This window comes from Hemicordylus capensis, chromosome 1, assembly GCF_027244095.1.
Source record: "Hemicordylus capensis ecotype Gifberg chromosome 1, rHemCap1.1.pri, whole genome shotgun sequence".
Classification (NCBI taxonomy): Eukaryota; Metazoa; Chordata; class Lepidosauria; order Squamata; family Cordylidae; genus Hemicordylus; species Hemicordylus capensis.
The window spans coordinates 57,547,106-57,619,194 of record NC_069657.1 but is presented as its reverse complement, the minus strand read 5'-3'; the positions used below and the strand labels follow the sequence as shown (position 1 = coordinate 57,619,194).

The 72,089-nt window shown below is 44.6% G+C and overlaps 1 long non-coding RNA gene across 1 annotated transcript; it reads left to right on the top strand.

Moving 5' to 3' along the window:
- Nucleotides 1-31,130: 31,130 nt before the first annotated feature.
- Nucleotides 31,131-64,150, top strand: LOC128340024 (uncharacterized). The gene is made up of 3 exons (XR_008313404.1): nt 31,131-31,316; nt 62,914-62,984; nt 63,799-64,150. It is a non-coding gene; the product is annotated as an uncharacterized LOC128340024 (long non-coding RNA).
- Nucleotides 64,151-72,089: the final 7,939 nt, after the last annotated feature.

The following is a 72,089-nucleotide window of genomic DNA, read 5'->3' as shown; positions in this document are numbered from 1 at the left end:
GAAAAATTGCCAGAGGATAAGTAGTTAAAACAACTTCTTCTTCTACCATTCTTCACCATAGCCCCTGGTGGTGCAGTGGTAAAACTGCCGCCCTGTAACCAGAAGGATACAAGTTCAATCCTGACCAGGGGCTCAAGGTTGACTCAGCCTTCCATCCTTCCAAGATCGGTAAAATGAGTACCCAGAATGTTGGGGGCAATATGCTAAAATCATTGTAAACCGCTTAGAGAGCTCCGGCTGTAGAGCGGTATATAAATGTAAGTGCTATTGCTATTGTAAGTGCTATGGTAGTTCTGCTGTAAGTAGAAGCTTCCCATGCCTGCTTCTCATTTTAAAAACATAATAAATGTTCGGACTGTTTCCATCTCTCTTGTTTAGCCTTTAGTTTGGATCCACTCCTAAGTTTGGAGATGTCATAGACGTGAAGCCTTGGGCTTAATATCTGCTTTGATTATGGCAGCAGCTCCAATCCAGCTGGGTGTGATAATGTGAGAATAGTACCAACCATGCTGTGCAATTAAACTTTTTCTACAAAGTAGGAAAAGATTTCTCTAAAAACTGTTAGTCACAGCATAATTGGATACGTCATATAATTGTGCTATTAGTGCAGTTGAATTGAACATGTATTTATTTCTCTTAGTCTGACTTCTGCAAGATTTTATTTTTAGCTGGTGTTCTAAATAAAACTGTTGATTGGGAAGCAAATTAACCTTGAATGTATCTTTTTTTGAACACACACAATAACAGCTCAAAGCTGCAGTCCTATGCACACAAATCTAGGAGTAAGCCCTATTTCACACAACGCATAATCCACTTGTGGAATTCTCTGCCATAAGATGTGGTGACAGCCAACAACCTGGATGGCTTTAAGTAGGGTTTGGATAACTTCATGGAGGAGAGGTCTATCAACGGCTACTAGTCAGAGGGCTGCGGGCCACTTCCAGCCTCAAAGGCAGGATGCCTCTGAGTACCAGTTGCAGGGGAATAACAGCAGGAGAGAGGATATGCCCTCAACTCTTGCCTATGGGCTTCCAGTGGCATCTGGAAATAGGATGCTGGACTAGATGGGCCGTGGGCCTGACCCAGCAGGGCTGTTCTTATGTTCTTATGACTTATCATTATTTAATCAGTGGCAGCTAGTGGTTCCTGGGATGGTGGAGCACTAGACAGGGAAAATGATGGCTGGAGCCACAGGTAGTGGGAGGTGGAGCCAATTGTGGGCAGCTGCAGAGGTGGACCCAGGACTAGGTGGGTGCCTTAGCAAGAATTGGCAAAGTGTAGGTTTGTTGCTAACTAGTGGGATCAAAATACAAACACACACAAGTACACAAATCTCAATTTCTCATCAGCAGGGAGACATGGAAAACATCAGTTGCTTTATAATCCTTAACAGTACTACAGTAATGTGTATCTAACATGGTAGGATCAAAACACAAGTGCACAGACACATAGGAAAAGAACTGTACAAGCCGCAAGTAAAGCACCGACCAGCTACAAAAGGCTGCTTCGGTGGAGAGTAAATGCATTCTGAAGTCACCAGGGAGCTCTGTCTGCCTGATTATTTCAAAATAATCAAAGAATAATCTGGAGACAGAAGTTTGGGGTGGTCTATAAATTTGAAAATAAATACATTTTTAAAATTGAATACTATTAATAATAAACAACAACAAGGATTCTGAGCAGAGTGGGGAAATCCAAGTTCAAATCCCCGTTCAGCTATGCAACTCACTGGGCGACTCTGGAATAGTCACTTATTTCTCCATAACCTTCCTCGTAGGGGTGCACCACTCCTGGTTTCTTTTGGAGGAAGCACAAGCTATACATGTATAAGCATATAAATCTATATAAGCCACAGGTAAAGCAGAGACCAGCTACAAAAGTAGAGAACAAATGCATTTTAAAGTTACAAGGGCAGCTCTGCCTGCCTATTTCAAAAATTCATACATAAATAATAGAAAAATCACAGTTTTTTTCAATGATGCTTGCTACAGCTATGAATGATCTGCAACTTAGAGAACATCATGGGAAATAAAAATGCATGGGGAAACCCTTTCCCTGCTCCATGCCTGCTGAGTAGCTGGGTGCCATTCTCTGCCCACCAATTAGCCTTGGTGTCCATCCTAGCAAGCAACAAATGTTTAAAAAAAGAAAAGAGAATAGGGATAAATTCCTTAATTTTTGCCCAATAAACCATAACCCCCAGTAGGGATGTGCAAACCAGTTCGATATCGAACCATTTTGATCCAACAGTTTGGGGTTGAACCAAACCACCCCCAGTCTGGTTTGACCCCAGACTGACCCTCCTCCAGCGGATTAGGGGGGTTTGCAAACTTTTTTTAAAAATTCACTTACCTCTTCCAGGGGGCTTCTCTGAGGCCACGGGGTATCCACAGAGGTTCTCCCTTCCCCTGCTGGCCTCAGTTATGCAGTAAATTGCCCCATTCAGGCATTCTTTGATCCTTTTTGGGACTTCCCTCCATCATAGTGGCCATTTTGGAGGCCACCATGCATGCCCAATGGGCCCCTGCATGGCTGGGTCATGATGCAGGCCATGCTGAGGCCCACTAGGCATGTGCAGAAGCCTCCAAAATTGCCACCCCAATGGAGAGAATGCCCAGAAAGGGCCAAAGAACAACCAAATGGGGTGATTTACTGCATAACTGACGCCAGCAGGGGAGGGGGCACCTCCATGGATCCCTCCCATGGTCTCAGAGAAGCCCCCCGGAGGGAATAAGTGACATTTTAAAAAAATTTTCATGAACCACCCCCCACAAACCGAACTGAACCAGGAGGGGTTCAATGGTCTGGTCCAGGTCCAGTTTTGACCTGAACCGAACTGGGCCAACCCATTTCATGCACACCCCTTGAATCGTGGAGCTCTTCATTCTTCCTTGGTGAGGAAGGTTCGGTTAGGCATCATCTTCCAGAAGAGTCCAGTCTTGTCTGCGTTGAACTCCTGGTCTGGTAAATAGCCCTTCTCCTCTCTTAGCCTCTTCAGCTCAGCAGGAAAAGTGACTGCAGCCTCATGGTCCACAGAGGCAATTTCCCCAACAAGCTTCACATTGTGCAGGCTGAAGTGCTTCTTGAAGTTTTCAAATCAGCCCTTGCTGGCTTAAAACTTCTCCCTCTCCAGAACTTTCCACCAGGTGCTGGTAGATCCACTGCACCTTGGTCATGATTATGCAGGTGCTGAGAAGGACCTTCTTCTGTGCCTGGTCCTCCATCCATATGTTCAGGGCCTTCTCTATTTTCTTGATGTTGGGGTCCTGCGGCATGTAGGAGACTTTCAGGGAGGACTGGGTCCCACTGGCAACACTGCCTCTGATGGCATCCTCATTTTTCTTTATGCTGCAGATGGTCAATTAGTTGACCCCGAACAATCTCCCAACTGTGCTGTTGCTCTGGCCCTCCCCCAGGCAGCCCAAGACTTTGATCTTGTCCTCTAGGCATATCACATTCCTTGCCTGCTGGTTCCTCCTTTCCCTTGCCTGCACGCTTTGGACCCATTTTTCAACACTGCACCTCTCTCACCTCCGCGTCTCTACCTCTCCCTAAAAAGCAGTGCAAAAGCAGCAGTGAAGAAACAGCAGCCATGCAGCCCCACAACCCATGCAGGCTCCCACCAGCAGAAAACTGTGCAAAAGCAGTAGGGAAGACATGGCAGCCCCCTACATTTTCAGCCCCCAATTTCCACAGCTCTCACCTCCGCCTCTCCCAATCTCTCTTTGCTCAACTGCAACTCCAACACTCCAAGGCCTCCAAAAAGCTGTGAAGACACAGCAGCCATCAGTCCCCCAACAGTTCAAAAACAGCAGTTGGGACACAGAAGCCAGACAGCCGCACACCCCATGAGCAAGCAGTTCAAAAGCAGCACACAGAAGCCATGTACCCCTCCAACCCATGAAGTCCCCCAACCCATGCAGTAAGCAGTTCAAAAGACACAGAAGCAGTTAGGACACAGAAGCTCCTCTCCTGCCCCCAGCATCTACAGCTCCTAATTCCCGCAGCTCTCACCTCTGCCTCTCCCACTCCAAAGCCTCCAAAAGACCTCAAAAACACCTCCAAATAGCTCAGCAATACTCCTCCACACCTCTCCAATGCTCTCTCCAACTCTCCACAAATTTTCCTGCCTCTCATGCCAACAAAAACCCATGAGATTTGCGGATACCCAAGTTGTGGTTGGCAAGGGAGGTCTCATTTTCCTAACTGTGGATACTCAAAACTGCAACTGAGAAAACCGCCGTAGACGAGGGGCGACTGTATACCACTTGTAGATACTTTGGTGCTGTTAAAGTATCAAAAATAGGAGGTACAGAAATTTATTCTTCATATATAATGTGTGTGCATTCTCTCAAAAACATGTTAATACATAGCACATATTTTAAATAGAACTGTGCATGGGATGCTGATAAAAAGCATTAATTCACTAGCAGGCTTAATTCAAATTAAAGAATGTATATAGTGGGCAGGCACTGAACAATAATACATTGGCTTTAACAAAGCCCAGTCTGCTTACCTATACTTCTCTAACCTAGACTGCTTTTGGTCTTTATCGCATTTTTAAATAAAAAATGAGTGTAAATTGTACTCAAGTAGTTGGTGCTGGCTTTATTTACACACTTGAAGCCAAGACATGCATCTTTACATACCAATTTGCTAAAGGGTTTGTGGTCACCTGGAGGGGAAATGGCTCATTAGTCCTGGAAAAGTAGGCAGATGTCTACAAGAGTTGGCCAAGAAAGCTAGTGCTAATTTAATTATTTGGCGGGTGAGCCATATACTGACCTGATGCCCTGATTGCTTATGGTGGCCCTTGGCCTAATGCCTTTAGTGATTACCCAGAGTAGCAAGGTGGGCAATTGGATTGGAGTGGCTAACTAGGCCTGATGTGTCTCATGAGCTAACTGTTGAGATTTCCAGTGCACATGAGCTTATTATTATTCCAGAGCTTATTGTTGCCATTGCATTCCTCACAACAGCCAAAAGACCAAATGTCAAGTAAAAGCTCTGTTAGGCAACCAAACAGGAAACAGCAAGAGTGGTTCACTGGGTTAGGACATGGGAAAGCCAGTGTCAAGTCCCTATGAAGTTCCCTAACACACACGTGCACGCTCTCTCTCTCTCTCTCTCTCTCTCCCCCCACCCCATGTAGTTTTGGCCTGATATAGGGATGCATTCTGGTTTATCTGGAGATGAGGGGATGGGAGTTGTGTTCAGTGTCCCTAGGGTGTCCCATTTCAGTGGTGGCAACAGAAGGAGATGTGGCGTAGGCAGGGTAGAAGGCCAGTTCAGGGTGTGAAGGAATGAGGCCTGAACCTCCTCTTTTTGTGTTACGAATTTCTATATTGAATATGTATTTGCTTACCCCCTATGTCCTATGGGGGTGGGGGAAAGCTGTGCAGGGATCACAAGTTCACAGTTCCGGTTTTACAGTTTGGTTTGGGAAGGATAAGAGTTGGTTAAATTTTGGAGGGAAGATAGGGTTTGATTTGATTGGATCTGTTCTAAAATAATGGAGGGAACTTGTTTTGATTGATTTGTTTAGAAAAAAATTGAGGGGGGAAATAAAATAAAAGGAGACTTCTCTGCAGCAGAATGTAGTTCAAGTGCAGGAGTTCAAGGAGTGCAAGTTCCCGTTCATGTTAGTTGAAAAGTGGGAGAGCTGAAGAGTTGAAGTCAGTTCAAGCTGGATTTGGAGTCTTGGAGAGCCAGGAGGGAAGAGCTGAGAAGAGCTGCTGAGATTAGAGCTGAGAAATCACTGGGAGAATTAGGCTGAAAACTCTCCTGAAAACTGAATCACCCTCAAAGCAGTTGAAGGACCAGTTTGGAATTGAACCTACAGTACTGGAAAGGAAGATCAAGCTCTAAGGTTAAGAAGGGGGGAAAGCCAGGCTTGCTACAGAAGCTGATTAGAGGTGCTTATAAGAAAACTCCTTGTAAGGACTCGAGGTTAAGGCACAGTATTAGGTGCCGGTTAGACGATGCATTTTTCTCATGATTTCTCATTTTTCTCGTGGTTGCTGTTTGGTACCAATTTTTCCAAAATAACTAGGAGAGTTGGTCTTGTGGTAGCAAGCATGACTTGTCCCCATAGCTAAGCATGGTCTGCCCTGGTTGCATATGAATGGAAGACTTGATGTGTGAGCACTGCAAGATATTCTCCTCATGGGATGAAGCCGCTCTGGGAAGAGCAGAAGGTTTCAAGTTCCCTCCCAGGCTTCTCCAAGATAGGACAAGATTTTTATTTTCTTTTATAGGACAAGATTTTTTTATCGAACCAACAAACTACCAAAGCATACAGTACGTTGCCAAAGCACAATTATCTACAAAGTGGTTGTTTGTACATGATATATCTACAAAGATTTACGCACAAGGATTTGGAAACCCACAAGGCTATGAAGTATATGCAGGTAGTACTGTAACTCGGGGGTGGGGGATTTCAAGACACATCAGGTAAACGGGGGGGTTACGTCCGACGTCCATTTCCACAATATGTCCCATTGCTGTTTAGAAGAGATACTCTTGTCTTTTTGCACATAACCATATAAACTTTTCCAGAAGAGATTTACTGTCTCATTTGCATGAACCTCTTGATCGCGTCTTCCCTCCCTATTCCTATGCAGGAGCATTGCATAAATGACATACAGGTTTACTAACCTGATTACGAGAAGGGGAACGTTCCAATTCCCTAGTATGAGAGCACCCGTTCCGTCCCATTTCCTTGAAGGTTTCTTTCTGGGACCTCGAAAGGAGGTTCTATCGCTCAAACCCGAGGTTATTTCTTCCCAAGTCTGTTTTTCCAAATCAGGCCACTCTTACAGCTTGCTTACTCCCTGCCACACTCTTTTGGCTACCACACACTCTTTTAAGAAATGTGAGTGGGTTTCCCTGAATGTTTTACCTAGCTCACTAGCTTTCTGTTTGCAGGTGATTTTAGGGCACTCTTGCTGGTCCTCTGGGAGCCATGGCTTAGCCGCATTAAGTGGTAGTACTTGATGGTATAAGCGCCACCTTGTTTCCCATAAATGGAAAGGGACTTTTTTCTCCTTAAAGAGAGCGATAGGGTGATCGGGTTGCAACAAGTACTGTGAAGTGTGGTGTTTGTAGCGTTTACGTTCTAAATCAGGTTTTAAGAAACCCAAGATAGGGCTGAGAGAGATTCCTGCCAGCAACCTTGGAGAAGCCGCTGCCAGTCTGTGAAGACAATACTGAGCTAGATAGACCAATGGTCTGACTCAGTATATGGCAGTTTCCTGTGTTTCCTATGTTTCCTAACTACTGTTTTACTCTGAACTATTTTAAAGTAAAAGGCCTCTCTCTCTTTTAATTTAACAAACTGTAACCTCTGTCTGTTTTCCCCAACCCATGCTTAGAAGCCTTTCCACTGTACCAAGCTTTAATCGAATCAGAGGTTTAGAAGGCTGTTTCAGTAGTCACAATTAGAAAAAAAAATAGAATAGTCTACTTGGTGGCAGTGGTGAAGCTTAAGTTCACAGGGCTGGTGTAGACTGGGCCATGACACAGGGAAAGGGTGATAAGAAACTTAATAGCTGTTACCCCTTCCAGCTCTCCTGCCAGCTCTTTGACCTTGGGGAGCTGTAACAACCACCCACAGAACCTCACTTTGCTTCTTTGTAATGCCAGGTTGGTTCAAAATAAAACAGGAACCACCAACAACTTGATATCACAGAGACCTGGTTGGGGGAGGCTAGGGGACAAATCTGGTCCCAGCTTCTCCTGTCAGGGTACTCCATCATGGAGCAAGTGAGAGGATGTGGGTGGGGAGGTGGACTGACTGTGGTCCATAAAAATAATATGTCCCTTACCAGGATTCCTATCAAGGAATTGGCCTATATAGAAAGTGTGTACCTAAGTCTGGGGACCAGGGACCGATTGAGTTGGTGTACCATTCACCCCGCTCCCCAGTAGAATCCCTAGCTGAGCTGACTGATTGGTTGCAGAGCTGATATTGGAGTCATCCACATTGATGGTGGTTGGAGACTTCAGTGTTCACTTTGGGACCACTTTGTCAGGAGCAGCTCAGGAGTTCATAGCGGTCATGGCAACTATGGACCTGTCTCAAGGGGTTTCATGACTGATGCACATTGCTGGTCACATGCTCTATTTAGTCTTCTGCTCTGGTCAGGGTGGTGTTCCGTGGGTGGGGACACCTATGATTTCCCCATTGTCATGGACAGACCACTACCTGGTTACGGTTGGACTGACAACCTTAGGGGTGAAGGATCAATTAAGATGGTGTGCCCAAGAAAGTTATTGGATCCAACAGGATTCCAAGAAGCCTTGGAAGGTTTTACGGTTGGTTCTGCTATTGATACTGTCGATGGCCTGGTTCCGACTTGGAATAATGAACTAGGGTGATGGACACAATTGTTCCTATGTGCCCCTCACAACCTGCTTTTAAATTGGTATACAGAAGAACTATGGGGGCTGAAGCAGCAAGGCAGGCAGTTAGAGCACAGGTGGAGAAAGACTTGATTCGCATCCGACAGATTACAGCACAGAGCGCATATGAAGATCTATGCTCAATAAGTCTTTATAGCTTATATGTCATGGAAGTCAAAATGGACACCTTAACTTGCAATTTCCATTCTTTTTAGAGCATGAGTGAAAATGTAAAGAATCTTAACTCTCATCTTAAACTGAAGGTTGTTGGATTACTGAATTACCTATAAAGCCCCGAATAGCTTGGGCCCAGGGTATTTAAGAGAGCGCCTTCTTCTTCATGAATCTCGCCACCTATTAAGATCATTGGGGGAAGTCTGTTTGCTGTTGCCACTGGCTCACTTAGTAGTGACCCCAAACTGGGCCTTCTCTAGAGTTGCCACAAGGCTCTGGAACACAGTCCCAAATGAAATCAGAATCTCCCCATTCTGGTTGTTTTTGAACGACTTTTGAAAACACACCAGGCTTTATCAGGCTTTTTGTTTATGATATTTTTAAATTTTATTTCTGGTAATTTTAATTTGTTTTGTATGATTGTAGGGCTTTGGTTGTTGTTTGGTTGGATTGTAAACTGCCCTAAGATTTTATATAGGGTGGTATATAAATGCAACAAACAAACCATGCACAGGATCTTCTGCAACCCACAGAGGTAGCAGATAAGTCTGTGTAAAAAGAGTTCCATTGTTTTGTTAGAGGTTGTTGATTTTTACCCACAATAGGTAAAAACGGCAGAGCACTAAGGAATGAGCACACACTCTAGTTACAGAGTAGGTAGCAGAGGATGGTTTGGATATTGCAGCTATTTAGAGAAAACACATGGAGATCCTTGTATGACAAAACACTAAATATTTATTGGTTAAATACACTTAGATAGGAAAGACCTATATCTAATCTAAAGGTCTACATAATGGATAGGTAAGGAGAGAGAGAGAGAGAGATGTTTCCATCTGCTCTCTAGGAGGAAAGGAAGGATTGTGACTCAGCACAGGAAGTGCTGCAGAGTCAGTTCAGGGGTCATAGAGTAGGGACAGATAGGGAGACCCTGACTCACTGTCTCTACTCCCAATGCCCCTAGTGGTCATTAGGACAGTTGGTGCAAAAGGTCGATGCACTGGAAGTTCATCTCTAACATGTTTGGCCACGCTAAACATCACAATGTTCATGGTAACCAGGTGTTGAGGCTGCTTCCACTGACTAGCCTGCCGCCAGTACATGCCTCAACTATAAATTCTCTGGATTACAGATAAGTTATGTAAATATATATGGGTCAAATGTTTAGCACTTGTGGGGTCCCAGGTGTTGCTGAACTACAACTCCCACAATCCCCAGTGTGGCTGGAAATGGTGAAAGTTGTAGTCCTAACAACTCCCATCATTCTCTCTCTTACTTAAACTTAAATCTAGCTGTAGATTGGGTTCACTGCCCTGGGAAAGGGGGTAATTCCCCAAGCAGATTTATTGATTTCACTCCCCCTAAACTGCTATTAAGTAGCACAGCTGAGAAATGCTTGACTAACAAGCAGAAGGTTGCTGGTTCGAATCCCCGTTGGTACGATATCGGGCAGCCGCGATATAGGAAGATGTTGAAAGGCATCATCTCATACTGCATGGGAGAAGGCAATGGTAAATCCCTCCTGTATTCTACCAAAGAAAACCACAGGGCTCTGTGGGCGCCAGGAGTCAAAATCGACTTGAAGGCACTCTTTACCTTCCTTTAAACTGCTATTAGCTGGAAGGAGGGGCAGTGAGACAAGTTGCAGTACCTGCTGTCTTCTTTCCCCATTGTAACTATTTTCAGGTGTATGTGTAAGTTAAATTGAAGTAATGCCATAGCAGAAAGGCCTAATTAAAACTGGCAGTTGTGCCACTCTGCACTCTTGCAGCTAAACCTGTCTGTCATCTTCATTGATTAGCTGCCACCATTAATCATTACAAACTTAACCAATAATATTTTCCTCTTCAAAATTCACTGCCTTTGGTGAGTGCTAAGTGCTGTAGGCAGGGGAGTTACACCAACAGAGAGTCCATTCAATTAGAAAGTAAAGAGAATTCATTATCCCTCCAAAAATTGATCCTTTTAAATTAATACAGAAATAAAAATATAATATTTACAGGATTTCTTCAGCCTCTTTGACTGGACTTGCTTTGGGTCTAGCAGATAGAAATGGCTGGGTTTGACCTCGGAAGCTGTTCTGAAGGTGGAGATAAAGCATTTCACACTTCCTCCTTCCTAACCTTCCTTTCACTTGCTCCTTTCCTTAACTCCAGCCCATCTTTCCTTCTGCCTTACCCTTTACACTTTAACCAACTTCAACATCTCAGGATTTCTCCTGTAAAGATGAAGAACATCTCAGTTCTTCAGTATCTAGTTTCCAACTTGTCAGTTGCTTCTTCATCACTTATTGGTTAACTCCCAACTACTGCTGCCCAAGTTGCTGCCCAAGTTCTGCAACTCATGGAACTACTTCTGTCAATCAAATCCAGCCACTGCTCATAATGAAGGACCAAGCTTCTGGCAACAGGAGCTCACCTTACCGCTTAAACCATGCCATGCTCACCTTACCACTTAACTGCTAAACCAAGAAACACACAGCCAGTTCAGATCATCACCAGCTTCTTCATGCAACAAGATGCAGTAACCCTGAGAGCACACCTGCCTTGATGTCACTAAAGGACGTCCTGAAATCAGGGGCGTAGCTACAATTGAGCGAAAGGGTTTAAAGAACATGGCCCCCCCCCCAGCTCCTGAGGGCCCTCCAGCTCCACCCCTCCCTATTTTCTTCATTATTTCCCTCCCTCTGGGGGGCCGCCAGAGAGAGGGATGAACACGGGCCCCCTCTCCTCTAGCTATGCCCCTGCCTGAAATACTGTTGGGGCATCCTTTAAACACATGATGGAGTGTTCATCTACATGTACTCCAAGGCTCTGTTGGAGCATGCGTAAAAAAGGGCTGTTCAGATTAATGTCCCTCTCATGTGATTAAAGGGTGCCCTGACAGTGCATTGGGCTGTCCTTCAGTGATGTCAGGGTGAGTGTACTTTTGGTGCGACCTCATTCTGGTTGCGTGTTGAGGCCGGTGATTGTCTGAACCACCTCATAGACAAATATGAGCTCAAAGAGAAATATTTCCCCTGAGAGCCAGTCCTTCACAAAAACCACCTTTCCCCAGTGCCTTTGACTCCTACCCAATTCCCTGTTAACTGCTGTTCAAGTAATAAACATGTTGAGAGATCTGATCATGGATCTGCTGCATAACACTTAGTTTAGTCCCAGAATTCAGACAAAAATTACACTCCTTTTAAGTCATGGCCGACACTGTACAGTTTTGATTTGAAACCTGCATTGTATTTGTTACATGGTATATACACCTGTTTATTTGGGAGTGATCCCCCCACTTGCTGATGTTTCAATTACTGTTTTTAAACTGTATATAGTCTTGTATGACTGAATATTCAGCTGCTTAGAAACACTTTATTAGTAGAAGTGTTTGGGAAAATAAGTATCTGGCAATCAGCAATCAGACCATATCTTGCTTCTGGAACTTGATATTTCTGAAAGTAGTAATAAAATTATGTAAAGATTTAAATTCTTTCACGTTAGTGGTTAGCCTTTTTGAGAAGTAATTGGAAGACAGGCATGAGCTTCCTTGTTGCAACAGCTGCATCTTAGAGTCTGAAGAGGCCTGAAGCAGAGAAAGATACATAAACCGTATCTATGAGGTATAATGAACTGGATGAGGACCAATAAACTGACACTCGGTCCTGATTAGACAAAGCTGTTACTTGGTGGTTTGTCTGGCCCAGGGAGGTGGTACACAGCCTGTCCTGTATGAGTTTGCTCTCCCTAAAAGAAAAGAGACAGTCTGGAATGTTGATCCAGGTTTGTCTCTGGGAGCAGATGTAGCACACCCCATCAGCTCAAACTGCTGCACAGAGAAAGCCTGGCCAGCTATTCTCAGACTGCAGTACTGCAATCTGTTGTATGTGAAGCTTTTTTGAGCTGTTTGTGCAAAAGACAGTAGCAAGGCAACCAATGGGGATTAGGTGCAGGCAAATAACCTGCCATAACTTGAGTACTCAGGGCATTTTTTAAAGCACCTATAAAGAGCAGGGGAATTCCCACTTGCCCCCCAGCCTTCATGAATCTCTACCACCACATTGAAGTGCCCTTTTCATTTGATGTTTCATTTGATGTTTGAAGTCCCACATTAAAAACTGTGGTAATAGAATGTTATGCCTATGAAGACAGAGATAAAGCTACCCAAGAACAAGAGAGCACTTCTACAGGAAACTCTCTAGCACACTGTCTGAGAGGCAGAGAGAAGTGTGCCTTCACAAGTCCCAGAGTTCCGTACCTCACATTTTCTGTGCACTTGCAGGATAAGTCCACAGGGGGTGGCAACCAATTGGCTGCAGGAGAGAGGAAAATGCAAAATCAGAGGCACTTATCCCATTCACAGTAAGAGTGGGAACCAGTGCTGCAGTTAAATTTATAGGCCTCAGAACACATGCAAGTAAAGGTTTGCCTAGGCCCATCTTCTTAAAAACTAATTTTTAAGCCGTAGGCAAACAAACATTTTACAAGCTAGATGGCTTCTCAGATATTCTGAGCTTAACATAGAGACGGGAGCAGAAGGTTTTGGGACCTGTTTTGACTGCATAAGGGCTGCTGAATGCTGTTTTATACTACCAGACAAATGAGCTATTAATGTGTTCATAATTCTGAAAAGGACTGTTTTGAGAACTGTTTCTTGCTGCTCTTCTCAGAGAAGAAATTAAGTGGTGGTGGTTGTAAGAAGAAGATGGTAGAGCTAAAAAAAAGTACAGAAAAGGGCAACCAAAATGATCAGGGAAGATGTACAATAAAACTGGGGGGGACACCCCTTATTTCTGGGCAGGTATATACATTTTGATATATAATGTTGCCTCCTGCCTTTCTATTTTGTTCTTTTTTGAACAAGTGTTATTCTTCAGCGTTGCTACAATCTGTCGAATTCATCACTGGAAGGATTATTAATTGCTCCTCATTTTTCTTATGCCTTTTTAACTACACATATTTATGTAGAATTGTAGTGAGACTTTGTTTTAAGATGTTTTAATTTAAGGATGTTGTTAATATTGGTTGCAGGTCCCAATAAAGTGAAAGAGATTCTTATTTATTTATTTATTTATTTATTTATTTATTGTTCAGTTTTTATACCACCTTTCATAAGACATCCCAAGGCGATTTACAAAAGTTAAAATACAATAAAACTTCATTAAAATCACATTAAAACAGTAACAATCATAACACACACACACACACACACACACACACACACACAGACCCAAAAAACCCAACCATAAAACATTTCAGCATTTCACTGGGAAGACTGTCCTTGGCATGAGTCAGAATTCTATATTTATAAGTGGAGATCCACATAAATGTGCAGATGTGAACATTTGTGTTCTTGCACATACATATTCCCATTGGGCATGTTCTGTCATCCCTTCCACTCTCCAGGACTTAGTTTTCCCCTTTCCAGGTACTGACAATCTCAGCACCCCTTGAGGGTGAAGCCCATGTTCTGGAAGTACCAGGGATCTTCTCATCCCTTCCGCTCCCCCAAGTCCTCAGAATTCTGGGCATTGCATCTTTCTCTTTCAGAGGACGTGGAATGAGTTGTACCTGGAAGGAAGAGTGGGTGCATGAAGGAGACCCTTCAATTGCTACATTCTAGTCCAGAGAATCCTCCCAACAAATGTCAGGTATACCTATCTAGAGACAACTTATGCCACTTGATGTTACAGTCATCAAGTCATGAATATGCATGCACAAACCAGCCCTTTGCTTTATTTAATACCAGAATCTTGTATTCCTATCCCCAAAGAAAAAACATTGAGTTATCCAACATCATCATACCCTCATGGCTGTAGTGGATGGCAAACCCAAGACTTAGAACTGTGGTTCTCTTCTGAACAGTGGAGATCTGTGAGAATTATAGAGAATTAAAGAAGGGCAGGTGGAAGAAAGTCGGGATGTGCATTTCGTTTTGGATACAAAACGTTTTGTGCACAAAACAGGCCATTTCGACTGTTTTGTAGCCAAAACAAAACACCCAACGCTCAAAACAGAAAATTTTGTAGCCAAAACAAAATGTCTGTTTCGGATACAAAATGTTTTGTTGTTTCGGCTGTTTTGGAACTCCATTTTGTAATCGCAAAAAGTCTTTCTCCTTCAGTCTCCATTTTGAGTTTTGACATCTGTTTGAATTTCCAGCCCTTCCAGCCCACAGACTGGCCAGCAAAAGCATGGGCTGATCTGCTGGCAATTGCCTCATTCCTTTTAAGCAAATTTAAGGGTAAATTTTACCCTCATTGGCTAGTGGGGCAGTGTGCATTTACCCTCATTGGCCAGTGGGGCAGTGTACATTTCATTGTTGTTGTTTCACACTGTTGTGTGTAGATCAATTGCATTTTGGGCGGGGGGGATGTGGATGTGCATGACCTTTGGAAATCTGGCCGATATTTTCCAAAGCTCTGCTGTTGTTGATGTTATTTGGGGTGGATTCAAGGCAGAAAGGGGGCTTTGGGGGCAAAAGAGTGGTTCAGGTGGTAGTGCCCCAATGGGTGCCTGCTGCCACACAGATTCCAAAGGAATTGGGAAAAGGGCTGATTTTAAAAGAATTTCTTTAAAGTTGACATGTCTCTGGGGCAGATTCGGGTCAGAAAGGGGGCCTGAGGGGCAAAACAGTGGGTTGGGTGGCAGTGCCCTAAGGGGTGCCTGCCACAACCCAGATTCCAAAGGAATAGGGCAAAGGGATGATTTCTTAGGAATTTTTGAAGTTTATGCTTCTTTAAGGTTCCCCCCCACAGGGAATAATGGAGGTTTCAGCAGACCCATAACTCCACCTGGGGGGCACTGGGGTGGCCAGGAGTGAGTGGTGGTGTAGTGCACATAGGGTGCCATGGGGTGCTGGGTTTTGTTGTTTCTGAGGTGTTCTGAGTGTACATTCTCTGGTAGCATATGAGATTTTCAATGACAAACCATGAATCCACTCTCATATGCTACCAGAGAATCTGAATCTACACTCAGAACATCTCAGAAACAACAGAACCCAGTACCCCATGGGTTAGCAACCCATAGAGGTGGTTGGCACCCTATGTGCTCTACATTGCCACTTGCTCTGGGCCACCCTTGGGCCACCCAAGTGCAGTTATGGGGCAGGAATTATGGAGGTCCATCATTCCCTATGGGGAAGAACTTTACAGACACGCAAACTCCATTGCATCTTTAAAAATCAGCCCTCTGCCCAATTCCTTTGAAATAATTCTGGCAGCTTCCTTGCCCCCCCTGGGCACTACCACCCACCCTCTGGGCCATCCCTTCCCCCCCAACATGAACCTATACTTTTGCTGAAACCTCCATTCTCCCCTATGGGAAAAATCCTATACTTCAAAAATTCACCAAAAATCATCCCTTTGCCCAATTCCTCTGAAATTTGGGTGGTAGTTTCCACCCATTGGGCACTACCACCGCCACCCGCTAGTTTTTCCCTAGGGCCATTTTTAAAAATCCAAAGCATTTCAGATTCGGATTTTGCAATTTCGAACAAAGAACAAAATTGGGGTGTTTCGGATTGGCTGATTTTGAACAAAGAACAAAATGGAGGTGTTTTGGATTCGGGCCAAAAACAAAACAGAAAAACAAACAAAATGCACAACCCTAGAAGAAAGCTGCTAAACTCTTTGAAAACAAGCAGAGCTAGGAGGAGCTTTGAGAAAGAGACAAAAGCAGAAGATGGGGAAAGGGTTTAGCACCATCTTCCCATTCAGCATGTCCTTGCATAAAATTACCTTCCCACCCTATTTATAGCTATTCAGCAGCAACTTTGTTCTGATTGCATTTTGCTGTAGCAATTTGTATTCTAAGACTTGTATTCTGCCACAGATGTATAATTTCTTCTGAATGTTTTAGCCATTCAGACATATTGCCATTATTTCTAAGTTGATCTCCATTATAATTGAGGGTGATTCAAAAGGGCCTGTAACAATATTTCCCTGCACTCATTTTTGTTTATCTGTCTCCCTTTGTCCCCTATTATCCTTATGTCTGCTTTAGATTAGAAAGAGAGGTTGATCGTCTCATATTGCACTGTAGCTCTGCCAAAACTCTCAAAGCAACTTGTGTTCTCTAGAAGATCTATGGACATGAGGCCATATTTTATGAGCTGCTATATCTTTAGCCAAGCAAGGAAAGGCCTTTTAGAAACCAGGCGGTAACTAGATGAAAACACTGCAGATGTGGTATTCATAATGTTGACTTGTTTTGTCTTCATTTTACAATTTGTGGTATTAGATCTTGGCAAAATTTAATAAACTCAACTAGCGTCACCTTTCTATTATAGTTTTGTGTTCCACAGAGACTTTATTTCTAGCAACAAAGAATTAACATTAATGTATGTTATTCCTTATATCTTTTTTTACAATCTGAAGCTGAATACTCACTTCTCTCTCTCTTTGGGGCCATGCACATCTTTGGGCAAGCTTGTTGGGAAAACATCTGTGTTTATTATATTTAGGAAGTGCTACTAACATTATTTTGACTTCAATACTACCAAGATTTTAAAACGTATTTCCTGTGGTCCACAGACTTGTTTCATTTTCCTGTAAGGAAAAAAAAAAGTGAAAATATTGATTCCCCTCCCCAACTGACTAAAGGATTTTATTTTTGCACTGAGTTTATTTATAAGGGCAAATACATGTGGTCAGTGCTTTTAACTCAAGATTTGCTTTGGAATGCAAAGTGACTATTTTTAATCCATGAACAATGTCTGTTTTGGCTAACTTTTGAAGAAATATGTGGCAGCTGTTAAGCTGGTGTCTTTGTGAAGAATGAATCCTTGAAGAGTGCATCACAGTGTATCCAAGTCCATTAGTGACATTTATTTTCACAGTGATTGCAATAAGTACAGATTTATTTATTTATTTATTTATTTGATTTGATTTGATTTCTATACCACCCTTCCAAAAATGGCTTAGGGCAGTTTACACAGAGGAATAACAAATAAATAAGATAAATAAAATGGATCCCTGTCCCCAAAGGGCTCACAATCTAAAAGGAAACATAAGATAGACAACAGCAACAGTCACTGGAATTCCTGTGCTGGGGATGGATATGGCCAGTTACTCTCCCCCTGCTAAATAAAGAGAATCACCACGTTAAAAGGTGCCTCTTTGCCAAGTTAGCAGGGGTCCAGTTCAGGGGGGGGAAACCCTTATATGTTTAACTAAGATGTTGTGAACCCAGAGGTCCAATGTATAGGCTCTATAGGCCCCCTATAGGCTGTTCTATAGGCCAGGCTACTGAGGGATGTACAGACCCTACTATAGAGTGCAGGTAGGAGATAGTGTTTCCTACTGGCATGACCATACTTCAGGATTATATCTAGCCAGCAGACAGGCTTCATAACTGGGAAGCTATTGAATAACCATTGCAGTCTGTGCAACAGAGTCCACATAAAACGTATTAGGCAAAGCAAGCTTAATTTCTTCCTTTATGACCCAAGTTCACAGAGAAGATGGCGCACTGTATTGAATAACTCTGTCTCCTGTTGCTCCCTTAGCACCAATGTATTCAGGCAATCTGCTTTAAACCAATCATAGCCAGCACCAGGAGGCTTTACACACAGGGCTTTTACTTTGAATCTCCTCTGAAATTGAGTGGATTAGTCCACATAGTAGCTGCATTTACCCTGAAGTAGCTGCGGGCTATCAGGGATCAATACAGACAGGGATCTGTTTGCCCCCGAATTGAGGCTGCACATTTTGGCTTAGCCCAAAGTATGTCCGGCTTTTTAAAAATCCTCTAATTTCAGTGGCTTTTGGGGGGAAACTCAGGCTTCTGTTATGCCTCGCCACTTCTCCCTTGATATGTGGAGTGGCCATGCCAGTAATTTGGCTTTTCAAAACTCAATGAAGGGGACTTTCCATAGCCTTTAGATATGCTGAATGGATGTAACCTGAGCCTTTTTGTCTGTGCTGATTCCATTAGCCTGCAATTTTCTTCATGACAAAGAGAAAGCTCTGATTTCTGCTTTAAACTTCCCTGCCTCTTAAATCGTCTGGGGTGTGTGGGGCAGGGGGAAACATGAGATGATGAAGGCAGTCACTCAGAGGCGTAACTAGGGAAAACGGCGCCCGGGGCAAACACTGAAATGGCGCCCCCCGTGCCCAACATACTACATTATACTTAGGTTTTTCCTCACAAGCGCCCACCGCTGCCGCCAAGCCAGGCCACTGACTGGCCGCCAGGCGCCAGCAAAGCAATGCGGGGGGCGCGGGCAGCGCGGAAGGGACCGCTCGTGGGGGAGGGGGCGCCAACGTGCTCCCTTGACTGCTGCAGCGCTGCTGCACTGAGCAGGAAACATTTGTATTTAAATTTTTTTAAAAAAAATTTAAAAAAAGTTAAAAGAATTTTTTTTGTCATGGCGGCGCCCCCCACGTGACCAGAAAAGATGGCGCCCGGGGCACGTGCCCCCCCTGCCCCCCCTATAGTTACACCTCTGCAGTCACTCACAAAGGCAAGGGTTAAGAGTTCTGCTGTTTGATCAAGTTTTTGGCAACTTGTTATGCCGGTCTTCTGCTCGTCCTTAGCTCAAACCAACAACAACAACAACAACAACGAAGCTCTTTCGCCTCCTCCTCTCTGTGATGTGATTTGTGACTGGTTGGAGGAAAAACCTGGAGCAAGTCAGTGGGAATGCACAGGAACAATATTTGCCAGGGATTGCAGAGAGGAGCCGACCCTATGTGAACTGTCCATTTAATCCCCCAAATTAAACATCTTGCGAATCTGCTGTGAAGTAGATTTGCTCTTCAGATACTCCACGGCATGAAGGCATGTGTGAATAATTCCCTGGGAAACAGGAGAAATATGTGCACATCAGAACTGAATTCTTCTAGTGATGGTGTTGATACCCAGTCAACAAAACATGCTGGGCATTGGGCTTCTGGTAAGGAACTCGCTGCATAACAGTATTTGTAAGGCACTAACTTTCAACCTAATGCCTCAAGTTTGCGATGGTCTGCATTATTAAATAATGTTTAAATTGGAACTAAATGGTTAGCTTGAGGCCTCACTTACTTTCATGGGCAAGTCCCTAGGAACATAGGAAGCTGCCATATACCGAGTCAGACCATTGGTCCATCTAGCTCAGTATAGTCTATATAGACTGGCAGCGGCTTCTCCAAGGTTGTAGGCAGGAGTCTCTGTCAGCCCTATCTTGGAGATGCCAGGGAGGTTACATCAAACCTTCTGCTCTTCCCAGAGCGGCTCCATCCCCTAAGGGGAATATCTGTCAGTGCTCACATATAGTCTCCCATTCAAATGCAACCAGGGTGGACCCTGTTTAGCTAAGGGGACAAGTCATGCTTGCTACCACAAGACCAGCCATACTTCATCAGTTGTATGAAATGGACTGAGAATAAGTTGGTACATGTACAGATGGGTTGAAAACCTATGTCATGATAATTAGTTTTTAAATGGGTCTAATTTCTTCTTGTTTGGTATAATATCATATATTTCCAGAGGTTCTGCAAATATATGGTTTGTTGGCACATACTGTGGAGAACAAACATATCTGCTACCATTTCAGTTTTGACTTTGAAGAATAAAGAACCATTTAAAAAACAACAGCAGCCTTTCCCCAGCAGCAAGTGAATGGAAAACAGCCGTGTTCCAGCTGAAGCCCTGTTCAGTAAAGTTTAATACCATTCAATAGCATGAATCTTCTGGAAATATGCTACCATAGCATGCGCTTGTCACTGGTATCTGAAACCTCAAAAGCACAGCAAATCCATTGGCCAACAGTTTTTCAGAGTTGAAACGAAAGGACAAGAAACATGAAAGACTGAAAAGCAGAAAAATAACTGAGCAATTTTCTGCCCTCAGAGGTCCAACAAAGTTGCCTCAAGTATACACTGTGACACAAGGCAATAAAAAGACTCTGTCTCTAGATAACTATCTAACAGACTTGTGAAGCAGACAAATGTGAAAATAAAGGTATGCCATTTTGTGGAGAGGGAAGGAATTACATATACTACAACAATGATCTTATTTAATGATTTTTCTAGTTAAGAAGTGAAATTATATGGATGGGAAATCTATACCAAAAATTCTAAATTGTGCCTCAAGGCAAGTCATTTCCCCCCACCTATAACATATAACATATGTTATATGGACATAACATATGGACATAACATATATTACAGTTCATATCTTAGTCATGACAGTTGACAGTATCTATCTATCTATTTCTCTTAAATGTGTCAATCGCTAATCCCATGTGTGGCAGCTCTCGTGAGAGTTTGTGAGTGAGGGGAGAGGGAGAGGAAGGCAAGCAACCAGCGAGAGAAAGTGGCAGCCAGGCTGGCCACCGGGTGGTGAGAGAAAGTCCCTGCGAGATATTGGGGAGCACTCCATACACAATTTGGGTTTTTCATTGCTCATTGGAGCTTAGCCTGATCTATGTCCAGGGTTAAAAAATCCACATTTTGTGTCAGTTTTTTAGGCAAATTCAAAATATCCGTAACTCGCAATACTTCATTCCTCTTAATCCCTCGGTAAAGCCTGCTGTCTGGGAAAGCAACTGAAAAAGTGGTCACTAGATTGCCCCTAATACAGTTGACTGAAGTGGTTGATTGAATTTTCTTCATGGACGTAAGCATTTTCTTTGTAAATTTATTGGGTGGAAATGAGAAACATGAAGAACCATTTGGACAGTTTGAGAACATGCTCCAAATAAGCTGCAGGGCCTCTGTCCTGCTTAGTGTGGCTGCCAGGTCTTAAGGTTTATACCAGTGTCTTTAAGTAAGACATAATATGACTGTGGTGGTTGGCTAGTAAGCACTGTAAATGAGAGGAATTTAAACTTAGGAACCTCCTCTGGAGATAATTCCTAATGCGGGTGGGCTTTGGAATGGAATGAACAGGTGACATTAACTTACAAGTTCAGATAGGGACAGTTAGGGCTAGAGATAGGATCTCTGGTTAGAGTCTCCAGAGCAGGACTGAGGGTAGAACTGAGAGGTTGGTGGGTAGGTTTTACACACACTCTGTAAAGCAAGCTTGACTATCAAATGTAAATGCTGGGAGTGTATGGTTGACTACTCAGGAAATACAACCAGGGAAGCTGTGTCCCAGTAAAGGTGTTTAAAATCTAAAGAAGCTTGTTATTTCTAAATAGTTGCCTCAGTATAAGTATTGGAGTCTGAATACAAGTTTGAGATATAAGAGGTAGTGTACAGACTTGCCAGCTCTAAGGTTGTTACTTTGTCTCAGAAACCATGTCCTAATAGGGGGTGGTCCATAGTGGTGGTATAAGAACCATTACTGAAGTTGTTGGAAGTTAAAGGACTTTGCGCTGTCTCTTGTCTCAGACAGTGGAGGACAGACTAGTAAGTCAGAGGGCTAGAGGGTCAAGACATTGGTCATCCCTTCTCTGCTGCTCTGACACTATCCCTTTGAAATGTAGATTGCTACTCTTAGGGGATTCAACTTTCTTCCTTCTCTCTCTCTTCCTACCTGCCCTTCTACCTTGCAACATGGCAAGCCTCTCTCCCTGCACCATATGTGCAGAGAGGATGCAGAATCCATCTGCATCCAGCTAGATAGATAGATTAGAGATCCTAACTCCTCACCTTCCTATCTAGAATGGAGTTCTCTAATAAATACCATTTATATTGATTTGAAACTATGAACTGGCTCCAAGGTACTTTACTCTCAGCATACACGCATGCCTAACTAAATCCGCTGTGTTGTGCCTCTGTGCACTCTGCTATAATGAGAAAAGGATTCTCTCACCACAGAGAATTTCCAACAGAAGTGACAGTTAAGGGATAAGACCCATTAATCTGAAGTGCAGTTAAAGGGAGAAGGATAACTCAGTTGAAAGATCTAAACCAGTCCAATAAACCTTTGAGGTAAAGCTTGGTAGGAAAAGGAACCTAGACAACTGAAAAATAACAACCGTTTACATATATATATTGAGAGAGAGAGAGAGAGAGAGAGAGAGAGAGAGAGAGAGAGAGAGAGAGAGAGAGAAGCAGTGGGGAAAGTGGTGTTGAGGCTGCCTTGATTAAAGAAAGTTAAGAACAGGGTTTGGAATATGAGGCAACCAGTGTAGAATAAATGAAATCAAGCTATGCCTCAGGAAGAAGTTTTGAGTAAACCTGAGACAGAAAAACAAAGTCTTAGGGAGGAGACAGAACTACCTTTGAAAGAGAGAGAGTTGATATTGAGGGAAGAAGAATTTGAGAAAGAGAAGCTCAGAGCTCAGGAAGAACAGAGAAGGCATGAGAGATACATTTTACACTTTAAGTTAGCACAAAAGGAGAAATTAACTCCTAAAGATTTTCGTTCATACTAGCTGGGCTGGGCACAGAGCATCTGTGCCTCCGCTGGCCCGCCTCTCCCCCACTGCTTCCCCCCCACCACAGCCCGGATGGTTTCTGGCCAGCGTACTGGCTGGAGAGCTGGCCCACCACCTCCTCCCACCCGCCTGATCCTGGCGGCCGAGCTGGCCCGGTCCACCACCGCCTGCTCCCGGTGGCTGGCCAGGCCTGCTGCCACCGCCTGTTGATCCTGGCTTCCTCCCCGGCCCGCTGCCACCACCTGTTGCTCCCAGCAGCCAGCCCTCCCACCCGCCAATTACTGGCGGCCGGGCCTGCCTGCCACCACTGCCTGCTCCCGGGGGCTGGGCCAGCCCACTTCCTGTTGCTCCCAGGGGCCGGGCCAGCCCACCACCACCTGCTCCTGCTGGCCGGCTGGCCACTGGCAGGAGCAGCCGGCTTCTTTGCCTGCCCATGCTTTCTGGCTGGTGGGTCAGCTGGAAAGCTGGCCTGCCGCCACCTGCTCCCCCCCACCTGCTCTCGGTGGCTGGCCTGCCATTGGCTACATCCCTACTTTCTCCCCTGTCCTGTCACTAATCAGCAACTGCTTGCGAACTCTCGTGAGACCCACCACGCATGGGATTAGTGACGGGTACGCCTAGGAGAAATAAATATATAGATGCTCAGGGTGAAGATCCATATACATTCCTTAATATATTTAAGAAGGCTGCCAAAAGATGGAAGCTCCCTGAGAGTTTATGAGATACATATCCAGCCTAGTAAAGGGAAACTTTACTAGCAACCACCGAACCAGTTTGTGGGCTGGTTCAGGTATATACTTGTAAAGGGAAATCTGGCGAGGAGGCCATTTTTGTGACCTCCACGCATGCACAGAGGCCATTTGCATCACCACACAATTTGTGTGATGGTGCAAATGGCCTCTGGAGGTCATGAAAATGGCTTCTACACATGTGCAGAGGTCCAAACTGGGCCGCTGCCAGCTTGGGCTGATCTTCAGGAGGCCAGTGGGGGGTTTGGAGGAGTCCCCGCCACCTCTGCTGCTACTGCTGCTGTCTCTGTTACCGCCATCTGCAAATAGCAGGAATATATCCATATACATTCCTTAATACATTAATACAAATTTCACACCTGCTCCCATCTTAGGCTAGGAATTGCCCCTTTAATTGCCTCTTTACTTCTTTACTTGTAAAGAACTGCCACCCCCCTTTGTGCGGCTGGGCCGGTTCAAACTCAGACCCGCCCAACTGGGCCTGTTCTATTTGAACTGCGGTTGAATCGATTAGGCTCGGGCATCCCTAATGACAACTCTTCCACATAACCATGTCCTGATACAGAAACCGACACAGGACAGTGTGCTTTATGGTAACATTTCCAGAGTTATGCCAGTCCAGTGATTTCATACAAAAGCTAAAAACAGCCTGCTCTCTAGAGAAAATAAGAGAACTGGCCAGTCAAAATAAAGATCCAGAGGAACTAGAAACCTCTAAAGAATTATTTTATTGGGAAAATGAACTCCTTTATATGAACTGGTGGCCACAAGTCAGAGAAGTTGAACACGAGCCAATTAAACAAATGATTGTGCCTGACAAATATTGGTGTCACCTGTTGAAGGTTGCTCATTATAAACCTTGTGCCGGTCTCCTGGGTATAAAGAAAACTAAAAAATGGCTCCATGCACACTTTTATTGGCCTGGAGTGTCACAGATGTGAAAGTTTATTGCCTGGTTTGTCCTACATGTCAGAGAGTAGGAAAGAGTGGACACAAAACTAAAACTCCACTTAAGCCTGTGCACATCATAGGCCAACCATTTTAAAGGGTGGGGTATATTGGTACCCTTCCCAAACAAACCAGGAAGGGAAAGAAATTTATCTTAAGCTTGGTATATTATGCCATGAGATACGTGGAGGCTATGGCACTACCCTCCACTGAAGCCTGTGGTAGCAGAAGCTTTATTAAGTATATTCTTTAGACTAGGCATATGCTGACAGTGTATTACGTCCTTGTTAGAAGTGCATAAACTTCATCTCCATTAAAACACCATGTCTACATTTTAGCGATATTTATTTACATTGATATACATGCTTGAGAATGTTTTAAATACATAGCTCCAGCACTCTCCAGTGTGAGTGATCATTTGGAAATAAATGATATAAAATTATTGTACTCTGACAATTTCAAATGGGTATCTTTTGTCTCTTCTCACACTTGTTATTATAACTCAGAGTTGATCTATTCAGCAGTAAAAAGCATTACACTAATGTGTCTAATATTTCTTGTTAACTACTTTGGAAGGATTGAAAAGTAGCTACTTTCCAATCCTTCCAACTACTTTGAAAGGATTTTTTAAATATAGCACCAATACAATGACACTTTGACATTTTTACTTTAAGAGAAGCATAGAGAGAGAGCTAGTCACCAGATTCTTCTCTGTAGCTTTAGTGATCTCATTGACATGGTCTGATTGCAACTCCTGCTTACACAGGCACATCCAAACTAAAATTTATTGCTTTGGATTCCTTGGTAACCTTGTAGCTGCCTCCGTGGGAGGTTTGTTACCACTTGATGATCGTGGCAGTTCTAAAAACGAAGTTTGTTAGTAGCAAATGATTATATTTATTGCATTTTGATTAAGACAAATACTCCAAGTTTAGCAACACAGTATGAAAAGAACTTGGATTAATTCCTGGAATCCATCAGTTATTCCAGGAGTAACCAGAGTGACAGCTCCCTAGTGGTAGAATGTATGCCTAAAGGGATTTGGGAAAGTATCTGCTGAGAAGGAGGGGGCAGGGGAGAAGCCTCAGAATCTTAAATCCCTTGGAGAATAAAAACCATTGCTGCATCTCAATGTATGATCATATTATGAATCTACAATCTTTGTAAGAATCAGAAGTGACTAGCTGGTAGGAATGTGCATGAGCCGGTTCGGTGCCCCCTTTGGGAAGTGCCGAACCAGCTTGGGCAGCCAGAGCTGAACCGGTTGGTGGGGATACATGTGCCATAGATTACTGACCCCTAACTATGTCCTCATTAACATCCCATGCCACCTGACCCATGGCAGGGCAAAAATAGGTGGTATTACTCTTGGAAATTCTCTGTGGTGAGAGAATCCCTTTCTCATTATAGCAGAGTGCACAGAGGCACAACACAGCGGATTTAGTTAGGCATGCATGTATGCTGAGAGTAAAGTACCTTGGAGCCAATTCATAGTTTCAAATCAATATAAATGGTATTTATTAGAGAACTCCATTCTAGATAGGAAGGTGAGGAGTTAGGATCTCTAATCTATCTATCTAGCTGGATGCAGATGGATTCTGCATCCTCTCTGCACATATGGTGCAGGGAGAGAGGCTTGCCATGTTGCAAGGTAGAAGGGCAGGTAGGAAGAGAGAGAGAAGGAAGGAAGTTGAATCCCCTAAGAGTAGCAATCTACATTTCAAAGGGATAGTGTCAGAGCAGTAGAGAAGGGATGACCAATGTCTTGACCCTCTAGCCCTCTGACTTACTAGTCTGTCCTCCACTGTCTGAGACAAGAGACAGCACAAAGTCCTTTAACTTCCAACAATTACTGATCTAGGATTGCAGCTTTGCGGCAATAAGGGAGGCCAGCCTGGTTCCACGTGGTTGTGTGCTGCAACGGGAGCCACATGGCTCCCGGCAGGAAACCTTCAAAAATACCCTCCCCTTAAACCAGGTTAATGGAGCAAGTGCTTCGTTAACCTCATTTTTCCAACCGTGAGATGCCGTGGCACAGCTCCGTGGCACGTCAAATCATGAGGAGACCCCCAACTGGGAGGCAACGACAAGCCTCCCGGCATTAGGGGTCTCCCCAGAATGCCCCACACACTTGTGCAGGGCATCCTGGGACTTCTGGGGGCCAGGTGGCCTCCAATCTCCACCACCCATACTGGCTCCGTGTCGGAGCTGGTAATCGTGTGGGCGGCTGATCCGGCCGACCAGGGACAGCTCCCTGTCACCATGAAAGCTCCCATACACCGTGAGTATGAAAGTACCTAAGGTTTATTGGATCCAAACTTTAACTGAAAGCCCTGATGCATGAAAACTGTCAGGCTTTTTAACAGAATCAGACAGCTGAATTTCAAAATGGAAAGCTAAATACAATAGTCATGCTTGCACTAATTTGAAATTGTTTGTAGTACTTGTTTGTAGTACTTCCCCCCCCCCCCCGGTACATGCCTCCTACGATGGAAAAGCAAGAAGAAAAAAAGCAGCATATAGAGACAGTGGACAACATTTAATTAGTAAAGATTAAGGACCATTGAAATCAATGATACTAGTTACTCATGAATAACTGCAACTCTATTAATTTCAATAGCTAACATGATGTGCAACATATTGTCCGTGGTTTTCCACCACCCACACAGCTGCAGGTATCTAAAACTGTGTTGCAAAATCATGCTTGCATGATGCCACAGCCATTATTTCCAATGATCAGAGTGTCGCACAAGTACAATTGTGTAGGTGTATGTATTCGCGCAAGCACACTCTTGTGCAACAGTGCTGGCATTGTTTTAGATGCCTGCAGTAGCACAGATAGTGCAGAACTGCCCATGATACACTGTGCAGCATGTCAGTCAATGGGACTTAGTCATGACTATCATAGTTTGGATGTTGCCCATTATGAGAGGGAGGGATAAATGAACAGCCAAATTATGTTCAGAGTGCAAAGTATACAGGTCAAAGATCTGTAGCCATTGCTTGCTTTTCTGCTCTATACATCCAGCACTGTTCCAGGTTTTTTTGTCATTAGTAAAGAGGGAGAGAGATTGCTCATTTATGACTATATTATTCATAAATGCTGTGCTCCATTAGCCAGACTCTTCTTTAGTGTTTAAAACAAGCCAAATAACACCCAAGCTGTTTATCTTATGATTATCTAATTAGGTTTGATTTGACTTTAATAGGATTTTTTTAAAAAATCAGATTATATTTGCTTCTTAAGTTTACTGCTCCTCATGACTAATCACAACATGCATGTAAGTTCTTATCACTGAAGCAAGGGAATTGCAATCAAGAGAATGATTTGTATTGTGACAATACCTCCTTATGAAAAGAGAATCTTAGCAGAGAATTAGAGCTAGTTTGTATGTAATTTCATTTGTACATTTAAAGCCTCTTAAATGAAAAGAACCACTAATTGTCACTGAAGTATAAATCTTGTAAAATGCAAGAGAATGGCAGCATTCCATTGGTGTAGTTAGAGCAAACAAAAATATATATTTTCTCTAGAACATTGGGTCACCCAATGACTTGTAATAGATTCAGGAATGACAACAGAAAGTACTTCTTCACAGAACACATAATCAATTTATGGAATGGGGATAACCACTAGTTTAGATGGGTTTAAAAGGAATTAGACACATTCCTTTAGACCATCAATGACTATTAGCCATGATGACTTGATGGAACTTCCATGCTCCTAGACAGTATATCTTTCAATACCTGTGTATGTATGAGAGTGGCGGGGTGGGAATCTTACCTTCATACCTTGCTTATGCCCTTCCTGGAGGCATCATGCGAGCCACTGCTAGAAGCAGGACATTGGACTAGATGGACCCTTTTTCTAGAAGTGCTCTAAGACCACTGAAAGAATGTAAGATGACCAAGGTTCATGCATTATAAATGTCAGTGTAACTAAAATATCATGTTAGTTATAATCCAACTCCAGTGTGAATGTAATTACCGTATTTTATGGACTATAAGACTCACTTTTTTCCTTGAAAAATATCCGCCAAAATTCAGGAGCGTCTTATATGTTTTAACAGTTTAATATGTTAAAACTCTGAAAAACTGGATTAACATTAAGGTGCATCTTATAGTCCATAGCGTCTTATAGTCTGTAAAATACGGTATATCACATATGTGCTGGATTTACCAGGCAGTTACTGGAGCAATAATTTAGCAGGTGCTCCATTTCTTTTATTCCCTTCCCTTCTGGGGACTGAGTAACCCTATCCCTTACCCCTTATTCCAGCAATGAATGGGTGCTTGTGCGAAAAGGAATCCCCAACAGACAGGGGCACGATCCCCAGTTTAAGTTTACCTTTCACCAGTACAGGTGGGAAGGGAGGGACCCAATCCTCTCTTCCCAAGAGAGGGAGGGAGAGAGGGGGCCACAAGTCCCTTCCTCCCCAACTGGGGAAGACAGTTTGTCTTTCCCAAGGAGATTTACAAATGACCCCCAAAGGGGGTACGTAGGGATTCTTGTGACAAACCATTTTTCTGGATGTTTAATTTGAGTCTGTCAATCTGTCCCAATTGGATAGTTTCACAGACTCAAGACAGCCCAAACTGTCCAGACTGCAAATGGATTGCACCTAGGGAGATTCCGCTTGCGGGATGTAGGCTCCTTTCCAATGTTTGGGTATGAGTTTGCACCACAGTCCCTGCTGAGGGGAGTCCTGATGACTGTCCTTTCAAGGAGAGCCAGAGTGGTGTAGTGGTTAGAGTGCTGGACTAGGGCCGGGGAGACCCGAGTTCAAATCCCCATTCAGCCATGATATTAGCTGGGTGACTCTGGGCCAGTCACTTCTCTCTCAGCCTAACCTACTTCACAGGGTTGTTGTGAGGAGAAACTTAAGTATGTAGTACACTGCTCTGGGCTCCTTGGAGGCAGAGCGGAATATATATGTAATAAACAAACAAACAAACAAACAAATAAAAAATCCAGAGAGCCTGCACTAATTCCATCAAGCCCCTCCCCCGCTCTTTAAACGAGGGTGTTGTGAAACCAGATTAATCCTCCTGACCGAAAGTGGTGCTCACTTGGTTTTGCCAGGCGCCACCTTCCTGGCCAGGTAACAGGTTCCAGAACAACCTGCTGCAATCAGAGGCTCACTAACCCCCAAACCTTGGGGACCCGTTCCGGTCCTCCAAGGTCTGCGGGGGCTCCATTTGCTGTGGGGGGGGGTCTTGGCAGCCACCCGCGCCTGCCCCACCAAACCTCCACTGTGTTTTTTTTTTAACTTATTGCCATGGCCAAGGGGTAGCTGTGGGTGGAGGGAAGGAGTGAAAAATAGGCTGAGGACACAAAGACATTAGGAATGGCTCTTTTGTGATATTTCTATCCATTTTGTTGGGGGTCCACATGAAAAACAGAGTGCAGGTGGTACAGCAGCAGCGCCAGATAGTTGTGGTCAATATTTTATTAGAGTGGATGTAAAAGCTGACGGCTAGAGGGTTAGGAAGGAAAGGGCTGGACTAATTTAGCCATCCTATTTTTAAATTTCATGTTCATATATGATTTTGAAAGCCTCCCCTCCCACTGCCAAGAGATCATGGGTTCACTAAGGATTTAAATTTCAATATTCCATGTCCATGTTTACTCCATCTTTGGACATTGGGATTACAGAAATGGTATTTCTGAGCTCCTATTCCTTTAGTGGCAGACAAATCCACTATTCTGAGACCCTGTTCCTATATGGCAGACAAAGGTTCTGCAGTGGTAGCTTCCTTAATGGTTATGATGGCAGAAGCTATTCTGTTGAAACCTTTTCTTAGCAGGGAACAGGAATCCTATGAAAACCTCTCTCTCTCTCTCACACACACACACACACACAACACAGGGCCTAATTAGTGGTCTACACCCACAAACACGCACAGCTGTAACATCAAAAGTGTGAAGCAGGTAGGATCTAATCAGCATCTAGATGTAAGATCACTGTGGTGGCACTATGTAAGCTACTCTGAGCTCTTCAAGGAGATGTAAGATAATAGCAATTAAAATGAGGTTGTATAGGAAGTGGCACAGTTATCACATCCAAAAAGGCATGTTTTATTGACCTCCATGGACTTGTGACCCTTTTAAAGTCCCTGCATTCCTTTGTGTATATTGTAATCCCATCATGGCATTTCCTGATGCTGCAGTTTGGAAGGCTGCATTAGTATTTCTGTGTTCTCTGCGGGGGGGGGGGGGTTCCTGTGACTTCAAAGGCAGACATTCAACAGGTGTGGCTTTCCCCATTGCTACATAAGGCTTACAAAAACTGTGTTTATTGCTGCATGCAGCTATTAAAGGCCCGAAGAAAAATTATCCACCTACCCCTGCTCTCCACTGCCCTAAGGGAATCCATAATTTGTTCAGTGCATTTAAGCTAAAATGAGTGGAAGAACATTTATAGTGAATGATGATACTGTTGGGGGGAAATCCCCTTATTGCTGGATTAAAACCTGTCTGTTCTCTTCCTCCCATTCTTGTTCTCCTCCTCCTTGTCTTGATGCTATTAGCCAGAGATCTACCAGCACTTCCCACCTTTAACTCCAACCTGCAAGATGGGAACCATTAACTCATGAGATGTGAAGCTCAGAAGCTGCATGGACAGATGGTTATTTTGTCCTTATCCTCACTCAAACAGAAGAACAAGGTGTGGACTAAGCAGAAAACTAATTCAAATATCAATGAAATTTAGAGGATGGAGTACTGAAACAGAGACATTAAGTGTGGTAGGTTTTGAATTCCTACACATAGTGACTAAGCCAAACAGGGGGCGAGAAAGCAAAGCAAATGGAGAAAAAGAACAGCACCTTCAGTGAAGGTGGTGTGAAAACTTAGTAGGCGATTACTTTGGAGAAAGGACTGTGAGTTATATCAGCTTTAGAGCCTAGAGACTAGCAATAATTCTAAAAAATTTAAGTTTGTCTACATTTTAGCAAATTTTATTCCTCTTCACAGGCAAGTTACTTCTAGATTTTCCATCTATTTGCAGTTTATATTGCTTTTCAAAATAACACTGAAAAAACAACTGAACATCTAAACGGGAGTTGTCCAACAATTAAATGCCCTGGCTTTGTAAACTGCCATGAGACATTGGTATGTGGCAGTATAGATAATTAATTAATTATTATAAGCCCTAAATTATTCTCCCATTGCATATTTAGCTTCAGCTCCTCTTGATCTGACACCCCATTAACAAATAATAATAATAATTGAAACAGTTATTTAAAAGGGCAAAGGAAGTGAGAAACAGGAAAGTGTGTCTGTGTCTAAACCAGAACAACAATCCAGGTTTATAGCCTAGTTGCTTTGCTCTTTCACACACAAATTTCTTTCAATTATTTCCTGGGGTTTCATTCCAAAGGCATGTTGTTATTTTCTTTCATTCCTAAATTAACATGTTTGTTTAATTGTCTAATGTTTGTTGTTAGAACTTCCATAAATTTCAGTGTTGTGTTATAATAGCACTATGTTTAGCCACTAAATCAGCTAGACACTAATTATCTATAATAATTTTATAGAAAGTCCAATCTGCAGAAGTATAGCTTAAAATCAGATGATTAAAAGCAAAGGGTTTGCAAGCTGGCAGCTTTATACTTCATGCCAAAATGTTGTAGATGAGAGGAGAACTGGTCTTGTGGTAAAGGTAAAGGTGAAATGTACCATCGAGTTGGTGTCAACTCCTGGTGCCCACAGAGCCCTGTGGTTTTCTTTGGTAGAATAAAGGAGGGGTTTACCATTGCCTCCTCCTGCACAGTATGATGATGCCTTTCAGTATCTTTCTATGTCACTGCTGCCTGATACAGTACCAGTGGGATTCAAACTGGCAACCTTCTGCTTTTTAGTCAAGCATTTCCCCTCTGCACCATTAGGTGGCTTTGGTCTTGTGGTAGCAAGCATAAATTGTCCCCCTTTGCTAAGCAGAGTTTGCTCTGGTTTTCATTTGAATGGGAGACATGTGTGAGCAATGTAAGATATTCCCTTCAGGGGAAGAGCATCTAGGTTCCAAGTTCCCTGTCTGGCATCTCCAAGATAGGGCTGAGAGAGACTCCTGCCTGCAATTTTGGAGAAGCTGCTGTCAGTGGGTGTAGACAATACTGAGCTAAATGGACCAATGGTCTGACTCAGTATTAGGCAGCTTCCTATGTTCCTATGTTCCTGTCTTGGGCAAAATCAAAATATATGTACCAAGTTAGCTTATGGTGTATTGTATCCTCAGCACCACCTGTTGTCACAAATAGTTGAAGAATTTGACTGAACAGTGATGCAATCTATTTTATTTTATTTTATTTTATTTTATTTTATTTTATTTTATTTTATTTTATTTTATTTTATTTGGCTGAGTTATCCTTCGCTGCCGGTCTACCATAGCACTTATTGTGTATCTCAGTGCTGATTACTATTACTTTGTTCGTAATGCTGTGTCTGATTCTGTACTTCATGCTTGCCTTAGCCTAGTCTTTGTTGGTTTTGTTTTTGATGTCAGTGTAAATAAATAACTACTGCAGCATTTGGGACAGTTGGGAAATATAGCTGGGGTGTTTCAGAGATGCCGAGTGCACAAGAAGAGTCTTGCTAAATCAGACCAAAGTCCAACATCATGACCTCCACAGTGGCCAACTAGGTGCTTCTGGGAAATTTACAAGCAGGGCATGAATGTAACAGCCCTTCTTTGCTGTTGCTCCCACCTGTGAGCCTCAAGCCCACAGCCGGAACCACAGGAGGGCCATGGAAACCAGGTCAGCCAGGAAGTCTGAAGGGAAGGCGGAATGAATCTAAGAGGCTCTAGTACCAGCTCGCTCATGGCATGTATACCTTGCAAATTTGCTGCAGCTAGTCAGGGCAGGCACCTCCCAGGGGAGGGAGTTACAAGGGTGTGGGCAGGCAGAGAGACTATTGAGAGCAGAAGATGGCAAGCCAGGGGAAAGGGTAACCCAGATCTGAGTGCATAAGAACAGCCCTGCTGGATTAGGCCTAAGGCCCATCTTGTCCAGCATCCTGTTTCACACAGTGGCCCACCAGATGCCACTGGGAGCCTACAGGCAGGAGTTGAGGGCATGCCCTCTCTTCTGCTGTTACTCCTCTGCAACTGGTATTCAGAGGCATCCTGAATACCAGTTGCAGGTTGGAGGTGGACTCTGAGGTTGGAGGTGGACTATAGCCCTCTGACTAGTAGCTGTTGATAGACCTCTCCTCCATGAAGTTATCCAAACCCCTCTTAAAGCCATCCAGGTTGTTGGCTGTCACCACACCTTGTGGCAGAGAATTCCATAAGTTGATTATGCGTTGTGTGAAAAAGTACTTCCGTTTGTTGGTCCTACATTTTGTGGCAAATAAACTTTCATGGTATGACCCCTGGTTCTAGTGTTATGGGAGAGGGAGAAAAATGTCTCTGTGAGTAGGCTGGGTTAGAAGGTCATAGGGCTTGGAACATAAGCCTGCTTGCGTGCCCTCCAGCATTACCATAAGGCAAAGGAACTGCTCTTAACATGCCTGTGAGCTGTGGAGATGGCCTACTCTGCCTTGTATGATGTGGTGCTATCCCCATGGGAGGAGAGAGAGAAGACACTAACCCACAACAACTGCCTGACCTGGGATGTTCCAGTAAGTCAGGGGTTCTCAAGTTGGATCCCTAGATATTGTTGGACTACAACTTTTGTTATGGCCTTTCGCCATTGTGGCTGGAAATGATGGAAATTAAGAGTACAACATCAACTAGGGCCAAAGTTTGAGAACCCCTGGTGAAACTATCATGGCTAATAGCCCTTGATAGACAGATTTCTGGAAAATAGGTCTAACTAGAGATCAGAACCAAAACATGATTCTAGGGTCAAATGCTCTGCTGGAAATCATTTTGGAAGAGATGATATCTCAGCAGCTTTCAATACCAGTGAACTTGGTATCCTTCTGGGCCACCTCTCCAGGTTGGGACTTGGGGGCAATATGATAATGGTGGCTCTGGCCTTACCTTGAGAGTTGCACCCAGAAGGTGGTGCTGAGTGATGCCTGCTCTATCCCTTGGCCATTGGCCTATGGGGTGCTACAGGGTTCTGTTTTGTCCACCACGTTGTTTAACATCTACATGAAACCACTGGGAGAAGTTATCTGTTGGTATGGGCTATGGTGTCATCCATATGCTGATGATACCCGGCTTACCTATCATTTAAGCCAGCTAACACCAAGGTGGCAGTGGATATCCTGAACTGGTGTCGGCAGGCTGTTCTGGATTGGATGGGGGCAAACAAATGGAAACTTAATCCAGATAAGATGGAAGTGCTCTGGGTTGGTAAAACTGATTATTCGAGTGGTGAGGTAGATGTGGTCCTAGATGGGGTCACACTCCCCCTGAAAGACCAAGTTTGCAGCTTGGGGGTGCTTCTGGACCCTTGGAGGCACAGGTGGTGGTGGTGGTGGTGTGCAAGAGTGCTCATTACTATCTACAGCTGGTACATCAGCTGCGACCCTGCTTGGCGAAGTCAGACCTGACCTCAGCCACTCATGCACTGGTAACATCCAGATTGGATTACTGCAGTGTGCTCTACATGCCCTTCTTCTGCCCTTGGAGATGGTTCAGATGATTCTTCTGCCCTTGGAGATGGTTCAGAAGCTTCAGCTGATCCAGAATGCTGCTGCAAGAATGCTTGTGGGTGCTAGTAGCTCCTCGAGGATCACACCTATCCTGCGGCAGCTTCGCTGGTTGCCAGTTTGCTTCTGGGTCCAATTCAAAGTGCTGATCTTGACCTTTAAAGCCTGGGCTTCGGTCCAGGGTATCTGTCGGACTGCATTCATCCATGTGAAACTGCCAGGACTTTTCATTCATCATCTCGAACCCTGCTCGCAGCCCTGCCATTCACTGAGATTTGGTTGGTGGGGACAAGAGACAGGGCTTTCTTGGTTGTGGCTCCTTGGCTATGGAATGCCCTCCCAGAAGAGCTTTGCCACACTCCCTCCCTTAGTGTTTTTTTTAAAAGACCTCAAAATCCATCTGTTTAGAGAGGCTTTTAAAATCTTTTAATGATAAATTGGTGGACTTTTATATTATTTTTATTTGCTTGTAATTGCATTTGTTTTAATTGGTTTTATTCTATGCTGTTTTATTTGTTTTATTGTTTTAAACTTTATATTACCTTTACTGTTGGAGCCGCCCCGAGGAGTATTGTACTGGAGGGATGGGGTATAAACATTTTAATAAATAAGATTATATTCTTGCTGCAGTTGACTGAATATTTTGAAATTACTTTCCACCTAGTGTGTGGATTCCTTTATTTATTCCACTTCTTCCATAAAGGCACTTGCTGTCCATTTTAATTTAAGGATGCTTTAGAAGAATCTATTCTGAATGAGATCTAAGGATAAGCATGCACCTTGTGACTTCTGTGCAATTCTGCTTGCAGCTATGTTAAAGCTAAAAATCTGTGGATGATTGGGATGTGAGGATTCTAGCACTGCCTAACCCTTTAGTGAAGCCAGTTGTTAACAAGAGTTACCTGAAAGTGGTAATGAAAAATATGCATGTATTTCGTAGAAAAGACTATGCACACACAACCTCAGTCAGCATTGTTCAGTACAGTTTCCTGCACTTCAGACGGTGAGCAAAGCACCAACGGAGGTGGGGAGTACCCTGTGGTGAATGAAGATTTTGTTTTGTCTCTATATATTGTGTTGTACAAAAATTGAGTTTTTATAATTTTTCAGCCTGAAGTAATTTGAGCTACACTCATCCCCAATCCTACTTTGTGAAGACAGTGTAGGTGAGTTGCTTCTTCAATTATCATTAAATTGTGTTGAATGTGTAGCAAGGTGGCAGTGTAGATAAGCCATTAAATAAAAATGAATTATCCAGGTTGTTGTGTTTCTTGGCACACAGATGCAACAGCATTGTGGAACACATCAGCCAATCTCTTTCTAGTATAAAATACTGCATTCTAGACTAAACAGTGCATTCGTCTTTTTCCAATGTGAGATGTATTCATTCCTAAACCATAGGCAAATCCCTTCATTCTTTCACTACTGCTCACCGGTTTCATCAAATCAGCTTGTTCCTCTTAAAAGCTACTACCAGCTGACTTGTTCTGGTAGTACAAAAATGTCCAAGTCCTGGTAGTGAAGCTATTAGACAATATTGGACAAAGAAAACCAGCCATATTAATAAATGGAAAGAAAATGGAATCTGCATGCAGAAGCAGATTTCTGCATTCACATCCCTTTGCGGGACTGAATCTTGAGTGTATTAAATGTTGCAGTGAACTCTGCAGGGATCTGCACTCCTAACCTGGAGGTCCCTCAACGCTGACCTCCACGGCTCATTCCCAGCCTTTAAACCAGGCCTGGAGGTCTGCATACACGGCTGCTGAAAGATGCTGGATAAAAATAAATAAGTGATCACAAACAAATAAATACATGATCACAAATAAATGATCTGGAGTAAAAGGTAAGCAGTGAGGTGGCCAAGCTTGCTGGCCACCAAATTATTCAATGAGCCCGATGCTAGGGATGTGAGAGCCGGCTTGACTTTGAACCAGCTTGGCTTGAAGTCTCAACCTTGAACCAAACTGGACCCGATTTGGTTGGAGGTCAAGCCACACTGGCTGAGCCCGGCTCAAGGTGGTGGGAGCAGTAAATGTGTTAAAAATATGACAGACTTACCGAGGGCTTTAACGGCCTCGGGGGGTGCTGTGGTGGCTGGGGGGGGGGACTCTGGAGGCTTCTCCTCCCCCTGTCAGCCTACCCCCGGTCTCCCACAGCCCATTTTGGGCCATTTGGGGGCTTTTTCAGCCCTCTGTACATGCATGATGGCCCAAGTCATGCAAATGGGCAGTATGCATGCGTGGCACACCCCCCCCCAAATGGCCACTGCACATGCACAGAGGGTGGAAAATTCCCAGAACTGGGCTGAATCAGCCTGTAGGAGACCGGGGAAGGCCAGATGGGTGAGGGAGAACCTCTGGAGACCCCCTGTGGACATCCCTGAGGCTGCCAAAGCCCTCAGTGGTGGTAAGTCTGTCATATTTTAAAACAGTTTTACTGCCCCCTGCCTGCTCAAGCTGGGCCCAAACTGGTTTGGATTTGAACCGAACCAGCCTGGCTCGACTTTGCACAGAACTGGACCGGACCCAGTTCGGCTCGAGTCCAGTTTGATTCGAGCCGAACCAGTTTTTCCGGTTTTGTGCACATCCCTATGTGCAGCAGCTGTAAAGAAGGCTAATTCCAAGCAAGGGATTATTAGGACAGGGATTGATGATAAAACTGCCAATATAGTAATGCCTCTATATAAATCTATGGTGTGACCGCACAGTGTGACTGCACTATGTACAGTTCTGGTCACAGCACCTTAAGAAGGACATGGTAGAGTTGAAAAAGGTGCAGGAAATGACAACTAATATTAATTAGTTGTGATTTCCCTACATTTGGGCCTTTTTAGTTTAGAAACAAGACAGGTAAGAGGGGACATGATATTGTTGTATAAGGTCATGCAAAGTGTGGATCAAGTGGAGAAAAAGAATTTTTTCTCCCTCATAATATTAGGACCAAGGGTCACCCATTGAAGTTAAATGCTGGGAGATTCAGGACAGACAAAAATAAGTACTTATTTATATAATGTGTAACAAAACTATGGAATTTGTTGCCACTGGATGGGGTGATGGCCACCAATCTAGGTGATTTAAAAGAGATTAGAAAAATTCATGGAGGATAGGGCTCTCAATGGCTACTAGCCTTGATAGATATATATTTCCAAAAGAACCAGAGGGGGCATGTCCCTGAGCACCAGGTTCTAGGGAACATCAGCAGGAGGGGGAGTTGTTCTCTTTCCCCCACTTGCAAGCATCCCTGATATACTTGGTTGGCTACTGCGTGAAGCATGATGCTGAACCAGATGAGCCCTTGGCCTGGCTGGGCTTTTCTTGTGTTCTTAAACCTCTCTTGCAGTGCTTCTGAGTGACCTGCCAGTAGTTCTCCTGCATTCAGTGACAAAGTGGAGGAATCGACTATTATTAAACCACCTATTAAATTGCTCCCTACTGGGCTGCCTGAAGTGGAATCTTCCTTTGATCATAAAGCTGCCCTGTGTTGTGTATGCCCTAAAAGAAACTTAATTTTATGCCAACTTCTATCAATATGTAAATTGAGCATGCTAAATTAGCATACTTCCTTTGTGAGATTTACAACAGGTGCTTTATCATTGCACCAGCCAAATCCCAGAGGCAACGACAGAAGAGTAATGGAAAGTGTTCCTGTCTCGCCATTTTCTATGTTAGAGAATAAAGTAGTCGCATCCAAGCCAATTTCTGTTCTCCAAGAAGGCAGCAATGCATAAAGACTGAATGTTTTAGTACTGAGTGGTGAAGCTTTTCCTGGATTTTATCAATTTAGGCTGAAGGTGGGGGTTGTACGTTGGAATGCGCTGCCACAGAAAAAGGGCAGAGCCTTTCTCCATGACATACTTGTTTTCTTCTTCCATGGAAATTTCTCTATAGTGGAACATTCACACGTTCAACCAATCATTTAGCCTGAAGTGATATAACCCAAGCAAAGCCTTACCACTTAATTCTGCTGATTCTATAAACTGAGCCATAGTTATGGTCAAGTGACTCCTATTGGTTCAGCACTGCATCTGCTCCTACTCTCTCAGTTAACAGGAGCAGGAAAAACAATGGTCCCACAATGTCGTATATATTTTATTGAGTATATACTGCTGAGAAACTAAGTCAAAAATAACAAAGACATTTGATGCAAAGCACAAGAAGGTGAAAAGGAGTTACCACTGCTAACTGGGCAAAGAGGAACCTTTCAACGTGGTGATTCTCTTATATTTAGCAGGGTGGAGGAGCAACTGGCTCTATCCAACCCCAGCACAGCATCCCTCCAGTGGCTGTTGCTGGTGTCTACCTTGTGTTTCTTTTTAGATTGTGAGCCTTTTGGGACAGGGAATCATCTTGTTTGTTTATTTTCCCATGTAAACCACTTTGCAAACCTTTGTTGAAAAGCAGTGTATAAGTAGTAGTAGTAGGCATAAAACCTAACACATAAAAGTCCAAACAAGACGAAATCATGAGAGACTCTGCTTTCTATTCCATGTCCTCAAATATGACATTGAGAAAGTTACTCAGACAACAATGATTATACTTTGTGTGTAGCTTAGATAACTGTAGCAACAAACCTACAGAAACTAATTCTTAGAGCTTCCAAAGAATTCACTGAACAAGCTTTCCAAATTGTGGAGACAGTGCATAAAAGGTACCTGGGATTTACATAACAGACAAAGTGCAGCAGCATATTAAATACTAATGAAGAAGGTTAATAGTACTGAATGAAAAAGTATGTCACTCAGCGATAGCTCATGCCTCCAGAATATGGTAGTATGTGGACAAGTCCCTCAGTTAATAACATTCTGGTTGCCACACTGCAAGTGAATGTTAAATGGCATTTTGGGGCTATAGGAAATTCTGGATGTGATTTTCAGCAAGAAATGGCACAGAATTAAAGGGCTAAATAGCCTCTATTTCTGCACTAGGGTTGTGATCCAGAATGGGTCCCCACAAGGCAATTAACTGAAAATAAAGTCCAAATTACACATTTAATATCATGGAGTTTGGCCCTTAATCCTATAATAGAATGGAGGTAAAGAATATCCAAAATTATGCAAATATTCCAGTTTTTAAAATGAGAAATGTTGACACCTATATAGGAGGCTCTCATTTTTTGCGGGGTTAGGTTCCAGGCTACTACCATGAATGGGGAGATGGGGGGTGAGGGGGCTGAGCCTATAGGAATTTGGGGGTAGGGTTCCTTGGAAAATATCTATAAATTCCCCAAATTTCTAAATCACCCAAAATCACACACATACCCCCCAAAAAGGGGGGGGGGGTTTAAGCAAAAACAAGTGATAAATACAGCACTGTACCTTCACTGTTCCAGCTCCCCAAGTCTCTGGCTCCTCCAGTAATGATCCCAAAACCAGCACTCCAGCTCTGGAAAGTTGGAGCGTTGGTTAGTTGCAAATCATCACAAAGGAGTTAAATCACACCTCTAGAGTTAACAACACTCCCATTCAGAAAAGAAAAGAAAGTGAAAAAATCAGGAGTAACATTACTCCATCTGTGAGAAGTATCTGGCCTTGTTGGCCAAAAAATAAACTGAAGCAGGAGGAATTACTTCACTCCACTGGAGTTAGCACCACTCCAGTTCAGAAAATTGAAAAAAGAAATTGAAAACAAAACAAAACCAGAACATCACTCCTAGAGCTGTGTGAATTGGCTTGAAATCAAGTTGGTTCGCACTTGAACTGGTTTGGTTCGAAGGCTCAATCTCAGACTGAACCAGGTCCAGTCCTAGATAGAGCCGAACCACTTGGACCAGTTTGGGCCTGGTTCAAGGGTGGTGGTGGGCTTCCCTAACTAATTTCATTAGTAAATTGGAGTATTCACACTCTCACAGTTGCCCTGGAGGTTGCTGCTGTGGCCATGGAGAGGGGCTGTCATGACTGTGGAGGGGGGGCTGTGGAGGCTCACCCTCCCCCCTCTGGCCTCCCCATGAGTCTCCCGGTTTGGGCCCATCTCATGTTTTCAGGCCGTCCACGCATGTTTTGGCCTCCATGCATGTACATGGGCCACATGGTCATGCAAATAGCCCATGTGAATGCATAGAGGTAAAAAGATGTCCTCCACGCATGCAGAGGGATGAGACGGGTCTGAAAATGGGCCTGAACCAGGCAAACACTGGCCCAGGAGATTCAGGGGAGGCCAGTAGGGGTAGGGGGAGACTCCACAGCACCGCCCCCCATGGCCACCACGGCCGCCTCTGGGGCAACTGTGAGAACGTGAGTACTTCAAAGTACTAATGGCTACCACTTAGGGAAGCCCCCTGCCGCCTTCAAACCAGGCACAAACTGGCTTGAATTCAAGCCAGGCTGGGCCTCAGTCTGGAGGGGAGCAAAAACAAACTGGTCCAGTCCGAATCTGGTTCGGATGTGAACTGAACTGGAACAACTGGTTTTGTGCATATCCCTAATTACTCCACTGTAGGCAAAGGGCCTGGAGAGGCAGTGGGGCTGTCATTGTCATCACTATTTTCTTCAAACTCTGGAAAGTGGAGATGGAGGTGTCACTCTCAGATTTTACTTCTTCAGGTGGGAGGGTACTCTGCTTTGCCTTTGTCTGAAGAGCCTTGTAGGTTTCTTGGTAGGGTTTTAACCTGGTCTCCAGCTGTCGCTTGAATGTTATGCTGCACTCCATTGATGGGTCAATTGCCAAGGCTTTCTGAGCCAAGGCAGTCCCCACCTGCAGAAACTAAGTCAGGACCTTGGTAGTTAAAGACTTTGCTGCCACTATCTTCTCCTCTCTGTCTTCTTCATCGCTCTCAGAAACCACTTAGATGAGCTCCTCCAATTCCTGATGTGACTCTAGAAGTTCCCCCACCTCTTCCTTCTGGATGTCCTCCAAGCCTTCACCTGCAACATTGCGCACGAAGTTTACAATTTGTGCCACTTCATCTCTGTTGAGGAAACAGCCTGGCTGGATGTGGGAGCAACTGCCTCCGGCCATAGTTTTTTCCAGCAGGCATTCCAAGTCCATGGCTGGATCTCCTTGAGGGATACCTTGATGTCTTGAATGCAGTCAGCAGCAATGCTGCAGTTTTCCCAGCAATTGCTGACTGTTAGAGAGGGGTTGCTTTCTATTAGGTCCAGAAGCCTAATGGAAATGTCCTTGAATGTCCTCTGGGTGCAGTTTTATTTATTTATTTATTTATTCATTCATTCATTCAATATACCGCCTGGTATAAAAATCTCTAGGCAGTGTACAGAATTAAAATGTAAAATAGAACACATTTAAAATTCATAAAAAAGATAAAAAATCAAAGATAAAAACATATTTTTAAAAATTACAATTTAAAAATCGAATCTCAGTTGAAGGCCTGGGAAAACAGGTACGACTTCAGGGTCCTCCTAAAAGCAAACAGAGAAGGAGATGCTTTTATTTTAGCAGGGAGCGCATTCCAGAGCCCTGAGGTAGCCACAGAAAAGGCTTGGTCCCAAGTTGCCACCAAATGAGATGGTGGCACCCGTAATCAGACTGCTCAAGATGATCTTAATAGGTGACAGGGTTCATGACAGAGAAGGCGCTCTCTTAAATACCCTGGACCTAAGCCGTTAAGGGCCTTATAGGTAATAACTAGCATTTTGTATTTCATTCAGAAACCTATCAGCAGCCAGTGCAGTTCTTTTAGAATCGGTGTTATATGGTCCCTTTGGGTAAAGGGACCATAAAGGGTCCCTTTGGGTAAAGAGACCAGACTGGCTGCCATATTCTGTAACAGTTGCAGTTTCTGAACTACGTACAAAGGCAGCCCCACATGGAGTGCATTACAGTAGTCAAGCCTAGTGGTTACCAGCATATGTACCACCATTTTATGTCACTAGTCTGCAAGAATGGACGTATCTGGTGTATCAGCCGAAACTGATAAAAAACACTCCTGGCCACAGCCTCAACCTGAGAAACCAGGGAGAGTTTAGGAACCAAGAGCATTCCCAGACTATGAACTTGATCTTTTAGGGGGAGTGTAACCCCATACAGAACAGGCAGATCTAAACTATTTCTCGGATCCTGACCTCCTACAGACAGTACCTCCTTCTTGTTTGGATTCAACTTCAGTCTGTTATCCCTCATCCAGCCCAATATCGCCTCCAAGTAGGCACTTGGGGGGGGGGTCATGCCATTTCCTGATGAAGTTGGTATAGAGAAATAGATCTGGGTCATCAGCATATTGATAGCATCCCAGACTAAACTTCCTGATGATCTCTCTCAGCGGTTTCATGTAGATGTTAAAAAGCATTGGAGACAGTATGGAGCCTTGTGGAACCCCACACTTCAGCTCTCGCTTTTCAGAGCAATAGTCTTTAAGTGACACCATCTGGAATCTGCCAGAGAGGTAGGAACGGAACCACTGTAAAACAGTGCCACCCAATCCCACCTCCTTCAAGCGACCCAGCAGGATACCATGGTATCAAAAGCCGCCGAGAGATCCAAAAGGATCAGCAGAGTCACACTCCCTCTGTCAATCGGAGATCATCCTTCAGGCCGACCAAGGCAGGCTCAACCCCATAGCCCACCCGAAGGCCAGTCTGGAAAGGATCTAAATAATCTGTGTCATCCAAAACTGCCTGGAGCGGAGAAGCCACCACTCGCTCAATCACCTTGTCCAACCAAGGAAGATTAGAGACAGGCCTGTAATTAGCTAACTCTGAGGGATCCAAAGCAGGTTTCTTCAAATATGGTCTAATACCCTCGTTAAGACAAAGCGGTATCCCGCCCTCCCTCAGCAAAGCATTTATGATATTTACCAGACCCTCTCTGATAATATTACTATCAGGTGAAATAAGCCAAATTGGGCAAGGGTCAAGAAAGCAGGTGGTGGGGCATACAGTCCAAAGCAGTTTGTCCACCTCGTTAGAAGTAACAAACTGAAAATGATCCAATTCAATCCTACAAGAGGGGTTGCTGGGCACTTCTATGTTAGACTCTGCAGTAACTGTGGAGTCTAGTTCAGCGAGAATACAAGATATTTTATCTGCAAAAAAGTTGTTAAAAACATCACAGTGAGTGACAGATGGTTCCAAATTCAAATTCAATACAGAGGGGGCATGAACTAGCCCCCTCAAAACCACCTGACAACTCAGCTGGACGTGAATTTGCAGAAGCAATGCAGGCAGAGAAGAACCGCATGAGGGTTCAGTGGGTTCAGTGCTACTAGTACTACTACTAGTAGTAAATTCAGAAGAAATTATTTGGGTTGTGCACAAAACATGGAAGTGCACTGTACTGTACTGGCACACCAACCCTGTGTGTCCCCCCTCCACTACACCCCTTCTGGTTCTTGGATTGTTGTTCTGTACTGCAGAACAACACACCCTTTCCCACACATCTTTCAAAAACTGACTCTGGTCAAATGTGGTGGTAAGAAATTTAGTAGTGACCAGGTCTACATTAGTGAACCACGAACAGCCAAAACTGGGATCCAGAAACCTGTGAATAATGAGGATCTCCTATACTCACTTTCAGACTTTATATATAATGTTTGTGCCTCAGGGCTCAAATGCTTTAGGCTTGTTGGCATCTCCCAAATTGTTTCATTTTGTCAGGCTTCACAAATGAAATTTCATAAGCTGGCAAATATTCATTACCAGTTGATTCAACACTGCCCCCCCCCTTTGAGATTATAAAACACACCCCACCCCCAATTTAGAAATGCTTGAGACAAAACTATACTTGAAGACATAGGTCTATAGAGTTTTAGGAGGAAAGTAAAACAAATGACTTGACTTTATGGCAAACATGCACTATCACTGTGCCAATGCCAAGGCTGATTTAGCAGCATCAGCTAGAAAGAGCAACAGGATAGATTGTATGCTTGAGTCATTTTTATTCAATGTGATTTTCTTGCTCAGCAGCTCAGCTGCTACTTTATCATATGTAAATTATATTTTGTTCAGTTTCTGGAAACTTTCCCCTTTTAGATTATTGCATGGCTACAGTTCTGGAAAACATATTAAAAATTTTCAGCAATTTTAAAAAACAATTCCAAATTCTTCAACCATATAAATATAAATTCTTAATGCTTTCCTATATAAATAGTTAATTTCTATATAAAATTAAGGAGTCAAGCTTGGTGAGTAATAAATATCTATATTTATTTATAAACAGAAGGCAAAATCTCTTTCCACTGCAAAACTCTCTTACCACTACATTTGACCAGAGTCAGTTTTCGAAAGGTGTGTTGGGAAAAGGCGAATATGATCTTTTGCCAATAATTGTACTATAACTAGTTAGCTATTGTTTGAGAACAATACCTGGCTAGATTTGTTGAGGTGCTTGGAAGGCAACCTTCCTCTTCAGAAACGATTTGCAGAAACTATTTTTAAAGCTCTTTATCAGAAGTTCCCAGACTGCTTATTGCTGCTGAATGTCATGATCCTACTGAAACAGGTTTCAGGATAATATACTACTACATTATAGACTTATAGGACATTGTTTGATAGGTCTAATTCATTCATGCTTGTGAAAAATCCTTGGGCTCTCACAAGTCTCTGCTATTGTGCAGCAGTGATCAACAGTACCACTGGGTGTTCCTTTGCCCTTTGGACTTGGTATGGAGATCTCTTATCAGTCATATTGCCTGCTGAGGCATGCTGCTCAGGCTGGAAACTCCCTTTACTCCCTTTCCCTCCCTTTCTCCTGGGTGGGGGATTTCATCCTTGCAACAAATCTGTGAACAGGAGATATGCAGCCCTCTGTCTGTCAGCCATTGGTCCACAGTCAGGGGCAGACCTTGCACGAGGCAAGGCCAGGCAGTAATTTAAGGCAACAGATTATTGGGCCAACAGCATGGCAGCAAGATGCCTCACCACCACCCATGGAGCAGCTCTTCAGGGTCATTCGGGCACCTCTCCTCACACTCCTTACAAAGACTGCAAAAAGAATGAGGAGAGAAGAGAAAGCTGCTGGCACCTCCCCTTCTCCTCACCCCCTGTGTCACTTTCAAAGCTTGCAAGGGTCGATTTTGAAAGGGGGTTGGCTACCACCAGGGTCCGTGGGGCACAGCAGCATTGGTATCTCATGCGGGGCACTGCAATATCTCCCCGCCCCCCGCCAAAGACAGACATTCACCTCAAGGCCACCCAGTGAGTATTCTGGTTGAGAGGAGATTTGAACCCCGTTTGGTACGAACCCAACACACCAGTGGCCTGGGGCTTGTTGCTAAGAGATGGAATATTTATCATTTTTCTGTTGCTGTGTATTTATTTTGGAGCCTTCTATACCACCTTTCAAATAATATTTCCCAAGATGGTTTACAAATAAAGCTATAATAATAACTGAATATCAGCAGCAGCTAAAATAGCAATTAAAAGTGGCAGCTAAAAACATTGTCTTATTGGGAAGGGCAGTTTAACCAAATCTCATAAAAACAGTTGTATACTAAAAGCATAAAACAGTAATAACATCAGAAAAACATACTGGCCTACAACCAGACTAATGTCGTGCCAGCATAGTGCTGCACAAGGATGTAGCACAATGATGATGTGCAAAGAAGTGAGGTCTGTTGCATACAAGTTCTACGGCTAGAGGAAGATGTTAACACATTTCACAACTAGTGTTGTACAACATTATGCAACTCTGGGTAGCTCTGCAAAGTTACGAAAATAAGAACAGCCCTGCTGGACCAGGCCCAAGGCCCATCTGGTCCGGCATCCTGTTTCGCACAGTGGCCCACCAGATGCTGCTGGAAGCCCACAGGCAGGAGTTGAGGGCACGCCCTCTCTTCTGCCACTACTCCCCTGCAACTGGTACTCAGAGGCATCCCGCCTTTGAGGCTGGAGGTAGCCCACAGCCCTCCGACTAGTAGCCATTGATAGACCTCTCCTCTATGAAGTTCATGCAGTTTCTTTCAGTGCACTAGTGCAACATTAATCTCGATGTCATCCACCATTTTATATAAATACCTGACATTAATTAATCACTTAAAAACTACTGTCCAGCCAGTCTGGACTCGGCACTCACCCACTTCCAGGGCGATGCTGCAGCAGGCGGCAATGCGCTGTGTGGCTCCAGGGGAGTGGCCGACTGTTTGCCCACCAACACTGCACCTGAACCAGAATGGGCCCACGTCTTGGGTTAGTGGACTGGCCCGTGCTCTGGGATGACACAGTGAGCACCTGGCAATGACATCAGGTGGCCAGTGCTGTCCAACAACAGGGATGGGGAGGATGGAAGTGAGGGGTGTTAGGTCGGGTTGGAGGGAGGGGAAAGGGAAGACAAAAGGAATCAGGCAACACGGGAGGGGTTAATAAAGGCAAGGGGGGAGTGGCCAGGGGGCACTGGATGTCCGGCCTGTACAGCAGCCTTTAAAAGTGGGCATGCCAGTGATGGCAGAACGGTGTAGATGGGAAGGTTGTGGTTCTCTGGAGAGAGACCAACCCTGTGACTGCTGGAAGCAGGAGGAATATCTCAACATCATATTGTTTGACTAAAATATATGTGAGAGACAATTATCATTGCTGGTATTATCACACACCCAAAGCCAACTTCATGCATGTTTGGTTGGAAAGTCTTCCTGGAAAGACATTTTGGCAGTGATGATCCTGCCTCTGCTTTGTGATCCATCACGAATAGGGTTAGGGTACTGAAAGGAGGTTTTATCCCGGACCACTGCTAATTAATATGGAATGTGTGAATGGCAGTAAGATATTGGTTGCCAAATCCACCAAGACAATTTTGGCAAAACTAACCATATATATGAGGCTGTGTGATGGAAAAACAAATGCTGGGACTTTTTGAAAGAAGCTGGTCTCCTTTTGTGACATATATGAATGTAGATATTCACTCATACAAGATTTTCTTCATCATAAATGTTACCCAACATGTGAATTTTTTTTTTAAAGCTAACAACTATTAAAGCAGCAGTTTAAAAATCCGCAGCAGATAGAGCAACCCAGACCACTTGGTCCACTGAAAGTCCAAGTAAACATGACAAGACATTGAGGTTGTTCTCATGTCCATCCCCAGAATGGGGATCAGCACTGAGATCACTCCTTATCCTAGCACTCCTCCCCACATAGCCCAGCTTTTGTATCCAGGCTAAAAGTGAGGCAGGAGGACATGTGCACGCCTCCTACCTCATGCCCAGGCTGCCAGCAGCCATACTTGCCACAGAGCCAGGGGGAAGGAGCAGCTCAGCAGCTGGGAGATATCCCAAGGCACCATGCTGCTCATGCAGTGCATTGTGGGATATCTGGTGGCCAGGCTTCCTTCTCCTCATCTCTCCTTTGGCACGTTGCTCCACCTCTACACCACTCGTTTGGGCACATGGATGATGGAGCCCTTTTTGGGCCCCAGATCATGTGGGGGAGGTAGATAGGATCCTGCCTTCCCCATCCCCATCCCCTAAGGTTGTGTGAGCGACCTTATTGTCTGGCACCTAAGCAGTGCCTGAATTACAGAGAAAAATGCTTAGAGGAGCCCTTCGTAAGATCCACAAGGCTCACGCCCTGAGCTGCACTTATTTTAGCCCTACCCTCTGGCCTTCATTATTTGTTTGTTTGTTTGTTACATTTATAAACCGCCCCATCCAGAGGCTCTGGGTGGTGTACAGCAACTTTTTAAAAGACATAAAAAAACACAATTCAAAACACAGTGCTAAAAACAATTAAAACCATTTAAAACCAATTAAAATACTTTTAAAAACAACACTTTACAAGCCTTGGAAGGCCAGGCCAAACAAATAAGTTTTTAGGGCTCTCTTAAAGGCTGACAGTGAGCCTAAACTGCGGATATCTGCCGGCAGTGCATTCCATAGACCAGGAGCAGCTATAGAAAAGGCCCGGTCCCACTGTCTCCAGTGGTAACTGGAGACAGAGCTCTCCAGATGACCTCAACGAGCGATGGGGATTATACACCAAAGAAGGTGCTCTCTAAGGTAACCCGGACCCAAGCCATTCAGAGCTTTAAAGGTAATAACCAGCACTTTGTATTTCGCCCGGAAACATATCGGCAGCCAGTGTAGCTGTTTTAGGACAGGCATAATATGGTCTCTCCGGGTTACCCGAGAGACCAATCTGGCTGCTGCATTTTGAACTAACGGAAGTTTCTGAACTACGTACAAAGGCAGCCCCATGTAGAGCTCATTGCAGTAGCTGAGCCTGGAGATCACCAGCTGATGCACCACTGTTTTGAGATCGTTCTCTTCAAGGAATGGATGCAGCTGTCGAATCAGCCGAAGCTGATAGAAAGCGCTCCTGGTCATAGCCTCCACTTGAGTTACCATGGTGTAAGCCATATATCTAGCTCTGTTCAACAGAATCATATAGAAATTATGGGTCTATAGAAACATTTTATTATGGGAAAAAAGCAAGGAGGTATTAAATATGTCAAGAATGACAATCACTGAAAAGGCTAAAATAAAACAAAACTCATGAAAAGTGTGTTCTCATGAGCTGTGTTTTTAACTGACAAAATACAAAACCAAACAAAAATCCCCTGCAGTAATAACTCTCTTCCCCTTTGCTCTTACTCTGCTTCTGAGAAGTAGAATGTAGAAAGGGAACTACCTCCCTGTGCTGGGCTTCTGCTTCCCCAACAAAGAATCCCCCAGTGAATGGGGATCAGCTTATCAATAGGGTATCAACAGGGTGGACAGCACTGGATGGCCGTTGTGCATAGTGACTGACATCCTGACAGTGTGCATGCTCCTAATATCAGCATGCATGTATCAGTACACACACACACACACACACACACACACACACACACACACACACTTCTGAAACTCTTGACGTTCTTCTGAAACTTCTGACAATCTTGCTCAAGAGTGCTTGTACTTCAGAAATACAAGGACTAGCATAAGGACCACTGCTACATATGCGCTGGTGTTAGAAGCATGCACATTGAGGTAATCAGAATGTCAGCTAGTAGATTATTCCTTTCACTAATCAAACTCCTGTTAACCAGTAACATGTGTATCTCAGTTTGTCCCCACACTATGACAGAGTGTGAACACAGACTGGTGCTATTCACAAGGATCTGTCCTATACTATCCACATAGGTCTGTTCTGGTTGGAAGCTGGAATCTGTCCTTCTGCCTCACTGTTAATTCCACATGGGAATTTTCAGGAATTTATTTGCTCCCATCTCTCTCTCTCTATTTCTCTAAGGTATACCCATCACTAATCCCATGTGTGGCAGCTTTCGTGAGAGTTTGCGAGTGAGCTGCCGGCAGGGGGAGAGGAAAGCACTGGTGCCGGTGGACAGGCTTGTGGGTGAGGGGGAGAAGAAAACAGCGGCAGCTGGTGGGTGGGTGGGGGAAGAAAATGGCGGCAGCAGGTGGGTGGGTGGAGGAACGGTGGTGGCAGGTGGGCAAAGAAAACGGCAGCGGTGGGAGGGCAGGTGGGCAATGAAAATGGTGGTGGTGGCAGAAGGCAGAGGCGTAACTAGGGAAAACGGCGCCTAGGGCAAGCACTGAAATTGTGACCCCCCCGCCCCCCAAACATACATCTGACTGACACACATGTTTCATGCATCAATCTTTGTTTCTCTCTTCACCTCTGAGAATTCTAGTCATCGTATAATCTTAATATATAAGGACCACAACCTGTGGGGGGGGGGGGGAGACAGCAATTACATTATTCAAATGGTTTCCCTTATTAGCCCACAAAAACTAGCCTTTCAAGATTACTATTTAAACCATGCTTTATATTTATCATTTTTTAAAAATATTGCCTAATATGTAAATCTCTAGGCGGCTTTGCAATCCATACAATCCTATCATATTGAAACACTATAAGCCAATTTAAGTTCCACGAATACAAGGGCACAAGGCCACCTAACCAAGAGTTATGTACTTTTATCTAGAAATAAATTCCACTGGGACTTAGCTGCTAGTTAATATGTTTAAGATTTCAGCCTAACTGACTTGCAGAGTACTACAACTGAAACGGATCTCACAGTTCCATAGAACACACGAGTGTCTGCCCATCTCCACCACCTCATTTTTTGAACGTATACCGCACTAGTGCAACTTATTACCTGTCAAGTAAATGATCAGGAACAAGCATCATCTCCAACAGGAGCCTAGCACAAGACAGACACTCGGCCCCCAGACGCCCCTTGCACCTGCAGTGGAAGCACTCGACACCACACACCTCACGAGGAGACGGAGCCCCCGAGACCAGTCACCCGGTGACATTGAAACCAAGAGAGCTGCCCAGCCAAAGAGATTGTTCAGGCGGGTGTTTATTTACCTCAGCCGTCTTCCTCTTCTCCCCACCAGCAGGAGCATTGCACGAGCAAAATATGGAGCAACCGCCGCCGCCACAGTCCCGCTTCCAGGCAGCCCATCCCTCCTGCGCTTTGCCCATTTCTTGCCATCCCCTCCTGCTGGGCAGCAGCTGCCTAAGCAGATGGACACTGCTGGAGAAGTCAGCAGCCAGTCGCCCTTTGCTTGCCTTCACCCTGGCGGTGCCAAGCCTGCCGCCCACCCTGCCAGAAGGAAAGGAAAACAGAGAGTGCGCGTCTTCCTCTGCCTGTGTCTCCGCCGGTTTGCCAGCTGCCGCCGCAGCTCTCACACCGCAGCCCGAAGCGAATCCCCGAAAGGAAAGCACTGGGTCGGCGGGGAGAGGAAGAGCCGGCAGCGCCAGTGGGAGATTCCATGCTCACCTGGCTTCTTCATGAGGCCAAGCCGCCTGCGGGTAGCCAGACGACGACAGCAACCCCGAGTCCTCCTTCCCCGCTTGGCCAAACCGGAGCTCCCGTCCCGAGAGCGGCAGCCAGGCCTTGCTCTGGGCCGGACTCTGCTCAGCCTCAGGACAACTTCCAAGGCCAGGCGGGCAACTCCTTCCGGGGCAGCGGGGGCGGAGCGGGGAGCGAGCCTGAGCAAGGAGTGTCGCAACTGGTGGCGGGGCGGGGGTGGCGGGGCGGGGTGGCGGGGCGGCGGGGCGGGGAGTGAGGGGGCGCCAAAAAGGGACTGCTCTTTGTGGACTGCTGCAGACAGTGCACTAAAAAAAAAATCACAAATTTTTTTTTTCCGTCAAAGACAGGGGATCGGCGGGGGTACTTTTTGGTGCCCCCTAGCAGGTGGCGTCCAGGGCACGTGCCCTGCCTGCCCCCCTATCATTACGCCCCTGGCAGAAGGAGAACTAGAGGCCCAGATGCTCTGCGCCCAGCCCAGCTAGTTTGTATTTATTTTGCTTATTTTAAATGTGTCTATCCTGTTACTCCAGCATATTTACCAGCTCAAGTGCAGTGTTAGGATGTTGTCCACTGAAAACTAGTTCGAGAACTAAGCTTGGGCAAAAAGAAATGAATTTGAAGAAGCTATTATCTGTGCCTTTTTATAAAAGCCATGGTGATGTCCTTTGCTAAACTTCTATTTGATTTTAACTCTGGTAGTAGGAGTATTATCCAACTGTTCTTTAATTCTACGCTAAGTTAAGGTTTACTGACAAATACCATGTAACTACATGCAAATTAGTGTGCTTTTAAAAATTCCAAACTAATGAGCACGTAACCTGTATTACGGTATTGTGGGTTAGGGGGATTTGATCCTATAATGATAAGTTTCTTGTGTTGTTAATCCATTTGTGTGCGATAATGTTCACATAGTGAAAGAGTCAATAATTGCCATATGTGTGATCCTGTCAACTTGTAACTTAAAAGCCTTCCATTGGTTTAAGCCAATGACATTTTAAATTGACATTTTTTTCAGTTGTTAGTTCATGGTTTTCAGCACGACATATGTTTTGCTTTGAAGCATACAGGTAGCACACAGCTGGGTAGGAACTGTAAAAGGAGTGATAACGGAGGCCATTTAATTAGCTCCTTTGCTACATAGGTCAAGCACAGACTATGTGTGCTCTGGGGAAGCAAGTGACTTCCAGGCTATTAAGTGTGGAGAATGATCATATTAAAAAGCTATGCACATTAATAAGGCTCAAGCAAGTAACCCCACTCCCCCTCTGCCACCACTGTCCAGATAATGACATTTATGAATATCTACCTCTTGATTATCTCTCCAGCAAAAATCTCTAACTTATGATGCTAGAAGCAGCATTAGAATGTTCATTCCTTTTATTAAGCATTAAAATAACTGCTGCAGGGCGAATCAGTGCTGGGATAATGGGAAGGGGAGATTTAACCCTTTCCTTTCATAATATGGTCCCAATCAAAATCACCTTTCCCCCTTGAAGCTGCTATTAGATATGGGAGGGAAGCTTCCATTGGGGCCAATAGGAGCTTTGTTGCTAGAAACCACAGCAGCTTTGTGAGGAGAGCAATTTTAATTAGGAGGACAAAGGGCTGAATACCCTGTTTCCCTCATCTTTCTGTCCCTCCAATGGCTTCTATATTAATATTAAATCTATACATATGTGCACATGCACACATGCACACACAAGTTCTAATGATACTTCTAGAATTGTGTGCTCTGACCCTTTGGATTTAGTTAGAAGGTTGTTTTTTTTAAAAAATTCAAAACGTCTATGCTGTTTTTCAACACACATCCCTCAAGCAGAGCACAGTTTCTTCATAAAAACTTTATTAAACCATACTATCCTAAAGAGAGCAGCACGGAAGTCACATCTATCATATCAGTGCAACTGAACACAGATATGCAGGAGTGCAATAATTAAGCATAAGGGAAGGCTGCATCTCAGGATGAGCATCTCAGGGGGAAAATTCCAAATAATATCAAGTGATAGGGCTTGGACTGGGTGATATTATGGTGTAATCTTAATGCACCACTCTTTAAATCTCTTGCAGTATCTTCATTCCAAATTTATTTGCAAGATAAACCTATTCTTCCCCTCAGTCTTGCCAATATACAATCATGAAATTTCTGTCAATATATTTTGACAATTGATTCTTGAGTATTGTATCTGGGGCAAATGGCATAGCGATACCAGGGTGTGATCTGGTGGACAATTAAGCCCTATTCAGACATTCAGGTATCTGTAAATACTACTTCTACAACAAGTACTACAACAACTACTACTACTGCTACTACTACACAACTTTATTTGTTAGCTGTCCCATAACAAATTGTTCTCTGGGCAGCTCACAATACAGCATTAAAACATAAAATAAAAAACATATGACACATAAAATCATAAAAGACCAAAAGCAGAAAAAATAAAATTCAAAATACAATACAAAGCAATTTAAAAACTCCTTTAAAATCAGTTTAAAAATCAAATCTAAAAATCAAAATTTAAAAGGCCTGAGTGAACAAAAAGGTCTTTGCCTAGTATCTAAAAGAACAAAGTGATGAAGCCAGGGGCGAACCTCACTGGGGAGGCTATTCCATAAACGGGATGGAATGTTAAATGAACTGTTCTGGAACACTAGTGGAATGTCCCGAGACGACTTTTGAGCTTGTGTGGGGGAATTAATGAGACTAGAGTAAACAGTGCATTAGAGTGTCAATTTATGCAAAGCTTTGGCCTGGAAATTAGGACTTGAGTTAGGAATATGGTACAATTGGATTTACTCAGGGATTATTGGGATACAGGAAATGAAAAATAGGTAATTGATAAAAGGCAATAAAATTTAACTACCGTGTTTCCCCGAAAATAAGACAGTGTCTTATATTAATTTTAGCCCCCCAAAATGCACTAGGGCAATTAGCGGTACATCAGAAATTACTGCTAGGTCTTACTTTCGGGGTAGGTCTTACTTTCGGGGAAACAGGGTAGCAATATAGACTGGAGAGTCACAAAGAGGTGTTTTAGTGTAAAGGTCCAAATTGCAATTAAATCAGCTTATGCCTTGCCAGAGAGAGAGAACCTGGAGTGCACAGTTTAGCTTTAGAAGGAAGGGGAGAGAGAGGGAGAAATCATTACTAATACCTTCTTTCAATTCTATTGGTATGTCTGTCACACTTGCAGAATGGGGAATAAGGGATGTGGGAACCGGCTTGGAGTTGAGCTGGTTTGCCATTGAACCGGGCTGGATCAAGGGCTCACGCTCAAGCTGGAGTGAGTCCTATTTGGCTTGAGTTCGAGTTGAACTCCCCAAGCTGGCTCGGAGCCAGTTCGGGGGTTCTAAGTTTTAAAAGAATATCTCTTTTTAAACTCACTGCTGGGTCTGGGTCAGCGGCCGAGTGTCTGCCATCTCCTTCCCCCACCCCTCTGACCTTCTCCTGCTCTAAAAAATAATTGGTTTGGCCCATTTTCAGGCCATTCTGGCTCTTCCTCCGGTGGCGGTGGTCATTTTGGAGGCTACCACACATGCCCCATGGGCCTCTCCATGGCCGGGTCATGACCCAGGTGTGTCTATCACACTTGGGTCTTTCATGACCCAGGAAGAACAAAGAGGGGAGGAGTTAGGATCATGGATAAAAGTGCTGGACTCCTCCCCGCTTTGTTCTTTCAGTGCTCCATTTTGTCTCTCCGGAGATGGCTGTTTGTTTAGTCTCTCTCCCCTTTCAGCCTTAAGCTCAGCTTTCCTATCCTTTTGTAACTTCTAAATAAATCCTTGTTGTTCTTCAAACCTAAAGAACTGTCTTCAGACCTCTTGCTTGGCTGAATTCGCCCCAAACTGGCTTTGTTCTGCTAATGGGAATTGAACTGCCATTCTTCTCCTACAGTAATATGATCAAAATGTCTAGTCCCAGTTAATAATCTTGCAGCCCTATGTTGTACCAGCTGCAGTTTATGGATTGTTTTCAAAGGCAGCCCCAAATACAATGCATTGCAGTAATCTAAGTGAGAAGTTACCAGAGCATGAGTAACTGTGGTCCTCCAAGAATTCCTGGACCTGGTCAGCCACTAGATGCTCAAGCACCCTGCCCAGGAACGGAATATTGAGCACAGCCCTGAAGTTGTTTACATCCTTTGGGTTCAGACTGGATTTCTTTAGGAATGGTTGAATAGTAGCTACCTCCAGTGGAGCTGGAACTGTTCTCTCTCTCTCACTGAGGTATTTAGAACCTGTTGGGCCCAGCTAAAAATTCCCTCCCTATTACATTTAATATGCCATGAAGGGCAAGAAACAATCAAGCATGTGGTCAGCTGAATTTGACTAAACACCTTGTCCATATCCTCGGGGACCAATAATTGAAACACTCCAGCAAAACTGGACCAGGTGTTACTCTGGACACCTCTCCCAATGACACTGCATCAGCTGTGGAGTCCAACTCATGGTGAATACGAGCGACTTTACCCTGAAAGTGCTGTGCTAATGTGTCACAGCAATCTACCGAGGGTTCTGATACATCTTATCCAAGACCAGATTTCAAGAGGCCCCACACCACCTGGAAAAGTCCCACTGGACAACCTTGAGATGATGCAATGGTGGACAGGGGAAAAAAAAATCTTCTGTTCCATCACTGCCACAGAATAGGCGTGATAATGAGTTCTAACCTGGGTTCACTCAGACTCACCCCAAGTTTTTCTCCACTTAAATTCTAGCCATCTCCTAGCTTGCTTCATTGCCCTCAGCTCAGGTGTATACCAAAGCACTGAATCGGCTCTGCTTTGCGGGAGAGGGCACTTGGGAACAATTGTGTCAACCGCCTGAGCCGTCTCTCCATTCCAGAGAGCAACTAGAGCTATGGAAAATCCCCCAGAGCCTTCAGGAATCCATCGGAGTCCACCAGTCTCTGGGGGTGGACCATTTTTAGAGGTCCCCCACCCTTGCAGAGTGGTGTAGTTCTAGACTCTAAACCTCAGAAGAAAGTGAATACTACTACTACAATGACGACAATGACGACTATGACTACTACTATGAATACCTAGTATGTACAGTACACATTTTTGTGTGAATGATTGTACTTCCATTTATTTTAAAAGTCAACCTGAGCACTGAACCCCTAAAATGCAGGAAAGAGACAGGAAGTGTACTCCTATAGGGTGTTCAACATAACATGTGAATAACTGTACCTGCATACAAATCTGTAAGTACACATACTCTACACTGTTGCAGAGTAATTGCTTATCTTGTATAAGCTTATTTTAACTGAGAAACAAGAGTTTGATATTTATTTCTAATTAAAACATAGGCTAAGAAAACAATAAACAGACTAGGTGTCTCCTATGAAGAGAGGAAGAAGCTCTCAATTTGAATTCAGGACAGCAAGTAAGAAGCAGACAAACAAACAAACAAACAAACAAACAAACAAACAAACAAACTGTGATTCCACCCCCAAGCCAGTACTTAGAGACAAAACATGTCAAAAGCATGTCTAATACAAGAACTTAGACAATGCTATGGCAAAATCCCAACATACACAAAGATATCAAGTTGTACATGTTTACAGGAGTCTCTCTCTGTATATGCATGTGTTGGTATGAATGACTGTACATGCATTCATTTTTAAATGATACCGCTCCCTCAAATGCATAGTACAGATAGGAAGTGTACTGCTGTACGTGCACTGAACATAACATCCAAATAACTATATCTGTGAACAGATCTGTACATGCATAATAGACTGTATATGCATTAAACTTAACTAGCTGGCCCGGTGCAGAACATCTGCACACGAGTTCTCCCTGTCTCTCACCCTGCAGATCTGGCCCCCTGCCCTGCCTTCCCACCTGCCTTAAGTTGCCCTCTGCCATCCGGGATGGCAGTAGAGGCGGCAAAACCTCCTTCCTTGGGCCCTCCTGCAGCCCAAATGTCAGGTTTGGCCAAAATGGGCCGAAAACAACCTGAACTGACATTAGAGTGGCCGGAGGGCCCAAGGAAGGAGGTTTCGCCACCTCCGCTACCATCCCTGCCCCACTCTCCCCTCTCCTATGCCCCGCTGGCCGTGTCTCTTCCCCGCACCGATGTTCCAGCCCCCTTCCCCGCCTTAAGCCAGGGGGAGAAAGGTCTGTGAGGGTGAACCATGCAGGCCGGATAGAAAGCCCCTGCTTGGCCATCTTCCTCACGAGGAGACTTGGTGGGGCAACACAATGAAGGCCGGCGGTTGGAGCTGGCCTAAGCTGCCACCATGATGCCGCTGCTCTTCCTGGAGCGCTTGCTGGCGGGCTGGAGAAGCGAGGTGCTCCTTGGCTCTGGTGGCAAGGCGGCCAGAGGGTGAAGAGGAAGCAGAGACCGTGGCCCCTACTCACACCGCCCTCAGTTCTGAGCACGGCAGCAGTTGCCCCTCTGTCCACCGCTCAGCCCTCCTCTGTGCCTTCTCCCTCTTTGCCATTGTCACCCTCCCTCTTCCACCGCCCTCCCGCTCCTCTTCAGCAGCAGCTGTCCACTGCAGAGCCCTCCTCCCTGCCTGTTGTCAGAACTCTCAAGAGATGAGCCATGCATGACCTTAGCATTTTAGATATTGAGATGTGTGAATAGGGCTCAGTTGTATATGCATTGAAGACAGGATTTTAGTAGCATCTTTCTTTGGGTACAAAGTTTCTGCTCAGCCCTCTACAATCAGGTTGCCGAATTACTATCTCTGAGGTTTCCATTTTGCAAAATGTCAAGAGCATGTTGCTGGGAGTCAAAAGTACTGTATCGATGTATAAAGCAGGCATAGAAATGAATACATTAAGTACTAATTTATGCTTTTTTAACAAATATAACTGTTTCAAATATCTTTTCCAATGATTTCTAATAGAACACCTGGCTGCAATTTTACATACTCTTACTTGGGAGTAAATACCATTTATCTCAAGAAGATTTACTTCCATGTAAGGATTCACAGGATTAGTCTGCATTATTTATTGACTGTGAATTTACCTCAGAAATCATGAGGATCTAAAACATGTAGGCATAGAAAAAAATCAGATGGTTTCCAAATGCCCTTTGGATAAAAAGCTTTTGAACATAAGAGGGCACAATATATTTAAGGAATGCGTGCTGAAATTTGCCACTTAACTTACTCTCTCTTTAGTGAAAAAATGTTAAATATTCAAACTTATTTTGCCATATTTGCCTAAGACTTTTCTAAGTAACTGTTACAGAGGAATTTCTGAGAAAGGATTACATGCTTTAAGTAAATATGCTAAAATGGATACTTCTCCCATTTTTGTTTGAAAATGAGATATAATTATGCAAGATTACTCTGAATAGCATGTGGATGTCAATATATTTCTGTACATTCTGCAAAAAACTACTTGACAGACACTGAAAGAAAAATTATCTGTTTTATTCATCTTGCTTACAAGCATATTGGATTTACCTTCCTTGTCACTCACCATATCTATAGATAGAAATATCAAATTATTGACACAGGGAGCCATTAATTGACTATTATAAACCTAGCATAGTATTTACAAATACTGTATGCAGATAGGATGAACTGCATGTTATGTTGTTTATATATTGCACTGAATAATATCTGCCCTTCAAGATGGGCATTTTAAAAATGTGAATAGAACCCAAAGGCTGGATTATATGAGGGTTCATATTAGGAGCAAAGTCTGATTAGTTTTTAAATCAAACTAGTCCCCTTCTAACTGAGCAAAGAGGCACCTTTTAAAAGTGGTAATTTTCGTTATTTAGCAAGGGGAGAATAATTTGGCCCTATTCATCCCCAGCGCAGCATCCCTCCAGTTAAAGGTGTGCATGAACCAAATCTGAATTGGTTGGTACAGTGGGGATGGGAGCGGGGAGCGGGAGCTTTAAGAAAGAGGGGTGCAGGTCCTTACCCGCTCTCTGCTGCCCCATGCAGCTTTCTTCTGGGGGTCGCAATTGTCCCAAGTATCCATGCACGGTGCCAGTATGCACATGGTGCAGGCACCATGTGCATGCTGACCACACAAATGGTGCCCACACATGCACAGATGCCATGTGCATGCTGGTGCCGCACGCGTGTATTTGGGATGATTGCCACCCAAGCAGGAAGCTGCATGGGGTGGCAGAGAGCAGGTCAGGACCTGTTCTCCTCTTTCTTAAAGCTCCCGCTCCCTGATGCCCTCCTGGGGTGTCGAACCAGTGCTTGAACGTTGGTTCATGCACACCTTTACCTACAATGTTTGTTGCTGAGGTCTATCTTATATTTCTTTTTAAGATTGTGAGTCCTTTGAGGAGCCATTTTATATATTTATATTTATATTTATATTTATATTTATATTTATATTTATATTTATATTTATATTTATGTAATGTAATGTAATGTAATGTAATGTTGCTAGTTCATCCTGGAGAGAATCTATCTATGCGGCCACTAAGACTTGACACTGACTTTATAGCACTTAATCAATCAATCAATGTTGCCAGTATCACTCTGTTTTGGGGTAGCGCTGCAAAGAACCCCTCTATTCAGTGTCTCAGCAGCACTGCATCGTGCTGCTGAGACAGCACGATGGTGCTGCTGGGACAGCACTGGTTCTGTTTCAGGGCAGCGCTGCAAAGTATCCCTTTATTCGATGATTCAGCAGCACTGCATCATGGTCTCTTGATCAGTGAACAATCAACTTTTCACCCTACCTAAGCTAAAAAGACAGCATAGCATTCACAAGTGGTCGTTGGCATGAGCAAGTGTGGGGCAACGTGCCTCATGTCAAACTAGCAATCTGACTGAATAGGACACGCCCACTTCTTTCTCTTACAGAGAGTCATCAGCCCACGAGCCGACTCTATTTCAAAGAAATAAACCAGTCAGGGAGGAATTTCCTCAGCTAGACAGACTCCTTCTAGGAGTAGCAAAGATACAGTATATTTCCCAACTCATGATGAGTAACAAATTGTCTAGTGAGGACTTAGTGGAGAAGTGGCCCATAGAAACTAGCTACTTGTAATCTTTTACAGATGAAGACATCCCGATCTTGAGATATGCAACTGAGCTCAGCTCCATTCTCAAAATGCAGCATACTTTCATAGCTTTACCTCTGCGTTTTGTGGTGCAAAATCCACTCAAAGTGACTCAATCCAGCTAGCAATGGATGGCTTTGTTTTGCACAAACATCCTTGCCCTCCAGGGAAAGAGAAGCCCCCTTGACTGATTCAATTCAAGCCTCAGGGTATGATTTTCAATATATCTTCCTAGGCCCCACCATGTTTTCAGAGTCATCACAGCACAGAGAGAGTATTTACATCATGGAGGGGAGTCTCCTTGGATTAATTACAGTATCTGGCAGTCTCTCAGACATGTGAGTTGCAGTCCTTTACTGCTCATTTCTTTCTTGATTTCTCCCACCTGTCTACTGGTGAAGAGACCAACCAATGTGCAATGGACGCACCAACAACCCAAGGAAGGATAAGGTATAACTAACATCTTGCCCTTCTAAGCCTCCTCAGCCACTTTTCTCTCTTTGCCTCCCTCTCTGCTTCACTGGCACTCTTTGATACAAGCCTTCAGCCAGGCTTTGGTTTAGAACCTTAGCCAAACCAATTGATTCTCCATTAGGACTTCAGCTAAATTGTTTTCTGCAAGACTCTCAGTTAGAATATTAGCCAAGATTTATTGCATTTTCCTAACCAAACTCTTTTTACTTTCAGTATCACCATTTTATTCTTAATAAAGCTTTAAACTGTATTTCTGCCACCTCCATCTTTTCCTATATAGGGATGTGCATGAACCAGTCTGAAGGCTATTATAGAGGCCTCTGAACTGGTTCAAATGTGGCTGGGTCTGGTGGTCCGGCGCCGGGTGTGTGTGTGGTTCTTTAGGGCAGTGTGTGTGTGTGTTGCACTTACCCCTCCCACCGTTTTCCCTGCATTGGTGCTCTGTTTTTAAGTGGGCTCACGTGTGATTGCTACTTCCAGTATTTCTGGGAAGCAACGGGGGCAGGGAGGAATGCTGCCACCCCAAAAACATTTTGGAAAAACAGAGTGCTGGTGGGGGGGAAAGTGGCGGGAGGGGTAAATGCAACACCCCCACCCTTAAAGGGAGCTCCCCCCCACCGGTGCCAGACCACACCTCCAGGGTTCTATTCACATCCCTATTCCTATGCACCAAGACTTGCTTAAATTAATACTGGAACCAAACTGCTCCCCAAGCCAAGCTAATTTTCCCACTTTAAGCCAAAAGCATAGTTGGAGTTTCTAGCCAGCACTCTGGGGCAGTTCTGGTAACAGTAAACTGCTTTGGGAACTTTTATTGAAAAGTGGTATATAAATATTCATCATATGCACGTAACTAATTTTAAAATATCCCAGTCCAGTTGGGGGCAGTACACACTATGGAAGCACTCGTGTCCCTTTAAAAATTCTAAATCCTAAAGCATTTGAACCCCCTTTAAAAAACCTAAATTTTTTAATGCCATTAGAATACTAAAATTGTCTGTAGTGCTAAGATCTCTAATTTGAAGCTGGTGGTACCTAAGCAGAGCTTTATTTAATCTGACCCTCATCTGCTTGGGGGTAATATTTCAATGTTTTAAAATGTTTTTAAAATTGTTTTTGTATTGTATTCCCCCCCTCCTTTTTTTGGTCTGTTATCTCATGTTTTAATGGTGTGTTGTAAGCTGCCGAGAGGACAATTTGTTATGGGGCAGCTAACAAATAAACTTGTTGTTGTTGCTGCTGCTGCTGCTGCTATTATTATTATTATTATTTTATTAGATAGCATGTGAACTATAAGCAGCTGTTCAGGAAGGACAAATTAAGGGCTGGATACAGTTTCCTTTGTTCCCCCTTCCCTGATGAATGGCTTCAGAATTCTAACAATTTAAAGGTGCTCTATGTATTCAGTTCCAGTTGGTCCTACCACATTCCCACAGGACTACGTGAAAAGGTAGGTAACATCGGATAAATCCATAAGTAAATTTGTATTTTGTACTTGAGTTTTTGACAAAGACACAAGAGCTAAGGCAGAAGGTTAGTTTTCATACCTTAAAAATAAATGAAGACAACTCATTTAATACCAGTTATTGTTGCTTCTTCTCTAAAATGATTTTTTTTTTAAAAGGCAGCTCAACATTTCACACTTGGATGGAGGGGCCCAACACTGAAAGGGATGAAGGTGTCGACCAGAGGCAGGTACTGAGTTTTTGCTGCCTTGCTGTGCCCAGGCTAGTGTCATTCAATGGTATAGACCAGGAGAAGGAATACTGGGTTTGAGGAAGACGTCTTCCTTTAGTCTCCACCAAGCTTGTGTATTGGGACTGAGTCCTCTGCTCTTCCTTGGACATTGCTGAACATTCTGTTCCTTCCCTGGATATGCTTCTGTATGTTACTATGGCTTCCAATGCACTTTGATAGGTTGCTGGATTCAGGACCAGGAAGGACTGGCATTCAGGCCTTCATTCCCCCCCCCCCCATAGCAACCTTCCTCCTTCCAGATCAGGATGGCTTGGGGATGTTATTGCTTCAGACAAGAACTAGGCCTTAAGGGCAAGTGGATTTGGGAACACCCACCATAAACATTTGGAGGAAAGGAGCCCTAAGCAGTCACATGGATTTTGAACACCCTATATCAGTCCAGTAACTGAAACAGGATTCAAGCATATCTCCAGGATTCAAGCATATCTCCAGTGGATGGCTAAGGGCTCAGTCCTCTACTTGACAAGCCTTTCTAACAATTATGCACAGAAGTCTGGGATGAGCTGATGTGGAAGCTGCTTCCCAGCAATAAGGCTAATTAGGTTAAAGTCAAAATTCCTGACCTTGTATGCCAAACCAGAGCTTGGGGGTCTGATTTCTGAGAATGGCCTGACCTGGTGAATGGTGATGCCTGGTCAGTCTGCCTGGCATCTGATGGAGGAACACTAACATCCTTTAATGACTGAAGAGGAAGGACCGGTGCATGTAACTATGTCACAAATGAATGCTCATTATATCTATCTCTTTACAGTCTGCCCGTTTCACAAAAGGATTGCCAGTGTTGAAAATTCCATTTGTTACTAACAAATTTATCTGGCGGACTCTGAACCTTCTGGAGAGACATGGAGTTAAAGCTAATGTAGTGTGTAGTGCACCAATAACGCTGAAACAACAATTGGTTTATTTCTCTTGATTATATAATAAGAAGTGTGAGTTTAAAGACTGCAGTATTTGTGAAAGGAGAGAGGGTTGAGTTTGTATAAAGGTGGTGATTTATAAGATTGTGTGTTTGGAATGCTTCTCTTTCTACATAGGTGAAATGGGGAGACCGTTAAGAGATAGATATCATTGGATATGTGTTATAATGGGAGGTGTACTAAGCCGTTGTCTATACCAGTAAAGTGGCAGGGAGGCTTCTCTAAGGCTAGAGAGGTGGTGGGAGGGGAGTCAGGGGTTCTTTAACTCAATTTGGGGGAGAGGCAGGGGCAGTGGGAACAGCTCCCTCCCACTCCCGCCAGCCTCCCCCAAAGTAGCCTGGGCCAGCAGCAGCCCGGTTTGTGCCTTCTCCAGCCCATTCTAGTGACCTCTGCTCTTGTGTAAAGGTCACTAGAATGGGCCATAAAAGGCACAGAATGGGGCAGAGAAGGCCAAAATTGGGCTACTGGTGGCCTGGGTGACTCTGAGGGAGGCTGGTGGGGAGGGTGGGAAGCTGCTGCCCCTGCCTGCTGCCCCCACCACCCCCCGATGCTGTTATCACCGACAATTGAATTCAGTACCTCTGACTCCTCTCCCGTACCCTCTCTAGCCTTAAGGAAGCCCCCCTGCCACTTTACTGGTAAAGCGGAATTCTCAACAGATTCCCCTTTACCAGTAGGCCCCCAAACTGGTCCATGAACTGGTTTGAACCAGGTCTGGTTCAACAGGAACCAGAACCAGACGTGCACCCGGCCTGTGATGAGTTGCTGGAATCCTCTTCAGGCAGAATAGATTAGTCCATTTGAGTACTTCATTTTCCTCACAGCAATAATAACAGCAACTTGTGCTGGGAAATGCTGAGATTCTTCTCCTTGGTCTAGATGTGGTGTTTTAAATAAGATGTCATTCATAAGGATTTCAGACAGATGGTTCCCTGCCCTTCAAACCTGCAATTGCTTTGCAATTCTATGGTAGAGACTCTGATGCCTGCTTTGCATACTGACTGCTACTATGGTGATGTTCCAGAATTTTTCTGCAATGGACTTAAAAAAATATTTTGGGGGGTGGTTATGTTAAGATGCAGTGCATATACTGTATATTTTCACACACAAGCACAGCTGGGCCAACCACAGAGTCTCTAGGGGCATCAGCAAATTCTCTGAAATAGACAACTTGTCATCATAAGCTAATAAAAGCCTATGTCTTGCTATGAATCCTGAAAATTAAAATGTAGGTTCTTGTGGTACTCTAATAAAACTCATCTCACTACAGCAGGATCTGGCAATTGACAGTTCTCCCCCATCCTGGACAGAATATAGCATGTATTTATCATATTATGTATCTACCTAAAAATATGACTTTATAGATTTAACCTGCCCTTAACACCAGAATAGGTTAACCCTCCACCCCAACAAAAAACAGTTTAGGGTCGTGGTGATATCTTCTGTTTTTATTATGCTGGAAACCAGCAGAAGGATTACGAAGCAAAATTAAATTGGGCTGTCCCTCCCCCCACCCCACCCCCACCCCACCTCCCTGGCCAATTGGCAAACCTAACCTTTACTGTTACAACCATGATTTCAGAAGATTTCAGTGGGAATTTGTTTCTTGCTAGTAATGTAAACACCATACCTCTTGCTCTTTTTTCTCTTGGTTCGAAGACTAATCCTCTTTGTGCAAAGGGTTGCACTTCACCATCCTGAATGTGATCAATGCAGCTCACCTTTAACGCTTGCCAGACAGCTGTACAGCCTTTGTCCTGCAGCTCTCTTTTGCCTCCTAAGATATCTCATTATTTTTATGTATGTTTTCCATTTTCTACGTGTTTTAGCTGTAATTTCAGTTCTATTTATTGGTGATACATTCTGGTAGGATTGTCACTTGATCCAATGTCCATAGGCGGATAGAATCCATTCACTTTGTAAATGCTAATAATGCAAAAAAGGGAATTATCCCCTTCTAGTTTAATGACTAACAGGGCTTTCTGATAGACCTTTGTGATGATTGGTACTTTACTGGTTTTCAAGTGAAGTGTTATTTCTTTAGAGCAGGGGTCCCCAACTGAGTCACCAGATGTTGAACTATAGCTCCCATCATCCCATTACAATGGTGACTCATTGTGGCTGAGGATGATGGGAGTTGTAGTCCAACATCATTTGGGGATCCAAAATTGGGAACCTCTGCTTTAGGGTATGTCCTTGCCTTTAAGAAACCTGTTGCTTACTATAGAGAATTAAAGCTTTCCCTCTTGGATGCAAACCCATTTTCATGGTGGCAGCCCTTCTTAGGAATTTCCACTATATTAAGAAATTTTCAGTATATTTCCTCCCCATCTCTTATTGAACAGTGTTGAGTTCTCAAAATGGCTACCAATAGATTTATATCTGTCAAGTCTTCCAAAGTGGAAAGTCCATTTATCTGTGTAAATTTCTTCATGTAAGAGTTAAAATGACCTATTGCTCAGTACCAAAGAGGTCACAACAAAGCAGCAACAACAGCAGACAGGGTGCATGATGCCTTTAAAAAATTGAAATAATTAGCCCTTCTGTTGTGTGCCCCTTGTGCATGCTGTGTAATGTACGATGTGGGGCATATGTCTATACAACTCATGACTGCAAGGGTATGATGCCCTCTTCCTGGCAGTGAACTTTTGTGATTCTGATGACACATGTACCATCAGCAGTCAGGATGTACCTGTCTCCATGTATGAGTGGGGCAAATAGTCCAGAATTAGAAACTAATGGAGACTTGGTTCTCTTGATCGCTCTTGCTTCAGACTGCTCACCTGGGAAGCCCAGTCTGCTCTGATGTTCCCGCTATGTTGCATCTTGTGATGGCTTAGAGAAAGCTTTCCCCCTTGCTGAGTTGCCTAGCAGAGGAACAAGGGTCACTTTGCTATGGAGATAGTAACAAATAGCCAGTCACGTGCTAAGCCAGAAGTGAGGCTTTTCAAGGAGGGAAGCAAGTGACAGCAATTCTAAAACATTGCAGAGAGCAGTGGCACTCTTACCCCTGGACTTTGGGGCCGAAGTTCAGGGCCTCCACACCCCCAAACCCTCTTTAGACTGTCCCAGGTGGTGTGGTGGCTGCTGAACTGCACTGCCCCAGGGCGGCTGACTAGGAATATGCTGGGTACTTTAGAGTCAGAGCAGGGAGTGGAGAAAGAAATATGTGGGATGGGAATATGTTAAGTTGTGTGTTGAAATGTTTCTGCTACTGCTGCATACTTGCATAAATATACTCCATGTGTTGAAAAATGCTGTGTTTGTCATGGTGTGTGTGTAGGGGGGTGATGCTTAACGCAGCAGGAGGAGGGCCTTCAGTGGGGGTGGGGGGCCCTCCAAAGAACTTTAGGTCCAGGCTCCAAAATTACCTAAGTGTACCTCTGGCAGAGAGGAGATTTTGTTAGGCTGCTGTAGCAAAACAACAACAAACAGTCTTTGTGACACCTCAAAGGCTAGGAAGTGTATGGTGGCATAAGCCTTCATGGGATCACTACAAGACAAATGGTTGCCTAAATGGGAGGCGTAAATATATACCCTGAATACAAGAAGGGGAAAAGGCTATATGTTACAATCGTAGCTTGAAAGATTGTACAACCAACCAGTGAACATACCTCTCTCTCTCTCTGGCAGTGGTGCACCTAGATAATTTTGGAGCCTGGACCTGAAGGGCTTTGGAGCCCACCCCCGGGTGAGTCTCCCTCCCTAAAATTTTTTAAGAAAGAAGGGGAGGGGAGAGTTCCCCTTCACCAAAACAGTTACCTTTACCCAGGGAAGGAGGGTGGGATGGGGCTCAGCGGCTGCGGATGCAGGGAGGATGGGGGGAGCAAGGAGGTCCTCCTCCTCCCAAGTGACTGCACAGGCCTCTCGCCTCTCTGCTAAGCAGCCTGTTTTCCTCCATCTCAGAGGGATGGGCTCGCTGCCCCCCATCCCGGTAAAAGGGTGAACTCTCCCCTCCTCACCCCCCCGCAGCTGCCACCACACTCCATTCCACCCTCCCTCCCTGGGTAAAGGTAACAGTTTTGGTGAAGGAGAACTCTTCCCTCCTCGCTCTCCTCCCCACCCTCATTCAGCTGCCGCATGCCCCGGGCAAAGCGGGAAAGTTTCCCCTCGCTCCCCTTCCCATAGATGAGGGCAGCTGCGCTGGGGCTGGGTGGGTAATTTGGAGGCCTCCCAAGACAGGATTTGGAGGGCCTCCACAAGACAGAAGCCACAGGCCAGTGTCCCCAAGTCTGGGAGTAAGAGCACCTCTGCTCTCTGGCCGCATTTGCATATAATGTGAAACTGCAGTTAAATGACTCCAGTATGCCCGAATGCGTGCAACTGCAGTTATGATGTGAAAGTGACCCACAGTTTGCCTCACTAAACTCCAGTTTGAACCTTTGGTTTGTAGTGAGTTTTGCTGCTCAACCTGAGGTTTGGGGGCGGCATTGTTACGTCTGAATGCAGATGCTGCCGTAACCATGGTATCGTGCTACTTTAAGAACCATAATCATAGATAGGATGGCCCAGACCTGCCCTGGAAGGCCTGCCCAGGAACGCGGCAACTCTATACCACCATAACTGTGGTTTCGTGCTGCTTTAGTAACCATAATCATAGAAAGGGCGGCCCAGACCTGCCCAGGAACATAGTAGCTCTAAGCACACTGCTGTTCTCGATGGCTGCTTCTCGACAAAAGCACCACACTCCCTCCATCCTCCTTTCTCTTCTCACATCTGCCTGGCAACAGTGATGCTATGGTCCCTGTATTTGGAGTATTTAAAGAGACACTATCCTTTTGGGGCTTGCCAGGGTTCTTCCGCTTTCCATGGCAACTGGGTATCACCCCTAAAGCTACGGGAAAGAAAGACAGGGAAGGTGACAACTGGGGAGGCATACCTATAAGCCATTTCACACATCATTCTGTTTAAGCCATACTGGTGGCTATTTGTGCAAAAACAGTGGTGTGCACACCACACCACTGCACAGTATTAAAAGCACTGCACCCTTACAGGGGCCCTCTCTTTGAGATCATGGTGCCCCCAATGAAGTTTTGCAGGGGATTGGCCCCTTACACATCAATGCCCCTTGCTGGCAACCTGTGCTCCTGCCATGCAGACTGCCAAGATAGGGGGGCAAGCATAGGAAAGGTGGCACCTGCACAAAAGGGTGTGCACCTGCTGCAGTTCCCATTTGTGGGGGGTCCCTGGTAGATGGGAAAGTGGTGGCCATGGGGTGCCAATGCACCCACAGCAAGGGCACCCTTCTCCTTGCCACAAGGGAGATTTTGTTGGCATTACAAGCAGGGGGCACAGCTTGGCATTGCTGTGCTCAGACCACTACATATTAAAAGTGGCTTTTTACAGTCAAAGGGCCTCCTGGTTGATGTGAGACAGCTGAATTGTGGGTGGCCACCAGAGGGGTGAACATTGAACAATGAAGAACCTCTCGTAGATTCATTCTACATTTAATATTAACTGGGCAGGGATAGTAAGACTGCAATGAGGGAGGAGGCCCCTGTTTGCCCCTGGTGCACTTCCTATTGTCCTCGATCTACAGCTGTCTCACAATGTGGGGAAAGTTACTTATTAACTTCAGTACCAGCGGATATGGTGGGATGAGGGGGTTAGTATGTGAGAGGAACCTTGTTTGCTTGAAGAATAGGACACATATGTTGAGCCAGGGGGCCTCCAAGGCTACCTGCTGGCATGCTGACCCCCCTGCCTTGTTCCTTCCTATGAGCACTCAATGAATCTGTCATCGATACCCACTCTAATTGTCCTTGAGGTAGCTATTCCTCTGCAGCTGCCAATTGGTTTGAAGTGCTCTACTCCGCTAAATGCCTGCTGCAGTAGATACCTTTGATGAGGCCTTGAGGGCATGTCCCTGCCCCTGGCCTGATGTGCACAGAGTAGTAGCCTGGCCAGACCCACACGTGTCCAGTGCTGCTTGAGCATGCACACAGCAGACAGCCCCTTCCATACACCCACCTAGATACAATCACATGACCCCTGGAGTTTGGTGACCCATGACCTCTTGCAGTGCCCACATGGTTAGGTGCTCTAAACTGCCGTGCAGTCCCAGCCCTCTTCTGCTGTCATGGCACTGACTGGTGGGACAGGCGCCGCCATTATTAAGGGGAGCGGTGAAGCTGAGGATGCATGAAGAAAGGTCCATGCCAAGCTTTGGATGGATGCGGAGACCAGAGTATTTGTGGAACCATAGACAAGCGAAGGTGTGCAGGATGCACTCCAGAATCAGTTCCACAACAAGGCTGGATCTCTGTCTCTTCATGGCTACCAATGCACTGCCAACCAGTGCAAGGAGAGACTGCAGCACCTCAAAAAGAAATTTAAGGAGGTGACCTCACACCTCACAACAAGCTTTCTGAAGTGGAGCCCAGGACCGTGACCCACTATGACCCGATGGCATCCATCCTACTGGACAGGAGAGACGTCACTTCAGGGGCCACAATGGGGACTGGCCACCAGTGCCAGGGAGGAGGCCAAGGGCTAGCCAGATGGCTGCCCATACTAGGAATGTGCATGGAACCGGGTGGGGGAGGGTGCACTTACCCCTCCCTCCTCTTTGCCCCCACTGGTGCTCCGTGTTTTAAAAGTCCACTGGGGCAGCAGCATACCTCCCTGCCGCCCCATTTACATCTTTACTAGAAGTAGGTGGAAGTATCTGATGTGCCTGCACCTGCCTTTTTAAGCAAGGAGAGCTGCTCCTGGCCATGTTGCAAGCGTGGCGCTGGCCGGGAATTTGCTTGGAAACAGGGTGTGTGGCCCTGTTTGCAAGCAAAACCCTGTCCCTGCATCTGAGGTCAGATGCAAGGGGCATGGCTGGGGGCCCCGCCAGTGGCGGGTGGAACAGGAGCTGCTGCTGGCCTCCCTACATGCCTGCCTTGAGGATGTAATCCATGTGGGCAACCTGCAGGAAGAGATGTCAGGATTCCTGCAGACGGGGTTCCCAGACATCATTGGGTGTGTAGATGGCACATATGTGGAGATTTTAGCAGGGGGAGGGGCCCACACCAGAAGGAGTATTATGGGTGGAAGCACTACTACACCATGGCACTGCAAGCTGTAGTAGACTCGATGAGGCAGTTCATGGATGTCTATTTTGGGGTATTGGGTAGAAGCCATGACACAGCTATCTTCTGGACCTCTCCACTCGCTTCAAAGCTGCACTCCAGTAGTTGGGTGAACATTGCACCCATGGAGGTGGGTGGGTGACGAGTGTGCTGGTGATATCTGTGGACCAGGGATACAGCCTCCAGGAGTGGTTGGTCACCCTCAATCATACACCCAGAGGGGCCATCGAAAGGAACTTTAGCTTCAGGCACAGCAGTGTGAGAATCATGATAGAGCAGGTGTTTGGGAGGTTGAAGGCCCAGTGGCATGCCCTCTACACCTTGTTGGATGTCAAGGAAAATCTTGTGCCAAAGGTTAACATGGCCTACTGCATTATGCACAATATATGCAAGTCCAGGGGAGACGTCCTGCTGGAGGAGGACGTGGATCTGCCCATACATCCAGAGGTTGAGAGCAGTGGTGGAGACAAGGATGCTGTGCTGGTGACCCCTCTAGCCCTGCTCCAAAGGATGGTTGGTGGCAGCAGCAGCAGGGAGGCAAAGGCAGTGAGAGCAGCCTTCACAAGACACGCCTAGGATCATCTCACACCAGCCCTCCAGCAAAGTGGGCAGGTAAGTGGTGTTGCAAGAGCATGCCACTCTTAAACCCAGTGATGGTAGCACAGGGCCATTGCCCACAACTGCAGCATCAGTGAGATCAGAGATAGGAAACACCTGTCCCTGCTGCACCATTTTAAAGGCTGCCAGTGTATTGATGTTAAATAAAGTTTAAATGTCTGCAATAAATCTGTGTGTTACTTTCCAAATGCAACTTCAGAGTTCCCCCCTGTGCCCTGGCCAATGGCAGGGACAATGATGTGTGGCTTAGGTGGCTGGATGCAGCAGAAGAGATTATATTAACCCCCACCCCACTCCTCCACTTGCTGTTTCCAGGATCGAGGGTGCTGAGGGCCCCTGCTACATGGAGAGCTTGCTTTAAATGAACCAGGAGGTATGTCAATCCATGGATAGTTTGGGTCAGAAATCCGAGGGTAAGGTGGGAGGGTAAG